Source organism: Platalea leucorodia (genome assembly GCF_965183815.1).
Source record: "Platalea leucorodia genome assembly, chromosome: W".
Lineage (NCBI taxonomy): Eukaryota > Metazoa > Chordata > Aves > Pelecaniformes > Threskiornithidae > Platalea > Platalea leucorodia.
The window spans coordinates 39,039,062-39,108,511 of record NC_138859.1 but is presented as its reverse complement, the minus strand read 5'-3'; the positions used below and the strand labels follow the sequence as shown (position 1 = coordinate 39,108,511).

At 43.2% G+C, this 69,450-nt stretch overlaps 1 protein-coding gene across 1 annotated transcript; it reads right to left on the bottom strand.

Moving 5' to 3' along the window:
* Window positions 1–8,947: 8,947 nt before the first annotated feature.
* Window positions 8,948–64,587, bottom strand: LOC309601970 (pikachurin-like; the record flags this gene model as incomplete). Its single annotated transcript, XM_082335225.1, has 12 exons — window positions 8,948–8,988; window positions 9,709–9,889; window positions 12,402–12,518; window positions 17,670–17,781; window positions 18,942–19,091; window positions 20,214–20,314; window positions 21,580–21,680; window positions 23,794–24,130; window positions 24,375–24,489; window positions 41,728–41,898; window positions 50,430–50,517; window positions 64,476–64,587. The coding sequence occupies 12 exons, from the start codon at window positions 64,585–64,587 to the stop codon at window positions 8,948–8,950; spliced, it is 1,626 nt and encodes a 541-aa protein (XP_082191351.1).
* Between the last annotated feature and the right edge of the window lie 4,863 nt (window positions 64,588–69,450).

Sequence of the window (69,450 nt, the reverse complement as noted above, 5' to 3'; positions counted from 1 at the left end):
ATTCGGATCAACAGGGCCTCCTGCGATTTTTTGGGCCACAGACATCGCCACTACAAGACCGACACTTACAGTTACATTACACAACCCACGTGCAACTCCTTCTTGTACCCAGCTATCAGTCTTAATGGATACTGGAGCCGATGTTACTGTCTTAGCTCTTAAGGACTGGCCACGTAGTTGGCCGTTAGCCGCCCCCACAGAGGGCTTGATTGGAGTCAGCGGCCTTTCTCAAACCTTTCAAAGCACCCACCTGCTCAATATCAATACCCAAGAACGGTCTACATTTACTGTACGGCCATATGTGACAAATTTGTCCATGAGCCTGTTGGGGCGAGACGTAATATCCCAATGCGGCTTCACCTTAAATTGCCCTGAAAATTTTCGGTAGCGGCCATTGATGAGCGACCGACAATGTAACTTATTTGGAAAAAAGAAACACCCATTTGGATAGATCAATGGCCGCTCCCCAAAGAAAAGGTCGCTGCCCTTCAAGAACTAGTCAAAGAACAACTTCAACAAGGACATATCACTCCTACAACCAGCCCCTGGAATTCTCCTGTATTTGTTATAAAAAAGAAGAGTGGAAAATGGCGACTGCTACATGACTTGAGACAAATAAACGAAGCTATGGAAGAAATGGGAGCGCTCCAACCCGGCTTGCCCTCGCCAACAATGATACCCCGAAATTGGGACATAATCATAGTAGACTTAAAAGACTGCTTCTTTACTATCCCCCTACATCCTACGGATGCACCGCGTTTTGCATTTTCGGTACCAAAAATTAACTGAGGCGAGCCAATGGATAGATACCTCTGGACTGTCCTGCCTCAAGGAATGAAGAATTCTCCAACAATCTGTCAAACATATGTGGCTAAAGCCATACGTCCTGTACGACTAAAATTCCCGGAAATGTATATCTATCACTATATGGACGACATTTTACTAGCAGGCCCCATGAACACCATGGTGCGTGAAGCACTACCTGTTTTAAAATATGCATTGCAAAGCAAAGGACTGCAAATCGCACCAGAAAAAATTCAAATGGAAGCACCATGGAAATATCTTGGGTGGAAAATCTTACAACAAAGTATCCAACCTCAAAATGTGATCATTTCAGCAGACATAAAAACCTTGAATGATGTACAAAAACTATTGGGAAACATAAATTGGATTAGAGCGCAGTGTGGTATTGATAACTACACATTAACACCCTTATTTGAGCTACTTAAAGGAGATACCGATATTAACACACCACGCCAATGGACGACCAAAGCAAAAAACGCACTGAGAATCATAAATGAAAAACTCTCACTGCAACAATGTCACCGACGACTTGAAAATTTACCCATACAATTATATGTCTGCAACCAAAAACAACAGCCTCTAGCAATCATCGGACAATGGGAGAACAAAGGAACAGACCCTCTCATAATGTTGGAATGGGTGTGTTTGCCACATCAACCTGCGAAAACCCTGGCTACTCGTATCGAAATGTTCGCTGCCTTGATAAAAAAGGGCAGAGAACGAATTGTAGAAATGGCTGGAGAAGAGCCTCATCTCATTGTCCTTCCTGCCGTAAAGCACTACTTAGATTGGTGCTTACAAAATAGTCTAGAACTTCAAATGGCCTTAGCAGGGTTTAGTGGAAAAATTGATACTCATCACCCCCCCCCCCCTAAAATGTTCACCTTTTACAATAATGTAAAAATTGGAGAGGCGCCACTATACCAGTGGCAACCGGTTAAGGGTCAAATGGTGTTCACCGATGGCTCAGGGAAAACAGGAAAAGCAGTCATCACATGGAAAAAAGAAGGTCAATGGCAACACAAAATAGAACAAATTGAGGGTTCACCTCAATTAGTCGAGTTGCACACCATTACCATGGCTTTTAGAGAATGGCCTCTAACTCCACTAAATATTGTATCAGACTCACTATATGCTGTAGGAATTGTGCAATGCATTGAAAGGGCACAACTAAAACATATACTGAAAGAAGCCTTGTTTTTGAAGTTTAAGGAGCTATTATTCTTAATAGAACAACGAAAACATCCCTGTTGTGTAATCCACATTAGAAGCCATACAAACTTACCCGGGTTCTTTACAGAAGGAAACGCACGAGCCGATTACCTAACGAACGTTGCATTACATACCCCAGTACCAAACACACTTTCTCAAGCTCAATTATCGCATCAATTTTTCCACCAATCTGCCAAAGCTCTTGTGAAACAATTTGCAATCTCTATGGGGGATGCAAAACTCGTTGTGCAAACATGTCCGGACTGTCAGCAACAACCATCCCGCCCATTGTTTGCGACAAACCCTAGGGGACTCTCCTCCCTTCAGCTCTGGCAAACTGACGTGACTCATGTACCCGACTTTGGTCGGCAGAGATATGTTCATGTTTCCATAGATACCTACTCCCATGCAATCTGGGCCACTGCAATGACAGGTGAAACTAGCCGGCACGTACAAAGCCACTTCCGAGCTGCCTTTGCAGCCCTTGGTATTCCAAAAGAAATAAAAACAGATAACGGCCCTGCATATGTCAGCCATGCGACACAAAAATTTTTCCACACATGGGGTATCACTCATAAGACAGGGATACCCCATTCCCCCACAGGGCAAGCTATTATAGAACGTGCACACAGAACCTTAAAAACTCTATTGCAAAAACAAAAAGAGGGGCAAGCTCAGGAATCTCCCCAAAACAGATTAGGAAAAGCTATATATGTACTAAACCATTTATCGCTGCCTTTTCAACATGAAGATGTCACACCCATAGTCAAACATTTTAAAGCTATGGAGTCGGGAATTGCACATATATCACAGGAGAAGGTGATGGTAATGATGAAAAATTTAAATGCTGGGTGTTGGGAAGGGCCATATCGGCTACTAACTTGGGGTTGAGGGTATGCTTGTCTCTCAACAGATGTAGGACCTAAGTGGGTACCTGCAAGGTGCGTAAGACCGGCTCTTGCATCGGATAACAAGAACGAGCAGCAGAAGACAATGAACTCCGAGAAGACTGATGGGGAATGACCCCCACGCGAACGTGAGAGCAGTTTGTGTCCATCATTGGAGACCAGGAGTGTCTCTTTGTCCCGTCTGTAAACGGTGTTGTGGATTTGTGATCTTTTTTTTAATTACTATAATGAGTAAACAAGCTTTTGTGGTAGAAAAACAAAAAGGGGGAATTGTGGGAATAAATGAGGCTGTGTTTGACTTTGATGAGATGCAGCTGTGCCCTTGAGGCTTGTTACAAACAAGTTTGTGAAAACTTAGAGGCAGCAAAATAAGGATGTGATTAGATACGTTTCTGAAAGAGAAAAGTCGCGTGCACCAACTTGAAGAACCAATAAGCAGCGCGGAAGAGACGCGTGAATGTAAGACAGTAACCAATGAAATAAGTTTTGCTTGCTCGTGAACACTAGATCATATTATAAAAGGGATAGATTGTAAAAATAAAGTGTCTTTGCTTGTCTTCGCCTGAACTCATATGCGGAGTCCATGTCTCATTCCCTTCAAGCTGACATGGAAATGGAAGGAAAAAAAGACAAAACTGTTTTATTGATTTACTCCTGCATTGACAGGTACCTTGTCGCGGATGGAGTGAGAGTGCACTCATAAGAGCAATATGTTTATTGATAACAAAGTTTGATAGTAAATGCAACAGTGGTTTAACAAGATTCGTGGCACAGAACTGAGCTGAACTCACTCTGGTTTGCAAAAAGGCACAGCCAGTTTGTACCTAAATGTAGGGGCAGTAGTTAAGGCAGTTTAAACTGCTGACAGTCCCTCTACTTACAGTCTTCATGTCATGGGCCTAATGTATTGTTCCACCATAAATGTTAGTGCAGGAAAGTATCAAGTATTGGGAAAAATGTTGCAAATTTTATTTTTATCCCTGTTTCCACATTCCGTGATTTTCTGTGTGGTTCAAGCCACCCTTCTGCCAAAGCTTATGCCTTAACCACCTTTTGTTCTTAGTCTAAGAAACTCCTCTCCGGCTCCTAATAGAGCACCATGCGCAGAGCACGTGTTGGGACCTCTCGCACCTGCAAAGTGAGGCAGAGAGGCCACACAGGCAACCATTTTCTCCTTTCATGTATGTGTCTTTGTACAGAGCAGCTGCTGCCGTTCAGGGCTCACCTCTGGGGAGCAGTGCAGAGGGAAGCTAGCTCCAGGGAGGACAGCCAGGGTGCCCCTAATAAATTTAGCCCTATTGAAAGCAACTGAGACCATGCTAAAGGCTGTATGACAGGAGCTGCAAGGCCTCTTGGCACATGCATTCGACATGCTGCAGTGCTGCCTTGGAGAGTGAGTTTTGCTCAGACCTCACTGGTATCCCACACACAGCATCTCCCATTTCTCCAGGGACAGTCCCTGGTACAGCTGTGGTGTACAGCTGCTGGGACGGCAGCACGCATTGCAACCAGACCTGGAGCTGGCATACTGCTGCCCATGGAGAAAACTTTCGCAAAATAACTCCCATATGTGATATAAATCACCGAACATCCCTGATATAGAGCCTTCGGTAGGCTATGAGCACTGGCCTGAATAGATTTTCTTTCGAGTGAACATCCTACAGTTTGCTGCTGATCTCTCATAACTGACTACTGCATTAATATAAGCCAGTTTTATAAATTCCTTAAAATAGCTGACTTCATCCTATTTTCTTTTTGAGAACTAATCCCTTCAATCCACAGCTAATCCCATCTATATAAATTTCAAGCTTTTCAGGGCATGGGTGCTTGCTGTCTTTGTGCAACGCAGAGGCTGGCTGGGCTTTACGAGCTCACTCATGGATATGCAACAATTGGTGTAGTCTGGCAGCCAACAACAGCAATACAAAATTTAGCTTTAAGTGCCAAGACTGAGAATTTTAGATAGTGACAAATGCTTGTTTTCATCCATAGTGAAATCAGGAAAGCTGCCTAATGTGTCTAAAGAAACCACCGCAGGTGGTCCACAGCCTGCAGCTTGCCGGCGTTGTTGGAAGATTGCAAAAGATGTTACACTTGGCCAGACATTCCTTGCCAGGTCTGACGCTTTCTGCACGTGGTCTCTGACCACGGCGGATGGCAGCAGAGCATGAAAGGAGCCCTTCTTCCCCTGTCACATCCCGCACTGGCACTAGAGCCCCGCTGCTCTTGCCTTCAGCAGGGGGAGGTGCCTGTGCTGTGCAGCAGCCCTTGCCCTTGCTCTAGCACTCTGATTTCCTCTATGGAGCTTGATGGGCATTTATCTCTGCTTGCTCTTCTGTATGCTCTTCACTTGCTGCACTGAATTTGACCCTAGAAAACCAAGTAAATTTTAGCAGTACCCTTGATGCATGCAGGATCTTTGCAACTGGAAGGGAACAGGGACAGTAAGGAGATCTAGGACTAAACACCTTAACTCTCTGCTCATCACGATTTGGCAGAGAGGCACCAAAGCTCTCATGACAAGTGGGAGTGAGCTCTGAACTGCAGGGCAGCCTGAAGCAGCACCTACCCCTACAAAGCACTCAGCCGGCTGCCTGGCCCCGCTGCTTTGCGAATACAGGGACCAGCTCTACAGCCACCACTCTGCACTTGGCAGGTGCTCTGGATGCAGTTTAAAATATCAACAAGATGATGTTTAAGGAAGTACTATATAACCCCAGAAAATATTTTGGCTTATTGACAGAAGCTTGCCAGGCTTAATGGAAATCCAGCATCCAGCTTGCTAGAGCAGACACAGTCACACAATGACAGAGCAGTTTTCACATCATTTGCAGTACTTACTGTTTAGGCAGTAACTTCCACATTCTGCAGTGAGTCAGCACAAAACAAAACAAGAATATTTTGGTTTTATTTTTCTGTATCATAAAAGTCTCCCTTCCAATGACCAGTTTCATGCCCACCTTTCTGCAAATGTGTGATCCCCACTTCCCTTTTGCACAGGCAACTATAATCACCTATGAAGGCAGCACTCTTTTATTAGTGTTTTGCCCAAGTATTTATATTTGCCTGCTCAAAACACACAAAGGTACAGTCAGGTAGGACCAGCACCAAACCCCTCTACTAGTCCTAGTTTTCAAATCCCAGTGACTCACCATGGTTTACACAGGGATCAGCTCTAACCAGAGGAAAGCAACAGTTCACTGTTCTACTCCATCTTACAATTAAGTATCAATACCTTTAACACTTCCCACAGCTTGGACAGAAGATATAAAGCACAGCAATGCCAGCAGAAACTCTGTTGAATCCTTGGCCAATGATCCATTACAATATCAATCAATATCTCACACATTTCATACCAGTATCATTTGAGTTTTTGTAAGCGGCATGTATAATTTTGGAGAATGAGGCACAGTCCCTCAACAAGCACTTTGTTTTTTCAGGCCATGGGGTCACAGCAGCTCACCAGCAAGCAGGATGGAGACTGCACCTTTGGCCTCTCACATACCCTCTGAGTGCACTAACCAAAACCCTGTTCTGAAGTAGGAGTGGATACACATGTGCATCCTGCCTTAGCCGTGTCTACACCCTACTGAAGAAACACAGTGTGGTGGGTTGACCCTGGCTGGATGCCAGGTGCCCACCAAGCTGCTCTACCATCACTCCCCTCCTCAGCTGGACAGGGGAGAGAAAATATAATGAAAAGCTTGTGGGTCAAGATAAGGACAGGGAGAGATCATTCACCAATTACCATCACAGGCAAAACAGACTCAACTTGGGGAAATTAGTTTAATTTATTACTGATCAAATCAGAGTATGATAATAAGAAATAAAAACTATATCTTAAAACACCTTCCCCCCACCCCTCCCTTCTTCCCTGGCTCAACTTCACTCCCTATATCTCTACCTCCTTCCCCCAAGTGGCACAGAGGGACGGGGAATGGGGGTTGCAGTCAGTTCATCACATGTCGTTTCTGCCACTCCTTCCTCCTCAGGGGGAGGACTCCTCACACTCTTCCCCTGCTCCAGCGTGGGGTCCCTCTCACAGGAGACAGTCCTCCACAAACTTCTCCAGTGTGAGTCCTTCCCATGGGCTGTAGTTCTTCACCAACTGCTCCAGCGTGGGTCCCTTCCACAGGGTGCAGTCCTTCAGGAACAGACTGCTCCAGCGTGGGTCCCCTGCGGGGTCACAAGTCCTGCCAGCAAACCTGCTCCAGCATGGGTCCCTTCCACAGGTTGCAGTCCTTCAGGAACAGACTGCTCCAGCGTGGGTCCCCTGCGGGGTCACAAGTCCTGCCAGCAAACCTGCTCCAGCATGGGCTCCTCTCTCCACAGGTTCAGAGGTCCTGCCAGGAGCCTGCTCCAGTGTGGGCTTCCCACAGGGTCACAGCCTCCTTCGGGCATCCACCTGCTCTGGCATGGGGTCCTCCACAGGCTGCAGGTGGATACCTGCTCCACCATTAACCTCCATGGGCTGCAGGGGGACAACCTGCCTCACCATGGTCTTCACCATGGGCTGCAGGGGAATCTCTGCTCCGGCGCCTGGATCACCTCCTTCCCCTCCTTCTTCACTGACCTTGGTGTCTGCAGAGTTGTTGCTCTCACATATTCTCACTCCTCTCTCCCAGCTGCTGTTGCACAGCAGTTCCCCCCCCCTCCCCCTTCTTAAATATGTTGTCACAGAGGCGCTACCACCATCGCTGATTGGCTCAGTTTTGGGCAGCGGTGGGTCCGTCTTGGAGCCGGCTGGCACTGGCTCTATTGGACATAGGGGAAGCTTCTAGCAGCTTCTCACAGAAGCCACCCCTCTGTAGCCACCCCCCCGCTACCAAAACCTTGCCATGCAAACCCAATACACACAAGTAATGATTATTTTGAGAAATCTGCTCCAGGTTCATCAGGGCTGTCCTTGACTGAGGTTCAGGAGGTGGGACCTCCATGCTCTCTGCACATCCATCAGCAAAAACTTAGATTTTTGGTGGCAGCTGAGGCTGCACAAGTGCAGGGAGGTTGAGAGGCACTTGAACAGCAACCACAGGCAGCAGGAACAGATGACTCAGGCTTTTGGACACTTAAAAATGAATTAAGGTTGGATTCACAAAGGAAGCAATGTCCAGGATCAAATCTAAGTCAAAGGTGCAAGGCACTTCAGACTGTGAAAGCTTGGATGCCTATTCAGGTTATGACAGGGAGGAGAGTGGCAGCACGCCAGCCGAGCGGCAGCACTGCCAGTGCCTGTGAAGCAGGTGCAGCAGCGGGCAGCTTGGCACACTGCTTTCAGGGCTTAGCACAGGTCAGAAGTAGATGAGCGGTGAGGAGCTGTGGCCCAAGCAATGCACAGAAGCTCATTGAATGGACAGGCAGTCACACACCCAAGCTGCAAAGCATTCACTTGCCTTGACTCCCCCTGGAGACCGTGGTATTGCTGCAAATACCATCTTGAAGTCAGGAGCTTAGCACTGTGCACATACCTAGAAAGCCAAAATTGCAATTCTCCCTCCTCCCCACACAGAAGTTGGGATAAATGATGCTATTATAGACCTCAATAACATAAACGAAGGGCTTTCTTGCATAGTTTTTTAATAAAATGTTTTTGTTCTAAGATATTGTCTTTTTTGGAAGAAAAGGCCAGTCTATTCATCACAATTTAACCAAAACCACTACTTTTTACTTTGAAGTTTGTGCCTGTGAGAAATGAAAGAGTGGGTGAAGACAATAATGTCACTCAGCTCTTTTGAACTTAGTTTGCTGTTACATTACAACATGTTCCCTTAGGAATTTTTCAAGATCAAGCCTGACAGAAGGGAAACATCTAGAATAACCCAAAGCGCATTTTTTTAATGTTTTCCATGCAAGCTGAACACTTTCCTGAATCTAAGATTTGAACTATTACAGTGGCTCTGAGGAAAGAAGAATGACACACATCTGGGCAGATTTTCCTCCTTGGTGGTCTCCATTGGCATACTGAGGCAGGATTTGTGCAGATGGTGAAATTACCATCAGAGTAGTCAGCATCTAAAAAAGGATTAGACCTTTCCGTATATGAGAACAGTGTTTGTTGTTAACACTAGAGAGGATAAAATTACAAGGGTTATCAATGCTCATGCTTCAGGACGTAACATAATCACTGGCTGGAGGATGTTGGCAGGAATTCCCTCTTTGTATAGCACTGCATAATTAGGGAGGTGTATGAAGTGTTCAGTGTTGGCCACCATGAGCAACCAGATACCAGGCTGCTATCTATGGATCATAGCTCTGTGCTGGGATAACAGTTACAATGTTCCTAAATAACAAAACGAATTCTTCCCTGGGTATGTGGAATGTGCACAGATGCAAAGGGAGCTCTGGCCTCCAGGGTTTCTAGTTCAAGGGATGTGTACAACAGCAGTTGTAGGTGCTAAAATCTCTCTTATTTTTGTGATTGACTGAAGGGAATGAGACACGGACTCCGCATATGAGTTCAGGCGAAGACACTTTATTTTTACAATCTATCCCTTTTATAATATGATCTAGTGTTCACGAGCAAGCAAAACTTATTTCATTGGTTACTGTCTTGCGTCCACGCGTCTCTTCAGCGTTACTTATTGGTTCTTCAAGCTGGTGCACGCGAATTCCTCTTTCAGGGATGTATCCAATCTCATCCTTATTTTTCTGCCTCTGAGTTTCACAAACTTGTTTGTAACAAGCCTCAAGGGCACAGCTGCATCTCGTCCAAGTCAAACACAATCATCTCATTTATTCCCACAATTGACTCCAGATCTCTGGATTGAAATGCAGCCATCATTACCTTTTTGGCAATGTTGCCCATCGAAGTCCAGGGGACAGTCACATTTGTAGCTGTCCTTCTTGGGAACACAGATGCCTCCATTTGCACGTGGTGAGCTCACATAGGGGTGGGCAGCATTTGCTAGGTTGACTCCAAAAGTGAAATCATGTTTCACATTAATTGTCCGGTCATTCAAGATAATCTATGTGGTAAAAAAAAAAAGGAAAGAAAAAAAAAAAAGGAAGAAAAACTTCCAAATCTTCAGAATTGCACTGTTAGGCAGAAGACTTCTCTAAAAGACTTCAGAGAAAGGTAGGCCTCAAAACTTGGCCAAAAACCTATTTCTTGTGATGAGTGTTTTCCAGTCGCAGAGGTCCAACTCATTCTGTTGCTCATCCTGACTCATTGGAGATTAATTTCTTTTGTGTTTTGTGACACAGCCTTAGGCAATCCCCATATGGAGAGAAGCTGTGTGGGATTTACCAGTCGTGTCTGAACACAAGCACAATACTTTGTAGCTGAGCTGTGAGCTAGGACTGTAAAATTAGATGAGCACTGCTGAGGAAAAGCATTTCTGAGAACAGGAAACCCCCCAGGAGACGAGTGTTGATAACAGAAATACTAAGCAGAACAGCTTGCTTTTAACATTTTCTATTGCTTTCTAGTATCTCATCTTGCCTGAAAGAAGCTAGAGTTAAGAATGGATGAAAAACATAATTAATGACTTCACAAACCTGTTTGTATATAAATCGAAGACAATTATTAAATGTTGGGATTTTTCCAATGTGTCAGCAACATATGTTCTCCAATGTAAACCGACATTTGTATAATCTCAGCTGATATCTTGGCAGAGAGATTACATGTGGGTATGGCTTCTGATCTCAGCTACATCAAAATATGAATTCCATTTTCACAAACAGATTTTTAAGGCCAGAAGTGAGAATTATAACAGTTACTCTGGCTCCTGCATAACTCAGACAATGTACCTTAGGGAGGCCTACTGGGGGAAGGGGTTGCATCAAGCATATATGCTCTGTTTGAAACAACATTAAACAAGTTCAACAGCAGAAAAACATCCAGTCCTGTCGTAAAAATGGAATGGCGAAGAGTATACTACCTTTTCAGGTTCTTTCTAACTTCTGGCTACGTTGTTCCAGAGGTTAACAAGCCCCCACTCTTAAAAATGCATATCTTATTTCTGGACTTAAACTATCTTCAGCTTCCAGCCATTGTTTCCTTTTTCTGCATCATTTCAGAGCCAGCTACTCAAAGAAAGCTCATCCTCATGTAGAAATTAGCAGATCACAATAAATTCTTAACCTTATCTGAGTAAACTAAATAGATTAAGATCTTAGGTCTTTCTATACATGGCATGTTTTCCAGTACTTGGTGATGTTTGTAGCTTTATTTCTATACAATTCTCCAAAATCCTGCTATGTGTGAACACGACAGCCAACTAATAGTCTCTCAGTGCCCAAAAGGCAGGCGATACTCTTCCTTGACATCCCATTCAGGCCTCTAAGAAGGCAAATCCACCTTCTTAACTACATCACTGAAGTAAGAACTCACACTCAGCATTTCCTAATCCTTATCAGTGCCTTTGTACTCTAGAGTACAACCCCTCACTTTGTAAGTGTGACCTATGTTCATTGCTCCAAGGCTCCCTATCTTGCTCTCCAAAATGCACAATGTTTAGTCAAGCCTACCTTTCCAAAGATGTTCATGTGACTGAACTGTTCCCATCACTATTACACACTCCCCCAGTTTTCTTGCACTTCAGGTTTTCTACTAGATAGCTGACAAAGATACTGAAAAATTTTGGACCAAGTGATGAAACCATTTACATTGAATTGCAATTACCTTTCTGTCCTTGACCAATTATTAAGCGATGCACTACTAGGTTTTTTTATTTGTTAATTAAATTTGATGCAATAATTTACTCATTTTAAACTCTAAGGATTCAGGGGTCAACCTTTCATCTTTATCCAAAGTATGCCTAATCTAGGGAGAGCAAATGTTAGTTCAGTTTGAACTTTCTTTTGAGTACTTATTAGGACTGTTTTATGAATTTACAGATTTATTTTCCAGAAAAGAATTGCACCAATGCGCAGCTGGCTGTACCGGAACATCATCCCTAAAGTCTGCCAAAAATGAAAAAGATCTTCTCCATTCATGTGCCCCATATAAAAGCATAAGAGGGGAAGGTAGTGAGGTGAGCAACTGATGTGTGGTATAAGAATATGCTAGCTGGACTGGGATCCACTTTAATTTGCACCTTCTTTTTCGCTCATTACTGTATTGGTTACATCACACATTTAGCTGCCTCATTGTGCATATATTGAAGTATTTAAACATTTCTTCTGTTCATTTATTATATATGATGCTAAAGGGCACACTGAGGACTCTAATCTTGACATAGCTTTATGCATCATTCTGAATTTGATCCCGTATGACTTTTGCTTACTTATTAGTAGAGTATGGAAATTAATAGGGAGAATGGCAACGGTAATACTTACTGGCTATTAAAGTTAGAATGACTTTTCACTGTGAAATACATGTTTAAGCACTTTGTGGTAGGCTTCTGAGGTGAAATCTTGGATTACTTTGAATATTGCCAGTGCTATAAGGGCAAGTTTTCACCTAAAGTGTCCACTGGACAGGATATATGATGAGATGAAAATAAATGCTTCCAGTGTGTTAATCTGGGCACATACCTTCTGGATGCTCCCACTGAAGAGCCTGAGGATCCCAGAATTCTTCCTCACAGCATCATGACTAGGGATTCCACCAATAAATATTTCAGAGCTGCACTTAATCTGTGTGAAAGCCCCCTGAAAGAAACCCAGGAATAAGATTTTATTAGAGTAGCTGGAACCATGCTTGTATCATCAGATTAGCTTACATTAGATGTTACAGCTTACTTTAATGCCTCATTACTTCTGTTAATTGCATTTCTTTGTACAATTCTCTCAAGAAAGCCACCATAGGACACTCTCTACTGACTGTGCTTTATCGTAATCAGAGCTAGCTGAGAAATCTCAAGTATTTCAAAATGGGAAAACCAAAGGAAGAAAGAAAGAAGACTGACTCATTCTGACTTCTGACTGCACATCTATCTCTATTTGCAATGACTTGAGGTACATTGATGTGAATCTAGGACCAGAATGAGGTTCATAAAGTTAAAATCAGAGCAAAGTCCATGGAACAGAGACTCATTTAATGTTTCCAACATCTGAAAAGCTAATCCATAGCAAGATACGAGGCTAAATGAAATGAAATATTGGGTTTGTAACAAGCCTCAAGGGCACAGCTGCATCCCTTCAAACCTGTTTGTAACAAGCCTCAAGGGCACAGCTGCATCTCATCAAAGTCAAACACAGCCTCATTTATTCCCACATCAGCTAACATACTTTTTTTTTTTTTTTTACTTTTCAGCCATTACAGAAGCAATTGAAATCCCACAATTTATTGGTTGCAGTTACCTTACATATGATAATCTAGATATACTGAAAAGGTAACGTATCTTCTGTGAACATAAATGATTGTGCTGTTTGTTTACCATTATAATGCTAGGAGCCTCATGTGGGAGGAGGATGTATATTTAAGCATTTTTAAGCTGTATTTGCTGTATTTCTAAGTTTCAGGAAAAAATGCATTTTCTATGCATATGCTTATGGCTCAGTTTGTTATAATATCCAAGCATCTTGCAACCTTTAAAGAAATGGCATGCACAGTATATGTCCGACATGGAGAAGGAGTGGTGCGCGCTTTCTGAGAACAAAGAACAGACGTACAGAGCTCATATCCATGAAGAGACTAAGGATTTTAACTCCTGCTTTAGCCTAAAATTTAGGTCCTCAAACTTCTTTTTGGCTGCTCTGTACCCTAGAAGATGCCCAAGTTCCAGCAAATTTTGAGTTCTTCCAAAGAATTCCTCCATCTGCCTGTATTTCAGCCGCTGCCTAGGAAAGGCTTCACAAATGTCCTCACCTGCAGCTCGGTACCTCTCACCTACCAGGACTTTCTGATTTGCCCTTTTTATGTTTCTTCCACTGGCTTCTGAGGGCAACAAACTTACTGGATATTCTCAAAATTTGCTTGTTAGACTGGATTTCACAAAAGGCTTGGGGAGAAAAAGTATTTGCTCTTATTTGTGTGGAGTAACCCAGTAGCTATTGTGTTTGGGATTCTGGAGGGCCAAGTTCAATTCCCCCACTCTGAAATGCTGGAAATGGGGATGTGAACCAGAATCCCTCACAAGTCAGCACGTAGGTGAGTTGCAAGACAGTAACCAGCAAGACCAGCAGAGTCTGCCATCATCTTTTAGGCTTGTTTGAAAGAAGACTGTCCTAGTTCAGTATTTTACTATTATTTCCTTCTTTTAAACAGGGTATCAGGATCAAGAATGAATGTGTTCATGAGGTTTAAAACCACAATGAAGGAAGGTCTTTTGATGTGGAGGGGAGACAGTCCCATGCGACCTAACAGTGATTTCATTTCTCTAGGCCTTCAAGAAGGAACATTAATATTCAGGTGAACTATTACTTCCTTATTTTTATTGCACGCAGTACACTCAGTGCTCGAAGGAATCGTCACAACACATCTAGTGCACTTGTCCTTTGGTATATTGCGAGACAATTACAACCTCAAGGTTTTGTTCAGTGATAGGTCCTGGTTTTGTTTGGGAAAGGATGTGAGCTGAAGAGGTAACATGCTGACAGATTTGCATCATTCCTGCTCCCTCCCCCCATACAAATTCTTAAAACATCAGATTTTTAGCATGGTTTTCTAAAAGTCACCCTATGAGGGTATGAGTACTGTCAGTAACTCCCCCATGCCTCTTGAAGCACTTGCCATCTCAGTTAAGCAGAACAGGTGTAGGGTTTGCAGAGAGAGCAGGGGTCAAGGAAGAACCCTGCTTATGCCCATGCTCACTGTAGGCTCACTCTTCATCTGGCACTGGAGAGTGCACATGGAAGCAGGACTCCCACCTTCTCAAACCTCAAAATATCCAACCCTGTGACACAAACCCAGATGGCACCAGGCTTTGCTACTGCCAACACCCACCGAACCACTTGTTTAAGAAACAAATAATATTAGTGTCAAAAAGCTGAAACTGGGGAGTGTTGGGAAATAGCTGAATTTGTGTTCTCTCTCTCCAGAATCACTTTCTCCCTTGCAGACACTTAGGCAGACTCCATGCAACTTTTTGCATGGTGCTTTTTGGGACTCCTGCCTTTTGAAAGCCGTATCTTTCCTCATGATCCCCTTTTAGGTTGTGTAAGACAAATATTGAAACAGCAAGCTACAAATGCCATCATTATTACAGATTGTTGTGAGATACTGTTGATTAAATTACAATGATTTTGTTAATCATTTAAGCTAATTTGAAGCTACCTTTTATTTGACTTACCTGGTGGTTGTTTGCTACCATGGACACATAAACCACATTGCACATTTCTATTTAACTTAATTTCTTTAAAGCTGTTTTCTTGTGGTTTCTTGTGGTTAACTTTGCAAAAACTCTTAGCTTCCTCATTGTTTTACAAACTAGGAACTGACTCTGCAGAAATAGTGCATTTTGTAAATGTCTTTGGGAGAGCTTGTTTTTCCAAGTGTTGGGTAGTAAGTGGCCAGTCTATTCTGTCTGTTTTCTAGGCACAGTGTATTTTTATTAGGGTTGTTGGTATCCCCAAAAGACAAAGATACACAAAGGTTTTAGACTGAAACAGCTGAATTTTATTGAGATATCTGTACATTCCACATGCATTTAGGAAGGTGTAAAATTAAGATTCCAAATTAAAGGGAGCACTGAAGAAGATAGATAGTGAAAGGACAAATCCAGAAAAAAAAAAAAAAGTATCATCATCTTTCAGAAAGAGTGATCCTCATATTACTTTTGCAACTTTTGAGAGGTCAGGTCAGGAGAATATCCAGGGCTGTGAACTTGAATTGGTCAGAAGTATTTTCCTGTCCAAAATACATTATCTGTGTTCTGGTCCAGTTTGAAATTCAAAACACACCTTTTCTTTCCTGTGGCTTAGCAGAGTAGGTTCCCTTTACAGTGTAGCTGCTGCTGTAAATCCTTTATGTTGTTCTCTGCTTCTGTAGAAGGCTATATCACTATTGTAGGGGATCTCCATTCATTAGGGATATGAATCTAATTTTTGTATCCAAAGGTCTAACACTTAGATACAATCCTGAACACCCAAATCCTTCTGTAGCTCTCAACCTAGACTGGTATCTACATCCTGGGTAAAAGGAGATGCTTGTTTGAGACTCACTTAAGCCTCTGGGGAGGAGTCAAATTTAGGACAACTGTTTTGCTCTGGGCAGCTCACGACTTAACATGCTGTTCTCAAGTACCTAACCCTGTCCATGAATGTAATTCCAGGTTCAGTCTTTTCTGAAGAGATGATGATGTTGGCTTTAAACTCTCAAGCTTGGTACAGGCAGGTGGCCAGCAGCAGCAGCTCAGGCTAATTTATCCTGCTTATTTAGGCAGCTGAGCACCCAATAGCTCACTGTGTTGTAGCATCTACCTTCTCTTCGTGACAGTTGGCCCAAGTGTCTGGGACCCAAAAATTAAGATGCCTGAAGTGTAAACATGATGGGGGCGTTATGTCTGCTGAGTAATTTTAATGGCAGTAAACACAAAGAAATAATGAGATACAACTGAAGCAGAGAACTTAATGATTATCTTTTCGTTTACATCATTAAGCTTCATCCTTTCTAACATCACAGGTCTCAACCTTCCCTATAATTCAAATGATTTGTAGATCTGTTATAGGTCACATGCTTATTTGCTCTTGTAATAGTTTATTTATTAACTATGTTTGCAACCTCCCACTCCTCTCTACCGTTAATTGTAGCTACAATTTGGGCAGCGGTATTGCTTCCATAATGGTGAATGGCTCTTTCAGCGATGGCCGGTGGCACAGAGTCAAGGCTGTTCGGTAAGTGGCCACGCTTCATCTCAGAGGTGTTTTGGAGACACCCTGCCATTAAAGGTGCTGGCTGGGATGGGTTAGGAGTTGAACTGTTTTAGCAACTTGTCTGTTTCAGGGTGATGTACACAAAGATTATTGTATTAGAGGTGACAGTGTCAACTCTGAAACTCAGCGCAGCTCAAGACAGGCTGCCAAAGTCATGCAGGACTATTCTGAGGCTGTGACAGACATTCTCTTAAACCCAATTTCAATTGATTTATATTTTTCAAGAAAAGTCTAAGCTTTAAATAGTTTCCCAATTTGCAGGAAAAAATGCAGATTCTTCTGCTAACAGTCTGGTTTTCTGGCCAGACTTTCCATTAGGAAAGAATAAAAGACATTTTCTACGCAGTTCTAGCCTCAGGTTCTTGGGATAAAAAAGTACCTCTGTGTAGGCATTTGAGTGCTTAGAGTGAATATCCTGCTCGGATCCTTGCAAGCAAAATTTCACCTTATTAAAAACTTGACTCACTATGACCTCTTAGGGAAGAATAAAATGCAAGTCATCAACTCTCTGAGTATTCCAGCCCTTACTCTGTCCTGAAAATTACTTTTGCAAGGAGAAGACAAAGAAACAATTCTCTTTTGGCCTATCTTTCCAGCACAATATTCAGAGCAAAAAAAAGCAGGACTTTGTGCACATATTTTTCAATTTCATCCTTCTCCAGATGACACATTTCATAGTGCATATGTTGTTCAGTGGACTTGGCCACAACCACGAAGTACCAAGAAAAGAACCTCAAGAACATGTATGAACTGAACACAAAAATGTGAGTCCAGTTGCACAGCAGGAGCAGGTAAGGTTGTATTTCAGCTGCCTTTACAGGATCCCTGTCCTCAGAGGGAAGACTTCATGTGCAAATTTCCAGTTTTGGGCTTAAGAAAATGTTGCTCTAATGTGTATACTTTTTTTAGCTAAGAGCCTGTGTAGTTTACCATGCAATCATTTTATAATCTAAGACATATTCATGACAACTCATGCCATATGCTCACCTCTGCCATCCCTTCCACTGGCTTTTGTTTGTCCACTTGTAGGATACCATTCTTTGCTGTGCGAGACACTCGCAACTCATGCCATTGACTCAGACTGACAGGTTCTTCACTCCTGTTTTAAGGGGAAGAAAACTTTTAAGTATTTTACACTTTTGCCTTTCTGATATTTTCAGATATTGCTGTCATGTTAAAAAGTCAAGTCCTCTGGGATGATTTTCTAAATAAAAATAAAAATAAACATAAAAATAAATCACTGTGTTTCTTTCCTTATAAAGAAGTAACATAATTTCTGAGCCCTATCAGCAAAGGAAAGTAAGACCATGTTCTTATAGCAAATAACAAGCATTCTACTTTTATTTATAAATGAAACATTTCTATAATCAGCATGCGTTTCATCTACCACTGAACTAATTTTTCTGCTCAATCATTTATATGCATAAAGACAATTTTTTGTCTCAGCTATACATCCTCATTTCACAATGACATAAGCCTGCTGCTAAAGCTTCCCACCTAATGGTCCATCTAGTCCCACATTCTTCATCCTCTTTTAAAACAGAACTACTTTGTGTTGGCTTATCAGCTCTATTTATGCAGCCTGTTACAGTGACATCTACACACACACACACACACGCATGCGCACAGCCCGACTGCTGTACATTAAGGGGAGGTAACTAAAATATGATCTTAATGATGCGATGAGATCCTGGCTAGGAACAATAAACCCCAGTTGTGCAAAGCATTCACCAGTCTCAAAGGAAGCATTTAAAAACTGTTCTTACAATCTTTATTAGTTCAACACTAATATGAATAGCAGTCTGTATAAAGGGCAAAACCACATTCCTCTTTACAAGTTCTGCAGAACTTTGTATCTTATTTTCAAATGTCATTTTACTACACTGGTTAAAACATTTTATGTCTAAATGATTTCTTACAGCCTTTCCTCCAGGAGCAATGAAAACTTGTGTTTGATTCTCTGGTCAAGCTGGAAAAATCAGAAACCATGCTATTTGGGACACCTGAAAACTTTCTAGCTTTCAATGAAAAAATACAAAATTCTTTTGGGTGAAATAATGTTTTGTATTTTCAGGCTACTTATATTTTAAAATGTAAAATGTGGAAGAGTAATCTGTACACTGATCCTGGTTCACTAAATGCCCCAACACTGATGAATAAAAATATACCTTTAAAATCTGATCAGATTTCTGCTGACAAGAAAAAAATGTCACCATAATTTTGAGAGAGCCCAAGATCAAGCTGCAAGTGCTGGATTACCTACCTGAGATTTTTCCTGTGACTGGAGTGTCATTGTCCATCCTGAGCCAGCCGTTCATCCCATCTCTGAAAAACGTGACGCTGTGCCAGTTCCCCAGCTTGATTTTGTTTTCATTCATTATGACTACAACTCCAGTGCCACAGCTGAACCTGGGAGCATAAGACAGAGAGGGTAGGGTGACAATCTTACATTAACCAAATAACAAAAAGTCACTTTTAGACTTTGAATATTCCTTTCGCTCCTGGGAAGCTCTCTGTTTCACACTGCATATTAACAGGCCACAGGAAAATTAGACAGCAGGTCTACGTATGATCTGTTCTAAGTTTCAAACTTCATTATCTGTCTTTCTCCCATGGAGAAGATTTTGCATCCTCTGGCCATACCAAGTGCATCGCAAAGCTTGCCAACAGCTGAAACTGTTTCAAGACGCAGGGTATTACAATCTGAGTTCCTGCTATCACAGTAATTTCTCTTGGGTATTTTTCTAGCTCCCTGGTGAAAGGCAGTGCTATATTAATAACTGTGATTCTATATGAAACTCAGTACTGAGTGACAAGGAGACCTTCAGGAGAATCTCTGTGGAGCTGAATGTGCACAAAACATGCCATTTTCTTTGACTGCCGTTCAGTGCAGGAGGTGAACAGAAACAGAACTAAGGCACATCACCCACTTTATTTTTCCCCACTTTCAAAGGACTCACCATCCCAAATATGGAGATCCTGGAGATACTCTTTCACATGCTTCATATCTATGGGACTGCAAGAAACCCCCTCCACCTTCATTTAAAAAACCTGCAACTCCCATCTAAACAAGGGATATGGATGAAGTACTAGACCCTTTGCTGGCTTTAAATCCTTTATTTTGCTATGTTACCTGCAGGTCCTTTTGCTGTGAGGCAAAAACATTGACTATGCACAGCTTGATATAGCATAAGCTTAGCGAGTGCAGTGGCTTACTGGCATTTCTGATAACATAGCAATAAGCCCCGGACTAATGCCTCGAAGAAAACTGATCATTTTGCCTTTACACCAAGGTCTGAGTAAAAAGAGTTCAACAGGGCACATGTCCACACACTAAAAAAGGATGAGAGAACAAAATATTGAAGAACTGTTAAATGAAGTAATACTATCCATTTTGTGCACTGCATGGGGCAGAAGTCAAAGACATGACAGATATTCATCACATAAAGCAGTCTCAGAAGGCAGCAATGGCCCCTTCTCTTTACATCAGATTTAGGGTGGTGGTGAGCCTAGTAGAAATCCATGCTTTACCTGAACTGGATGCTATGTTGGATGATTGCTAGTGACATAAAATCACCATGACCATGTTCATTTTCTCCACAGTATAGCAGCAAACCATCTTCTGATTCAGCCTGCAATCACAGCATCAACATGAAAAATCAAAATCTAAGCCTCACAGTGACAGATAAATGCAAGCAGCACTGGGACACTTTTCTCCAGAAAAGGGACAACAGTTTTCAGATGGAGTTTTTAACTTGCAAAATCAGCAACTGGTTGATCAATTTTGAATTCTGCATTTGAAGAACCTAAAAAAAACATTGCCTTAATGCTTAAACGGTTTAAGAACATCTCTTCTATTTACAGTGTGATACTATCAGACCTACAAACAAGCTTGAAAGCATTAAAAACTGTCAGACGTCCCATATGACACCTCTGAGCACAAAGTCTAGCAAGGATATCCTAGCAAGCCTGTTAAGTGTAGACACATCAGACTTACTGCACATGAATACGCACACTCTGCTTCACATGTTCAGTGATCCTGACACTTTTCAAGCTGAACAATCTGTGCAGGCAAGATTTCTTTTTGCAGCCATCCTGCAAGTTAAGCTGACAAATTGCCAGAAGAGTGTTAGATCACCACATGAGGCAAAAGATTGCTGCTGCTCTAGTGACAGTGTCATACCTAGGCTATGAGGCTGGCGACTCTGCCTTACGTGGGAGCAAGGGTGCATCTGAGAGCTCACCTATGACACCTGCTCAGCCACCCTCCCTACAGGCAGCCCTACCAGCTCCATCTGTAATACACAGACAGCATTAACACAAGCCAGTGTGGGATGTACCCCACCACTTCAGACCTGTAGTTTAAGTAGTCCAGTATCTTGCATGTATTAGTAGCCAGTGACCCAAACTTCAGAGGTGGAAAATAATGCCTACTTAAATCCTGCAGGGTTGGAAAAAGAACTCTGGATATAGGGCAGTATTTTGCTCAGTACAAGAAGAAGATCACAGTTTCTTATATGTAAAGATACTGCATGCCACTTCCAAACTGTAATTCACAAAAAGTCCAGGTGTACTTCAGCCTGTAGCTCATTCACATGGCTATAACCCTGCCAATGTACATTGCCGTTAGTCTGCAATGCCAGTATTACTAGTCCCAGGGATTCTCTCATGCACTGCCTACCAATAATGGATACAAATATTTTAGCTCAGTTTACCAACTTCATTTGCATTCATTGAATGTGAAGACAGATCTTTAGAGATGAAGATTATGTATAGGCTCACCACAATTACATTATAAGCTATACTGAAGCTAAGTTACTGTTCCATTGTCCACAGCATCAGAATAAGTGAATAAAATTTAAAGCTCCTATGTGAGTTTGGAATTGCTTAAACTTACCCTGAATTCAAGAGTAATTTGAAATGTCTGATAGGAGTTTTTCAGTGGTTCAAAGGTGATGTATGAGTAGCCAGAGAACTGAGGATACTGGATAATAATATCTGAAAAGCAAAGACAGAAACATGTTGTTTAGCAGTTTTCTCCCTTATAAAAACTGATATACACATTTAGCACTAGATAACATCAGGTGAAAATGCAAGTCAGAGTTCCTCCAGAGACAACCATTAGTCAGCAGTGGTCAACAATCAGTTAACCTATTGCCTTGTCCTCCCACCACCTTTCATAACTAATTCCTTTATTCCCAAGGATCTGGTGAACTTGGAAAGAAACAGGATACTGAGGGCCAAATACTGCTCAACAGTTTAATCGCTGGCTTCAGTGGAACTTTCTCCAGATTTTCATCCTTGTTACGGAAGACAGAACCCATTTACTTTATATTTATCTCCTTTTAAGAATTCATATAACACAGAGACAACAAAGTAATATTTTCTGTTTTGCAGGATTATAAAAACATACGTAGGAAATGTGCACTGGGCCAGACTCCACACTGCATTAGTCACTGCTGCTCCATAGCTGCTGCATCCAGCATCTGCTCCCAGCGCTTCCCTCTAGTCAGCTTAGGGCAGAAGGTAAAGGGAGTGATGGGGAGAAGAGGGTCCCTGCAGGCATCTCTCCATCCCTGGCTGCAACAGTGGACCTTCATATCGCTCTTGTCAGCTGGCATTATCGATCCACACCCTTTACTGTCTTATGTTAGAGGCCCATCCCAGCTCCAGCACAGAAAAAAAAAAAAAAAAATGGAGAAATGTCTTACTGCTACCTTTGCAGCTCATTTTCCTAAGAAGCACTGAGGACAGACCCAGTTTCAGGCCTGAATTCTTATTTTTGCAGTGGATCTAAGTCTAATGAGGAAGGAAGGATGAGGAGTCCTATTCCTCTGTACATTTGGGTGAAATTAGCCAATGAACTGAATTGTATGATGTTAATTGCTATATAATACTGGATGTCATCACTTCAATGATTACTATGTGCCATATCAACAGTATACAGTAAGAATCACCCAAATTAATAAAGAATGAACTTTGAGGAAACCAAGCAAAGTGCAGTGGTGATGGAACCAAAACTGGCTTCAGCATGCAACAATCCAACACCACACACCCTCTCTCCTGCCCTGAAAGACTGTTATGATGGATGAAGCCCAAAGTCATGGACTAAATGAATTCAGCAAATGTTTTAGAGGGATAGCCCGTAGACTAAGGAAATTATATTTATGTGTGTGTGTGTATATCTATATATATCTATATCTATCTATATATATGTCAAAAGACTGGAAAAGTGGTGGTGATTAATTGGAACGTATTGGAAAGTGTAAGACCTGGGCATGACGTATATGGTATGGAATAAGGGGTGGATATAAAAAGGACTGTCGTGGTTTAACCCCAGCCAGCAACTAAGCACCACACAGCTGCTCGCTCACTCCCCCCACCCCAGTGGGATGGGGGAGAAAATTGGAAGGGTGAAAGTCAGAAAACTCATGGGTTGAGATAAGAACAGTTTAATAATTGAAGTAAAATGAAATAGAATAGTAGTAATAGTAATAATAATAATATAACAATAAAATAATCATATACAAAGCAAGTGATACACTATACAATTGGCTCACCACCCACTGACCGATGCACAGCACGTCCCCGAGCAGCGATCGCTGCCCCCCAGCCAACTCGCCCCAGTTTATATACTGAGCATGACGTCATATGGTATGGAATAGCCCTTTGGCCAGTTTGGGTCAGCTGTCCTGGCTGTGCCCCCTCCCAGCTTCTTGTGCATTGGGCAGAGCATGGGAAGCTGAAAAGTCCTTGACTAGTGTAAGCACTACTCAGCAACAACTAAAACATCAGTGTGTTATCAACATTATTCTCATCCTCAATCCCAAACTCAGCACTATACCAGCTACTGGGAAGAAAATTAACTCCGTCCCAGCCAAAACCAGGACAGTTGGTTCACCACGAAGCTACTCCTTGCCCCAGGCTAACAGAAGCCAGCATCAGAGCAGCAACCAGCCCCCAGCTGGCCTGCAGCAGACTGGTGCTCCCCAAGGCAGCTGTCACTGCGCAGAGGCCACAGACATTCAGCCTGCTGATGCTGGAGGGATGCCTTGTCTAGGGTCATTGAGGAAGTGCAGTCCCACAGACTTGTGGGCATGTGGAAACCTACCTTCCGCGCATGTCTCTCCTCCTTTTCCCAAGTTGCAGTGGCAGCGTGAGCCACCCTGGTCATAGTCGTTGACGCAAAAGCTGTCTGCAGAACAGATGGTCTCATTGCAGGAGAGATCAAAAAGGTGCGTTGCAGAAGACGTGCCACTCCTCCTCGTTGCCCTAGCTGTAGTCGCCCTTGCTGTGGTTGAAGGCCATGTGGTGGTGGGAGTGGAAGTAGTGGGTTCAGAAGTGGTTGTAAGGACCTGTGATAGGAGCCTGGGACTAGACCCTGGCATGACCTTAGTTTCGACCAGAAATTTTCTGTTGCCTCCTTTGATAGCAGGAAGTGGTCTGAGCTGAAAGGAAATAAAGAAACATAAATTCAGTAAAACCTAAAATGCTACATGGAAATGAAACAAATAGCTTCCAAGATACAGATCTGAGGTAACAAATTCATCCTCACTGAAGAAAAAGAAACCACCACATTATTATATCTGAGCATACAATATTGGATATTAAACTTTCTGACAAGACCAGACACTTTAAAATATTAAGACTATAAAGAAAACAGAAAAGTCAAAGTGAAATTTTGAAATTTACCTCTTCTGTGTAAATGTCGTAGTCTGAGTCATCAATATCAAATCCATCATCATCACCAGTCACTGTGTCTGTGATATACTGATGCCCATAGCTTCCACTTCCTAAAAAGACACAACTGGCATATTCAGTTCATAAATTTTTTCACTTTACACACAGAAACTCAGATCTTTCTTACCTCCCCCTGATCCAACACATTAAAATCTGAAGTGGTGGTGATGTTCATTCTGTAGAAAATGCAAGTGTCAGCCTGAAGATGGGAGACGTTGTTCAAGTGATGCATATGCAACTTAAAAGAAACTAAGTGAAGACCTTCATTTAGTCACTTACTGTGTTTCCTTAACAAAGCAGGAAAAGCTCAGTTCTCCCATTGCAAACTGACTTTATCTATCATTCTTCCAGGAGAGTGGCTCTGAATTTTTTTCAGCATGGACTACATTGTAATAGCTGTATTGTTTTTAGATCATACTTTTCCCTTTTATAAATAGAGTCCTCTATCTGCCCTACTGGTGACCAAATTACTGGAACATCAGAAGAGATACATCTAGGTAGGGCTTTTCTGGCACATTCTGCTTAGGCCTTTACCTACTTCCACTGGTTCCAATGCTCCTGAAATTAACATCCTAAGTGTATTTTTAGGCTTTTTTTTTTAAATGCAATTTAGCACCTGGAAAAAAGGAACACACACAAACATCGTGCTTTTCATGTGCATAATCTGCCTCTGCCTCTCTCTGGAGCACTGAACTGCACTGTGAAGGACTCCGGTCTGGGAATGGCCAGTTTAAACAGTAAGATGATCCTTGTGGAAAATATCTGTGTTTTTCTGCACTTTACACAGCAAATTCTGCTTAAACAATGGTTTATGCTTTTTAGCTACTAAAGTTTATCAGAAGTCATGAGGAAAGATAATAAGGATAACTTCATCACTACCATTTCTTGTCATTTCAGCAAGGTTAAGAATATAACACATTTGGTAACCATTGAAACAGCGGAATTCATACATTTGCATTTTCCATAAAATATTCTGCGGTCACTTAAAAACAGCATAGGTAATCCTTGCTTTACTAAGTCTCTGTACAGGCTGACCATGTGTGCTTGTTTATTTTAGCAGCCACAAGCTGCCATTATTTTCTCATGAATTAGCAGGTCCTTCACATTGCAACACACAGAAATGCAAAGTCTTGCTGGGCAGTGGCCATCTGTGGAAAGAAGACCTGACAAGCCAGAAAACACAGCTAACCGCCTGATGGTAGTGAGAGCTTCACTACCACCACTGAACAACCTGATAGAGCCAGGAAAAGCTAACAAAGCTCAGCAGACTTTCAGAGAGAGCAGTGTGGGCACGGTGCTAATGCACTGTTTGAGCCAGTCTAACTGGGGTCAGCCATCTCCCACCTCGGTGGAGAATAAAGGGAAAATATCGCACTGACCTGATTCAGGCAGGAGAGCACTTGTCTAAATCTTTTTGTACTCTCTCTTCCTTTGCTGTGATTGCAACCCAGAAATCCTGGCAGACAGTTATGAAATCAAGCATATGTTCACCAGATATGAATGCATGCCCTGGCTGGCTAATTGGCCGCCCACCATACACTCTGTGGGAGTTACTTATCAATGGGCTTTACATGTTACATCAGCATACAGAAAAATCAGAAGCAAATGAGTAGAGGTAATGAGGCATATACATTTGCAACCAAAATAGCATGCTAGACCAGGAGAGAATGTGTATAAGCCTTTCCACTCTAACATGTATACCTAATAATCTGTAAATAATACAATTTAACTGTATATTAAACCAGTATTCAGCATAAGAGTTCTAGCAACTGAGGTAAGTAGAGAACTCATAGCTTTATGATTGGTAATGAGATGAGGCCAACTGGACAAACTGCATCCAGATTATTTCTGATAGTGACTGTGAATGCACAGGCAAAGGATTACTACTGGAGAAACAGACTGTGCATTTATGAACCGGTCCCAATCCTGCATTCATTATGGAAAACAATAGGTATTATCAAAATGTGGGCAAAATCTCTTACTCCTAGTATTCACTTGAATAGTCACTCAGGTTAATCACCACTACAGGATAATTTTACTCCAGGTAGGAAGGTAGGAAGGTTGGCCACTTCTCTTCCATCCATCACTGCATCAGAATCTCCTTCTTTGGCAAAAGTGATTTTATAAGACGTGCATTTCTACAAAAGAATATGCAAAACCCCAAACATAAACATTATAAATGTGATTTGCAGTTTAATTGAAATTATATGAATGAAGCAGAGCCCAGCACTAACTCAGCTCCCAGCAGATGCAGCAAGATTTTCAGCTCACTGGAATACTCTTGTTTTTAAGTCAGGTCTGTAATATTACTTATTGCCTTTATATTGTGTGTCTGAAATTATTTCAGAACTAATTCAGTTCTTCTAATGGATGAAACTGTAATTTACCTAAGAGTAACAGAAGCAATAAAACTAAGTTGGGAAAAAGAAAGGAAAAAAATCACACATTACCGATCAATCATATGTCAGGGAAAACAATCTAATCTATATTCAAACAAGCTGTGATACGCAAACTCCATTTTCTAATTTAGAGGTCACAAGCTACAAAATAAAAATCTGTTATAGTTCAAATTCTGCCACATTTTTTGTCTTCTCAGGCAAACTTCCTATTGGCTTAATGGGATTTAGGTTTAGTAAGAATGAAGTATCTTCACATTAACACATAGGAAAATGTTAGGTCTTGATTTTGCATTCAGATATGCACACTTGTTTACATGTATAGATATGATTTTAACGCCATGCCAGTTTTTCAGAAGTGTAACTCTCCTGATTTGAATGGAGTTATCACTAAACTACATAATAACCACCAGCATGCAATGAGGTCTGGTAACTTAGGAAACACAGGCAGTTCCCCAAGCAGAAGGCGCGCCTCTTTCATCTGGCAGACCAAAATGTTCCATGCTTTTCCAACAGAAGATGTCGGGAGACAAAATGTACCCACTAAACCAGGAAAACTATAACTTCAGAAGGTATCCTATCCACAGGCCTCTAATATGGCCCCAAATCCCTGCTTATACTCCCCCTGGTTACATCTGAGTTTCAGCCAGCACACGCTACGTTACTCTACCTGCTGATCTGTGAGCAGTTTTGGTAACTGTCCCGGTTTCAGCTGGGATAGAGTTAATTTTCGTCTTGGTAGCAGGTATGGAACTGTGTTTTGGGTTTAGGATGAGAACAATGTCGATGATGATACACTGATGCTTTGGTTCTTGCTAAGTAGTGCTAAGCTGTTGCTAAATAGGTGCTAAGTGGTGCTCACACTGGTCAAGGACTTTTCAGCTTTCCCTGCTCTGCCGGGTGCACAAGAAGCTGGGAGAGGGCACAGCCGGGGGGGTGCTGACCCAGACTGGCCAAAGGGTTATTCCATTCCATATGACGTCATGCTCAGTATATAAGCTGGGGGAAGAAGAAGGAAGGGGGAAGGGAAGGGAAGGGAAGGGAAGGGAAGGGAAGGGAAGGGAAGGGAAGGGAAGGGAAGGGAAGGGAAGGGAAGGGAAGGGAAGGGAAGGGAAGGGAAGGGAAGGGAATATTTGGCAGGATGGCCTTGTGTCTTCCTAAGTAAACCGTTACTCAGCCCTGCATTCCTGGGGATGGATGAACACCTGCCTGCTGATGGGAAGTAGTGAATGAATTCTTTGTTTTGCTTTGTTTGTGTGCACGGTTTTTTGCTTTGCCTATTTAACTGTTCTAATTTATTTTATTTCAATTATTAAACTGTTGAAAGGGTTAAAGCCAAGATAGACAAAGCCACTGCATCAAAATGCCTCCTGAAAAGCCTAGGGGCAAGGAGGATATTTAAATATCTTAGTCACTTAACTAAACAAAAGAAAGGCCTTTGTGATTTAGGGAGTAGTTAGAATGGTCGTAAGATAAGGGGGCTCCAGGATAATCCCATCTCAGACAACTGGGCCTTGGGAGAACAAATACATGGAAGATAGGAGATCACAAAAGAATGACGACAGCCTTGAAGGACACAGTTTAGGTGATCCTAGGACTGAGTTTGCACAGAAGCAAAGGTCAGTCAGCGAACACAGTGAAGAAGACTACGAGCCTTCATCTGAAGACCCCCAAAGACCACCTGAAGACCACCACGGGAGACGACTGCGCATGCGGATTGGACATTTGCATATGTTAATAAGTTCCAGGAAATCTCACGTTTATGTAAATGATTTCTCGGAAATCCTGTGAATATGTAGGATTTTATAGTATATAATCTCTGAAAGTCTACCAGATCGGTGGAGCACTCATGGTGGAGAATCCCCAGTGCTGCCCAGCGCTGCCCAGCGCTGCAATAAAGAATACCTGCTTAATAGTAACTTCGTTGCTATTGAGTTTCATTTCAGGGACTCTCTGAATACTCCGTTTCTCCCTTGGGGGGATTCGGACTGTGAGGAGAAGCATCCGTGAATTTTTGTACCACTGTTCTTATCTCAACCTACAAGTTTCCTCACTTTCACTCTTCTGATTCTCTCCCCTATCGCACCGGTGGTGGAGTGAGCGAGCAGCTGCGTGGTGCTTAGTTGCTGGCTGGGGTTAAACTACGACAGTAACACATAATGCGCCTGGGAGCAATGAAGACATGGAGATGTACTCTCTTCTAACTATGCTTGAATTTATACAGGTGAGTAGACACACAAATGATGAGACCATCTAACAGCCCACTGCCTTCTCAATGGTCTTGCTCTGCCCTACATTTGGTGTTGGCTCACTGGATGTGACATGATACCCACATGCGATCATAGAATCATTAAGGTTGGAAAGGACCTCTGAGATTGAGTCCAACCGTTAACCTAACTGCGTGGTCCACCTCTAAACCATGCCCTTAAGTACCACAGCCACATGTTTTTTGAATACTTCCAGGGACTGTGATTGCACCGCTTTCCTGGGCAGTCTGTTCCAATGCCTAATATCTAATCTAAATCTCCCCTGGCACAACTTGAGCTCATTTCCTCTTGTCCTATCGCTTGTTACTAGGGAGAAGAGACCAACCCCCACCTGGCTACAACCTCCTTTCAGGTAGTTGTAGAGAGCAATAAGGTCTCCCCTCAGCCTCCTCTTCTCCACACTAAACAACCCCAGCTCCCTCAGCCACTCCTCATAAGACTTGTTCTCTAGACCCTTCACCAACTTTGTTGCCCTTCTTTGGACACGCTCCAGCACCTCGATGTCCTTCTTGTAGTGAGGGGCCCAAAAATGAACACAGTACTCGAGGTGCGGCCTCACCAGGGCCAAGTACAGGGGCACTATCACCTCCCTGGTCCTGCTGGCCCCACTATTCCTGATACAAGCCAGGATGCCATTGGCCCTCTTGGCCACCTGGGCACACTGCTGGCTCATGTTCAGGCAGCTGTCAACAAACACCCCCAGGTCCTTATCCGCCAGGCAGCTCTCCAGCCACTCTTCCCCAAGCCTATAGCGTTGCATGGGGTTGTTGTGACCCAAGTGCAGGACCCGGCACTTAGCCTTGTTGAACCTCATACAGTTGGCCTCAGCCCAACGATCCAGGCTGTCCAGGTCCCTCTGTAGGGCCTTCCTTCCCCTCCAGCAGATCAACGCTTCCACCCAGCTTGGTGTCATCTGCAAACTTCCTGAGGGTGCACTCGATCCCCTCGTGATGTGATGCAACAAAACTGCGAAATAAACAGAAAGCAGAGAATCTAACAGGACTTTTTGTAGAGAAACCCCCATGCGAGCCCATCTCTTAAGAGCACTGCATAGCTTTGGTGGAGAGCTCATCTCATAATGGGTGGCAAATCAGGGACAATTAAGCAAAGTAGTACTCTGCAAATACCAAAACAATGACAACAGAGATTATAAGCGTGCTATATTTCATTAAATCAGTGTTTCAGCGTACAAGGAGATGAAGCCTGTTTAAGACCCTCTACCAGGTCCTATAATCCTGGTTTATAATTAATTTGAAAACTTTTGGGGGGGTCATGAACATAAGACAGCTTCTTTCCAAATAATCAGGAATTAAGTTATACCAAAGAAATCTTTCTCAAAACAAACAGAAAGTCACACAAACTTTTGTTTTGATGATCAGGTGACAGCATACTGATCAGGAGACACAGAAGAGCATAGGATCCTGGTAGACCACCAGGCACTGCAATGCAGATTGAATGGAAACATTAACAGACTGATCGCCTTCATGCAGAAGACTTCACAGGTCTAAGTCCAAAATACGTTGGGGCATTTTTATCTGAGTTTTATTCTTGTCAGTGACTCACAGTGAGGCACTGCATATTGCTTGGCCTGTCTCTTGCTTTTTGTCCCTGTCCATATAATGGGGACAATAAATACAAATGTTGCCTTTGTAAAGCCTTTGGAGATCTGCGGGGAACAGTTCTGTGGAAAATGTTCTCCATTTGCCATCTCCAAGACACATCGCTATCATTTACATCAAGGTTTGGGCCTGAGGGACTGCTCTTTTCCTGTGCCTGAGCCTCAGCTGACACATTCAAGCACTGTGCAGAATATTTAAGCACCTGTGACAATGCTTTGCTCAGTATGAGCTGGTGCATACGCATACCCCCATTTGTGAGAAGTCAGGCGGTGACTGCCAGGCCTGGAGGAAGGGATGTATCTGGATTAAGCAGTCACTTCTGTCATGTTTTCTGTGGAGATAAGCAGGAGGGTATTTTTAACAGAAGATGCTTCCTCTGTTGGTCTGACAAAGCCCAAGGCTGGTGACCTTCCAGGCACAGTGCAAACCCCATCTGTTTCCCCGGGAGATGAAGGGTATTTAAGCGATGCAGGTGATGGGTGATGACACTTTTTTTGTTTGATTCTTTGGGACAGTTTATTTTGTTGTTACTAAACTTGATATATGAAATCTTTTGTTTTCAAGTAAATTGTCCATGACACGTTGAAAGATTTGATAAAAAAAGCAACAGTCATATAAGTGAAATACCTGCAACCTGCATCTGTAATTAAGAAAGGCAACAAAAAAATGATTTATTACATAATTTCCTTCTATAAAAAAATGAAACCAAATCATAAATAAATGAGAACCCTTGGGGAAACTTGCCCTCTCTTTCCTCCCTGAAAATGGATCAATGTAACATAAACCAAGCATGCATTTTTTACTAGGTAAGAGGGTAACTGCTTATAATCAAGGCCACATGTTCTACTTGCAAGGACCTTGGGAGGTCTGTCACATTAGGTGATACAGTCAGCACCCCTTCAGAGGAACATTTTAGCAAACAAAGACAACGGTTTCCTATGCAGACCTGAAACAATGCACAGTCAAGTGTACTGCAAATCCAGCCACTCTTGAAAAACAAAGTGAGAGAATTACACATGAGAATGAAATAAACCTCAGCAGAAAAAATCCCCAAGTGGCATGAACTCAGTGTCTGCAGGACTCATCTCTGTCTCAGCCTGCCTAGAAGAGCTGTGAGAGACTCGACGCAATGCAACACGGACCCTGAAGGTCCTCTGCATTTGAGGTAATGCTGGGAATTTGCTCTTCAGTTAAAATAAGCATTGGAAAGCCACTAATTATTTCAAAACAAGCATAAAAATTCAGGATATACAAGCATAAAGCTACAAATTTTTAAAATCCAAACACACTAAGGACCTTAGTGCCAGCGCTATGTGGACTAGGTAATGCAAAGGAACTAGACATTGTATGGACTTCTGCCAGCTTCCTAAGATATTTCAGGTATTTTTGAGGAATACACAGGCAGTCAAAAAATAGTATCAAATATTTGTGGCATGTTTCATTGTTTACATGGGAGGAGGAACCATGGAATAATGAAGGTAGTAATTCCTACGATGTGCACCCCAAAGAGCAAAGATGCTTCAGTTTTAGACACGCCAACTGTCTGACACCTTTCCAGCAATGATAGGTGACTAAGAGGTATCTGCTGGCACTTTGAGAGATTCAGGCATCTGGTGCCATCTGAGATGCATTACAGTACTTGAGACATGCCCAGAGGACTGTCAGGTGTCTGGGAGATGCATGGGAGGCACATCCCCTCCTGCAGTGACAGCTGAAAACCGCAGGACCTAGGGGACCGCAAATCCACCAAATGTCTATACCTGAGCAACTGAATTGAATGATTAACTGGACCAAAGAAGGTAACTATTGGCTTTCTGGCTACTAGAAGGGGAAAGGTACCTACAGTTACATAATGTGAATTAGGAGTGAGTTTTACTTGGTTGCCCTTGAACTTAGCATGCATTTTTTGTCACATTAAACTTTTCAATGGTTTAAATCACTCTTCAAGTTTTTTTAGTGTTTTGGGGGAAAATAAACATTCAGGCTATGCACTGCTTTAATCAAGAACATTTTTTCACAACAAAAGTTTAGCTTATCTAGTAATGCACAGTGTACTTGTTTATCTATCTGGTTAACATCAAACCAGTTTCTTACACAGACATCATAACTAAAGCCAAGTGAGAGCTGCTATACTCAGTTACACTCCTGCTTCCAGGACTTATTTCTAAAGACACGCATCCTTTGTCGCCTTTGCATAGTGGCTGTATGTAGTTTTTTAAGCCTATTTTCAAAGTCCATCCTGGAAACTAAGAGCATTTGCCAAAGGGCCCAGAGTTTGTCAAAGTAGCCTTAAGTACAATTGACCTGGTGCGGGGCTGGAGCACATCACTGACATGAAGTGGCTCCAGGCAGCTCTGCCTGATCATGAGGAACTCCCCCAAGCAATGCCAGCCTCTCAGCCACAGCGGCACCCATGTGCCTACCATGGACCAGCACAGAGTTTTTGAGCCTATTCAGAGAGCTGTGCAACATGGATAATACATTCACTTTTCAGGTCTGATCCAGACAGAGTCAAGCTCGTGCCTGGTATGAACCTCTCCAGAAATCAGTGTTTATATACACCAGGTGTGAATTTGATTCCAAGCTCTACTAACAAAAATCCATGTTTTAGAGCCATCTTGACAGGTCTCTGTAGAACAGGCAGTTTCCAATTTTTCAAACTTGCAAAGGCAAAGTGCCTTTCCTAGAGTACTGCAGTAATAAGCGCAGTATGAAGACTACTCCACCCTTATTAACAGAGCTAAACACTTTATCTTTTCTGACTAAAGAATGCAGGCACTCACATCTAAAGATAAACAGGATACCGAAGAGCACACAAGTGTGCTGGAGGCAGCAGGAGCTGACCCTTGAGGATCCAGGGGCCAAGGAACCCCAGAGCACACTGCACCTTTGTGGTTTTCACAAACATTTGCTTCAGAACTTAAACTTAGAGTTCATCAGCCATACCAAACTTAATGCAAACTGTTCAAAGGATTCAATTCATGACAGAGGGGAAAAAAGGATGAAAACTGCCACAAAAGAGTAAATGAAAACAAGGGATTTCAAGATAGGGAGGCAATTTAGAAATAAATCCTTAGTGGGTTAAATTGGTGGATCATTAAGGATGTGGCCCACATTTCTGCAGCATGCAAATTCTGCTGCTCATTTTCTACCAGTTAGTTAAAGATGATTTGCAATTGAGCACACAGGTGAGAAAAGAAAAAAAAGTCAATCTTGCTGCTCTTTTTTATAGTTCATTAATCTGCTAAAATTATATCCAGTCATTTTCTTGCGTGGTGTTCTGTCCCCTATAAATGCCTTCAGAACTGGAGCTTAAAAGTACTGAAACCTTTTAAATGCAATAAAAAGTTTGGCACATTAAGGATATAGCTCAGTTGGTCCACATTCCCCATCAGCCTTGGCTCTGCTTCCTGCATTGACTTTGCTTTGTGACACTGGGTTTTTCGCTGTGCGAGTGCTGACGCGGAAGTCACAGACACAGCACACGATCAATATGATCAAGCAAAATGTCGGTTTATTACATACACAGCTTAGTTAATATAGTTTCTTGCCTTCCTAATCATGCATAAACTTATCGCTAATTGGTTAACTATGTTTGGCAATATGCTGTTCATGCGCTACTAGCAATATTCTGATTCGTTCATAACAATAGTTCACACGCACCGCCCGCTTCTCCCATATCTTGTTTTCAACATTGCAAGCCAATAGTTTCTTCCTCTTAATCTGCTTGTTTCATGTCTTCCAAACCGCAGTCGACCTTCGCAGCATCCTTGAATTCCTCTTGCGTTAAATGCAGATTAAGTCCACATAGTCTGAGTCTGGGTTGCTCACTACATGTCCTTGGCTTTTCAGATATCCCACAAATCCCCCTTTTTGTTTTTGAGCAATCCAGACTCCATTCATCATACGCTCCACGGCTTTCATGCAATATTTAAAAACACATCTTAATATAAGTATAGTTAATAATAATCCCAATAATAATATAAACCCATGGATAATTAGATCTTTTCCCCAACCTGAAATGCCTAACCCAGCTAACCATGAATTAAAACCTAAAGAGCTAGTCTTTCTACAATTGTTTTATCTGCTGTCCAGAAATCTAAATCTGACTTACAATCCTTTGAATATTTTTCAATACTTCTTCAAGATCTGTGGGTTTGTTTTTTAATATTCAAAATCATTGACGTCGTTAGCTATATCTCTGCATGCATGCCTGATGGTGGAGGAGTTATAAACATACTCCCACTCTTTACCGCCAATCGGAGTCCCCACTAAACATGTCATAAATGGGTTGCCTGCATTTGCTGCCGCTAAGCAGATTGAATCTTGCCCTGTTTTATTAGCTAGAGTTACCCAAACATTTGTACGTGGTTGTACTGAAATCCATGAGTGACCACTACCAATGATGGAGAGGAATGACGTGAGAAAACATATCGTGGTAACTCCTGTTGTGGTCCCGACTCTTCTCTCCATGGTTTCACCCAGCGGCTAGGCACCCACCTCGGACCTTCGTCTGTCAAAACACAAACATATCCTCGACCTGTCATCTTAATTTCTGCAGGACCCTTCCATTCTCCAGTTTTTAAGTCACGATATCGTACTTTTACCGATACTGAATCGATCTTCTGTATTCCCGATTGAAATGACATATGGTGTATAACAACTGGAGGAGATTCACGGTCCCCTGTTAACCGTAAATAATTTAAAACGTAAATCGCTTTTGCAAGACGTACAGCAGGGGCTATTTCTCCCCCCTTTTGCTTTTGCAACAGCGATTTTAACGTAGCATGTGCGCGTTCTACGATCGCCTGTCCTGTAGGAGAGTGTGGCATGCCTGTGATTCTGCGAATGCCCCACAAGCGGCAGAAATGTTTGAATGTTTGAGAGATATATGCAGGACCATTATCTGTTTTTATCTCTTGAGGAATCCCCAAAGCAGCGATGGCTGCACACATATGTTTTACAACATGTTTGGCTGTTTCCCCTGTTTGAGCAGTGGCCCAGATTGCATGCGAATAAGTATCAATGCTAACGTGTACATATTTTTGCCGTCCAAACTCTGTGATGTGGGTGACATCCATTTGCCATAATTGTAGGGCTCCCAGACCTCGAGGGTTGACCCCAAGACCTAAACCGAATCCTGATTTTTGGCAGGCAGGACAGGATTGGACGATGCCTCGGGCATCTGATAGTTTTAAATCAAATTGTTTCGCCAATACTTTTGCAGATTGATGTAAAAATTCATGAGATAAACGGGCCTGCTCAAACAGGTTAATATTTTGATTTTTCCAGATGGTAGCAACCAACTTGTCGGCTATGTTGTTTCCAATCGACAAGCCTTGATCAAATTGATGGCTACGAATATGTGTCACAAAATAGTGTTTAGTGCGTTGATTCAATAAAAATAAAAGTTGCATTAATAACATATATAAGGTGTTATTCTTCAGTGATTTGATCATAGCGCGTTCCAGGCGCTGTACCGTTCCTACTACGTAGAGCGAATCTGAAATTACATTTAGAGGTTTGTCGGGCCAGCGTTGAAAGGCCCATAACACCGCTCTCAGCTCGAGGGTTTGTAAAGAGTCGGCGGTATGACCTGTAAGAAGTTGATGATTCCATTGATTATTGTCATACCAAGCAATAGCAGCTCGTTTCGATTTTCTTCCAGCATCAGTAAATACTGTAAGCCCTTCAACTGGTACTTCTGATCTATAAGGGATGTCTTCAAAGTCCTGATTTTGTAAAAGCGGCAAAATTTTCGTGGAAGGATAGTTATTGGTTACAGTACCTGGATATTCGGCTAAAGCGATTTGAAACATTTCTGATGTTGCTAAAAGCCAATCTAAATAATTCTGTGCTATAGGTACAAACAGGGTTTCAGGTTCTTGTCCTGTCAGATCACAAATCCTTCTTCTACCTTTGATGATCATATTAGCTAATAGTTCAATCTGTGTACAGACGGTATTTTTTGGCTGATAGGATAAAAATACCCACTCTAAAATGTTGATGTGTGGGCTATCTATTTGGATTATCAGTCCTATTAAGTGTTTTCGGTTGGGTGATGAGTTAACAATTAAAAATTGCAAAGGCAAATCACTAATTTTTCTTTGTACAACTGTTGTCAAAACCTTTTTTATAATGTGATCCAATGCCTGCTCTTGTTCCTTCGTCAGGCTTCGTCGTTCATCGGCTCTGGTTGAGGTTCCCAACAGAGGCATCAAGGGAGCTAGATCATCATTAGTTATTCCACTAACTGACCTTACCCACTGTAAATCTCCCATTAGTTTTTGAACATCTGAGAGCGTCTTAATGTCTGTTTTGAGTATGATCTTCTGTGGTCTGACTGTGCTCCCAGTAACTGTCCATCCTAAATATTGCCATGGATTTTGTCGTTGTACCTTTTCTGGAGCAATTTTAAGACCTTTCGGTTCTAAGGTTTCTATTAACCTTTGTAAAGTTCCTTCCACATCCATTTTTTCTCCAGCAATTAAGATATCATCCATATAGTGAAAAACTAGTAAAAATGGATGTTTCATTCGGAATGGTTGTAAGGCCCATGCTACAAAATTTTGACACAGAGTAGGTGAGTTTTTCATTCCTTGAGGTAGTACCACCCAATGGTATCTTTTTGCCGGTTCCTGTTTATTGATTGATGGTACTGTAAATGCAAATTTTTCTGCATCTTCAGGATGCAAAGGAATATTAAAAAAACAATCCTTCAAATCAATGATGAGGAAGTCCCAATTTTCTGGGATCATCACAGGGGAGGGTAATCCTGGCTGTAATGCCCCCATATTTTGCATTACAGCATTCACCGCTCGTAAATCATGCAACAATCGCCATTTTCCAGATTTTTTCGGGATGGTAAAAACGGGTGTGTTCCAAGGGCTTGTGGAAGGCACAATGTGACCTGCTTCTAACTGTTCTTTAACTAAATTTTGTAAAATATGCAGCCTCTCCTGTTTCAGCGGCCACTGGTCTACCCACACTGGCGTTGTCGTAGTCCAGGTGAGTTTTAAGATGGGCTGCTCAACCATGGCCGCTCCTAAAAAGGCTGGGTTACAAGTTTGGCTCCCATTTGGGATAATATATCCTGACCTATAAGAGCTAAAGGCAAGTGCATTACATATGGCCTTGTGGTAACAGTGGCACCGTCTTCAAAATTGAATGCTATCAGTAATTTGCTAATCATCGTGCATTGTGCCCCCCCGACTCCCACAACACTGGTAGCTGCAGGTACCAGTGGCCAATTACGAGGCCATTTTGTGATAGGGACAATAGTTACATCTGCCCCCGTGTCAATTAACATTGACAGTACTAAAGATTGTCCATTAGGATGTCTTAATGTTACCCTTTCTTCAGGTTTTCCCTTGGCAATATCTATTGCTAATAACACATTTGGTACTCCTGTGGATCCAAAACCTCCATGCCCACGTACAATTGAATGCGCTTTAGGGACACACGCATGAAATGGTATTAATTGAGCTATTTTAGACTGTGCTGGTATTGTAAGTGGTGGCGTTAAGGTATATACCATAATCTTTATGGTTCCACAGAAATCCGCATCGATGAGTCCTGGTACTATAAATATACCTTTTCGTGATATTGAAGAACGGCCTATGAGCAATGCACTCAACCCATGCCCTAGAGGTCCTTGTTGATCTGAATCATTTAATTTAACCTCAGACGTTGTTAAGGTTATGTCTACTGCTGTTGCCAGGTCCACTCCGGCGCTTCCGGCTGTGGCGGCTGCGCAGCGGTCCAAGCACCCTGCACTTGTGTCTTCACGCGTGGGTGTGGCGCGCTCCGCGCCGTGTTTCCCGATTTTCGACACTCTTGGGTGTCGTGATTATCTTTTTTACAATTCGTACACCATTTTTCTTTCCGACCCTCAGTATTAATTGGACTCCTACATTCTTTTTTAAAATGGCCTAGTTTTCCACAATTAAAGCACTTCTTGTCCTTTTTTCCCCCTTGCTTTTTTGATACCAACGGCTTCAGTGCTGCACCTACAGCTGCGGCCATAACCGTAGCCTTTTCTTGTTCTAACATTCGCTCAGCAGCCTCTAGCAACTGTCCTGTGCTGGATCCTCTTGGCAACACACTGAGTGCTCTTTTTGGTTTTTCATTAGCGTTATCAAAAGCAAGCATATCTAAGAACTTTACTTTCATTCCCTCATCCATATCTGGATGAGCCATAATTGCAGCGTGCAAACGATCAATAAACTTGCCGTACGATTCAGTGGGTCCCTGCCTTACAGCGGTAAAAGCAGGTCTAATTTTCTCATCATGCACGTTAATAAGAGCTTTATAAGCTAACTCCTGACTCAATTGCAATGCCTCGGTAGCAAACTGCGCTTGCCAATCAGGTCGCGTAAAAGGCCCTGCGCCCATTAACATTTGAGCCTGGATTCCGAATAACGGATCGCCTTGTTGTCGAGGTATTGAAGCTGCCCTATCACAGGCAGTTTGCCAATGTTGGAAAAATTGTAGTTGTTGCGATGGTGGTAATAGCATCTGGACAATCATTCTAGAATCATAAGGAGTTAATAACTGTGCTGAAAAAATGTGCTGTAATATAGATTGAGTATATGGTGATTTTAAACCATATTGAGTAACAGCGCTTTTTGCTTCTTTCAATATTTTCCAGTCCAGTGCTTCCCATACACCTCTCCCGTTATTATCAACTACAACAGGAAAAACCATGGGTAAAACCTGTCCCTCTATCATGGCATTCCGGATAACACCTTTCCATCGCATTGACGGATCCCCAACTCCTCCCACCAACATCCCTTGCCCGAATACACACACCCCCTCCCCGATGGTTGTTGTGGTGGCAAAGACGGAAAAGCACCAGTTTCCACCGGTGTCCTAGTTGGAGCAAAAACGTTGGGTGCTGACCGTCCTGGGTATAATGCGGACAGTGACGTTGGTGGGTTTTCTGGCGGGGCCGCCAATCGCGCTTCTAAAGTCTCTAGTCTTTTTATCAATTGCTGTAATTCAGCTTTCTCCTCTAGAACACCATTGTTTTCCTCCTCCTCTTCGCCACCTGGTGGCAAAGGAGGGTAAAGTGAGGTGGTCGCCACCGGTGAGGGAGGTCGATTTGGTGGATCGGCCTCATCGTAACTCGGAGGGCGATCCGACTGTGGTACATCGGGCGATGGTGGAGTAGCCTCCGCAGCGTTTTTTTTCTGGTGACTGCACTTCGGTGGTGGTGGGAGCTGCAGTTGCAGTCCCTGCTAGGATCCGGACCCCTCCTGCAACGCGGGCTGGGGTCGCTGCAGGGATTGTCGGACCCGAAAACAACATACTGGTTGCAGAGGTAGGCCCGCCCCCTGGAGTCAAAGCCGCGAATGCCGATGCAGCGACTTGCCGCTCCTCCCCCATGCTTTTTAAAGTTTCATGAATCAGTCTCCACACAGTGGGGAATTTGCTCGTCTCTTTGGATCCTTTACTTATTTCTTCCCACAGTTCTGCCCCTATTTTCTCCCATGTCATAGCATCAAAGGCAACTCCAACCGTGGGGATCAAATCCTTTCCTTTTGCCCAGAGCAATAATGCTTTCAGAGTAGACGAGTCACAACTTATACCTCTCGTTGAGAGGATATGTTGGAGGAGCTTAACCACCGCTGACTCTTCTTTTGTCATGGTAGCCCCCATCTCCTCCCCGGCCGCTCACCTGATCAGGGTGAGATTCCGCCTTTCGCGCTAGCGTCTCCCGAGTGCCGGGGCAGCGCTCACCTTCGGCCGGCTTCCGCCCCCTCCGTGCTCGGTTTCCTCAGAAAATCCAACTCCGATCTGAGGGTCCCTGTTCGGGCGCCACCTGCTGACGCGGAAGTCACGGACACAGCGCACGATCGATATGATCAAGCAAAATGTCGGTTTATTACATACACAGCTTAGTTAATATAGTTTCTTGCCTTCCTAATCATGCATAAACTTATCGCTAATTGGTTAACTATGTTTGGCAATATGCTGTTCATGCGCTACTAGCGATATTCTGATTCGTTCATAACAATAGTTCACATGCACCGCCCGCTCCTCCCATATCTTGTTTTCAACATTGCAAGCCAATAGTTTCTTCCTCTTAATCTGCTTGTTTCATGTCTTCCAAACCGCAGTCGACCTTCGCAGCATCCTTGAATTCCTCTTGTGTTAAATGCAGATTAAGTCCACATAGTCTGAGTCTGGATTGCTCACTACATGTCCTTGGCTTTTCAGATATCCCACATGCGAGACATACGATTTGTACAATTCCCAACATGCTCTGTGTCGGCTTGGTTGGGATTCTCACATACAGCTATCACTTTGGGGGTGATGAGGAGCAACAGCAACTCAAAGTCAGCCCACAGAGACACTAGCACAGGATTATATCCTGAGGAAGGCCATCAGGAGAGGTATGCAGGACCTACCCCTTATTGCAACGTGCATGGCCTACATTGCTGCACAAATGCTGCACTTTTACAAAGTCGTGATTAGTCATGTGTATCTGAATGCATTTTCACCTAATATTTTTGCTATGCAGTTTCTGATCAAAAAGGGATGCTTACTTGTTTATATCATTATTTTCACGATTGTGCTTAATAGTTTGAGTCTTACTCCTCAGAAACCAGTATAGATTTGCTTTGGTCTTTCAGAGTTGTTTAAATTATACATGTAATATATACAGTTCAGTTCTGAAGAACAGAAAAAAAAGATGAACAATAGACTTGTCTCTCTCAGTTCTCCCCATGATATTCACTTATCAGTTCTGCATGAAGCTGGCACAAAAGTCAGTAAGCGGCAATCCAAAAATATCTGGCAATGACCTCCAGAGCAGAGAAATAACAGGAGAGTGCTTCTGTCTGGAGCTTTTCAGATCTTTGCTTTTGGCTTGACTTTCACAGGATGCTGCAAGCTCCATGGACAGGACCGAGAGGTGTCAGACTGGGGCTGCCTGTGCTTGGAGAGCGACTCCTTCCACCACCAGCCCTCCACAGGCTACCACAGATATACAGCTTTAATTACAAAAAGGTGGTTCTACTCACTGAACATTCGGATGATGTCACTCGGTGCGCTGGGAGGGCTGGATCCATAGGAGTTTGCTGCTCGGATGGCAAACTGATACTTCGTATTTGGGAGAAGTCCCTTGAGAACCATGGACTCTCTCTGGATCTGCTCTCTTATTACTGTCCAATTGCTGTCAAGGTCTGGCCTTCAGGATCAAAAAAAGCCAAGATCATAAATAATTAAAGCTGGCTTTAAACTTTCCTCAGAAATACACAAAATAAATGATATATAACCCTGCTAAATCATCACTGAAATATTCAGTATTATGGGGGCTTCATTCTGCTCCCCGTCTCTGTCTTCCAGCTCAGTGGGCTGGGTACCCTGAGAAAAATTGGTCTTACCGTTAAAGACTGAGGCAAAGAAGGCATTAAGTACCTCAGCCTTTTCCTTGTCCTCTGTCACTATGTTTGCCCCCGTATCCAATAAAGGATGGAGATTCTCCTTAGCCCTCCTTTTCTTGTTAATACATTTATAGAAACATTTTTTATTGTCTTTTACCGCGGTAGCCAAATTAAGTTCTGGTTGGGCTTTGGCCCTTCTAATCTTCTCCCTGCATATCCTCACAACATCCTTGTAGTCCTCCTGAGTTGCCTGCCCCTTCTTCCAAAGGTCATAAACTCTCCTTTTTTTCCAGAGTTCCAGCCAAAGCTCTCTGTTCAGCCAGGCCGGTCTTCTTCCCTGATGGCTTGTCTTTAGGCACATAGGGATGGCTTGCTCCTACGCCTTTAACATTTACTTCTTGAAGAATGTCCAGCCTTCCTGGACTCCTTTTCCCTTCAGGACTGCCTCCCAAGGGACTCTGTCAACCAGGCCCCTAAACCAGGCCCCTAAACAGGCCAAAGTCTGCCCTCCGGAAGTCCAAGGTAGCAGTTCTGCTAACCACATTCCTTACTTCTCCAAGGACTGAAAACTCTATCATTTCATGATCACTATGCCCAAGATGGCCTCCAACCGTCACATCACCCACCAGGCCTTCTCTGTTCGCAAACAACAGGTCCAGCGGGGCCCCTTCCCTAGTTGGCTCCCTCACCAGCTGTGTCAGGAAGTTCCCTCCCACACACTCCAGGAACCTCCTAGACTGTTTCCTCTCTGCTGTATTGTATTTCCAGTGGACATCTGGTAAATTGAAGTCCACCACGAGCACAAGGGCTAGCAATTGTGAGACTTCTCCCAGCTGCTTATAGAATATTTCACCTGCCTCTTCATCCTGGTTGGGTGGTCTATAACAGACTCCCACCAGGATATCTGCCTTGTTGGCCTTTCCCCTGATTCTCACCCATAAACACTCAAAACCATTTAATTTAATTTAAATTTAAACCATCACCATTGTTAATCTCTAGACAGTCAAAATGCTCCTTAACATACAGGGCTACCCCACCGCCTTTCTTTCCTTGCCTATCCCTTCTGAAGAGTTTATAGCCATCCATTGCAGCACTCCAGTTGTGAGAGTCATCCCACAATGGTTCCGTGATTGTAATTATATCATAGTTTTCCAGCTGCACAATGTCTTCCAGCTCCTCCTGTTTGTTGCCTGTGCTGCGTGCATTGGTGTAGATGCACTTCAGTTGGGCTATTGATCCTGCCACCTTTTTGGGGGGAGAAGCCCTAATTCCTATGTGACCATTCTCAGGTGCTTCCATGGTTTCTAACGCATCAACAAAATCTGAAATTTGATTTCCCAGGCAATTAGGTTAATCTACCCACATTGGAAAATCTGTATCCAAAGTCTTCTCCCCAGAAATGACCAAAAAACCAGAACAATAATGCAGAGAACCTGGCCTATGTATGTGGATTTTGCAACAAAATTCCCATGTCTGCCTTTGGACAATGCCTGGTTAAATCCTGATTCATACTGGAAGCCAGCTGCCAAGAAATGCTTGCTCTAAGTGCCATTATAATCCATCTGAAATCAGTAAAACCATTCACATGGCAGTTTGGTCTCAACACTGATGTAGGAAAACTAGAAATGCTTAAGTTCATATGCAGAGGGACATCTGAAAGGGAAGGGCTACTTCAAATACTTTGAGAGAGTATTCTGATGCTTTCACACCATTTCTACTCTCTCTAAAAGTGGTCTCTTCTTACCAAAGAGAAAATTGAATGAGAAGGTAAATGAATATAAACAAAATAAAAATGTAAACATTAAATCTAGGCCATCCAAAATATTCAAATTGAAGCCTGTGAAAGTAAAATAGGGACAGAAATGACCTTTCAGAGAAAATTATTCTAGTGTCTTTTTCTAAGATGTCCTTGTGATATTTATTACAGGAAATAACCTCCAAGTGCTCCCTGAATCTACTAATGTTTACGTAGGACTAGCTGCAAATGTCTCCAACAGTCTTCCAATCAAAATTATAGCACAAGGCAGGCATTTTGCATTTGTTTATTTGCAGCTAGAAGGAAATGCCAAAGTTAATGTATGTTTTCTTTTATCAGTCAATACAAGATTTATTGATCACTGAGGTTTCATTTCTTTGTGCCAGCAGGGCAAATGCACTGGCAAAGCAGTAGCTCCCAGCTGCCTGGCTCCTGTGTGCAATGGCACACAGGATGCGAATATTTCATTGTCTCGCTAAAAATAAAAATAAAATCAGACCATCTTAAGTCACCCTCCACCACCATTTCCTGGTAGATAGGAGGGCATTTATTTTGGCTATTTTTTCATTGTTTCCCTTCTCTGAGCTTTTGATGCCTGGGCCAAAATGAAAATGTACAGTGTTTTCCAAATGAAAGCTGTTAACATTGCTTCCTTCCTTGCTTAGCAATGTTTTCAATTTTTCTATACGCATCTTTTTCTGGCTCTAATTCCAAATAATTCCTGCTAGTTCAAGAACTGCCTTACAGTCACTTTGCAACAGACCCTGCCGATGTCTGTGCCCAAATGGAAACACATGCCTCTGATGAAGGGACCCAAAGAAGGTATTGCTCTCTACAAATATTTAGGAGATAACACAAACTGTAGTCTAGCCTTCAACTTCACTGACTGTCTCTCACAAGACTTCCTTCTACAGAAGCAAATAATAAAGAAATTGCCTGCAAACATGTAAGTATCTGCAGCTGAAGGAGAGGGAAAGAGGGAGATTTATCACTTGACCTTTGCTATTTCTCCAGAACTTTTCCTGTGCAAACAAATCAGTACAAGATGATAAAATGGCAAACAGATGGGGAGAGGAATGCAATAAACTCAGCTGGTGAATATGTTCAGGGCCAGCCAGCTCCTGTTTTCTAAGCTTAGAACATTTTGTTGAAAATTGTCTCAATGGTCCTTTTTCAGTTTGTGTCAACTTTTACACTGGAAGGGCTCATTTTGATGCCACTTTTCCCATCTTTCTGCAGAGCTATGTTCCCTGGACTGGCACAGGTCTCTGTCTCTGGCCAAGACCTCGCAGGGCTGCTCCGGATGATGTATCTGTGCATGGGGAAATCAGACAACTTCCATGGGCGTTTTCTGCTCTTGAAGTTGCAGCTGTGCATCTCCAATGCAGAAATACCATGCAGTAAGAATCTGGCCAGTGACAAAGTCAGAGAGCATTTTTAAAATAATAATCATATGGGTAAAGCCAATAGGACTGGATGGATATAAACCAAGGGCAGAATTCTGCCCCAAACATACCCAAAACATTTGGATTAGGGCTTTATGTTGAAATCTGGGGACTGATTCAACTTAAGAAAGGAAATGTTTCTTATATGGAGAACAGCAATTTTATATTCACTTGAACTTCCTTTTAAAATCACCTGGAAATGATTTAACAGAGTGAAGCACCTGCTAACAATCCATTCCAAGTTTTTTGCTTGTTCCTTTGTGCCATGTTTGTACTCATCTCAAGTAGCAAATTCAGCTCTACAAAATATTTTTAAAAATATTCCTACAAATAATAAATACAGTGACAAGTACAATGCATTCTTATTTACTATGGAAAATACTCATTGTAGAAAATAATACACTGTAGGATATTATTTTTAGTAATTATTATTATTTAGCTTTATTGTAACACTTTCTACAACATATCCCAACCAATTTGTGAGGTCAACTCTGAGGAAAAGAAAAATAGACAATTTTCTAACCTCATTCTTTTGATAAATCTTACTCTGATGCTGTCTAACGTTGTTAAGCATTTCCTCCTGAATGCCTACATCTTCCACTCCTCTTTCTTCATTAACTATCTTTTCAGGGATTTAACCCTCACAAATAGTGAGGTAAATGTTGAGGCAGATGTATCTGTTTCATGCATTAATCAGGAAAGCAGTATTAAAGGTATTTTTGCTGGGCATTAGGAGGTGTCTCCCTGGTCAGATCTGTTGTTTCGAGTTCTCTGCAAACAAAAGCAAATATGACTGTCCGATTCAGTGTAGCACCAGGGACAGCTAGTTCAACACGGAATGGATTCAGGGATAAATGAATGGACTGTTCGGTGGATAGCTAATTGGCTGGATGGTCGCATCCAGAGGGTAGTGGTCAATGGCTCAATGTCCAGATGGAGAACAGTGACGAGTGGTGTCCCTCAGGGGTCCATACTGGTGCCAGTGCTGTTCAATATCTTCATCAATGACATAGACAGAGGGATCGAGTGCACCCTCAGCAAGTTTGCAGATGACACCAAGCTGAGTGGTGCAGTTGACACGCCTAAGGGACAGGGATGCCATCCAAAGGGACCTGGACAGGCTGGAGAGGTGGGCCTGTGTGAACGTCATGAGGTTCAACAAGGCCAAGTGCAAGGTCCTGCACCTGGGTCGGGGCAATCCCCGGTATCAGTACAGGCTGGGGGATGAAGGGATTGAGTGCAGCCCTGAGGAGAAGGACTTGGGGGTACTGGTGGAGGAAAAGCTGGACATGAGCCAGCAATGTGCTCTCGCAGCCCAGAAAGCCAACCATATCCTGGGCTGCATCAAAAGAAGCGTGGCCAGCAGGTTGAGGGAGGCGATTCTGCCCCTCTCCTCTGCTCTGGTGAGACCCCACCTGGAGTACTGCATCCACCTCTGGGGTCCTCAGCACAGGAAGGACATAGACCTGTTGGAGAGGGTCCAGAGGAGGGCCACAAAAATGATCAGAGGGCTGGAACACGTCTCCTATGAGGAAAGGCTGAGAGAGCTGGGGTTGTTCAGCCTGGAGAAGAGAAGGCTGCAGGGAGACCTTATTGCGGCCTTTCAGTACTTCAAGGGTGCTTATAAGAAAGATGGGGACAGACTTTTTAGCAGGGCCTGTAGCAATAGGACAAGGGGTAATGGTTTTAAACTAAAAGAGGGTAGATTCAGACTAGATATAAGGAAGACATTTTTTATGATGAGGGTAGTGAAACACTGGAACAGGTTGCCCAGAGAGGCTGTAGATGCCCCATCCCTGGAAACATTCAAGGTCAGGTTGGATGGGGCTCTGAGCAATCTGATCTAGTCGTATATGTCCCTGCCAATTGCAGGGGGGATGGACTAGATGACATTTAAAGGTCCCTTCCATCCCAAAGCATTCTATGATTCTATGATAAACATTTTTTGGGGGGAAGTCTTGAAACTAATCAAGAAATTTTTCCACAGCACTGCTGAATCTGCTCCATCCTAACATCTGCATACTGATAAATCTTCCCTGTTTTAATATTATTAAATATTATTTAAATTATTACATTAATCATATAATATATTATTAAATAATATCAATATATAAAAATATTATTGAAATTATTATACTAATAAATCTTCCCAGCAGAACCCACATAATTCATTGCAGCAGAAGTTTCATGTCACTACTGAGATATTGAAAGAATTCCCCTGTATGTCAAAATTAATATTGAAAATTGTTGACTCCATCTACGTATCAAGGAGATGAAAAGGAAGTGATCTACTCTTTTAAGGGATATGCTGTTGAAATACTTGTGGTTCTGTAGAAGCTAGCTGACTATAAAAATTTGGATAAATTTGTCTCCAAATTTAGAAGACTGGGTAGGTATTCAATAGGTTACAAATTTGAGTATTCAAATGAAAATACCTAAGACATTTTTGAGAATTAATTTTAATAGTATCTTCAGGAAAAGGACCCAAACTAGTATATTTAAGTCCAAGGTCTTGCTTTAGGGGCTTTCATAAAAATGTCGCTTGTCATAAAATATTTCTCAGCATAAACCAATGGACTATTAACACTGAGCCTGCAAGCTTCCAAAGACACCATTAGCTGTTTTGGGTTTAACATATTCTTTTACACATTCCCTATGAACTGTGCAGTGAGCAGTAAGAAAGACCTAGATTCACCCTCCTGATTTTCAGCATTTAGCCAAGTTGGGATTGTGGTCTCCTTAGCGTCCTCTTATAGTCAACAGCAGAGCAGAGCCTGAGTTAGCCCAGCCCGTCCTACATCTGAAACTGCCTGCAGCCCTCCACTGCCTATAGTGAACCAAAAGGTCCCAAGGGAAACCCATGCAAGTGCCTAAATAAAGGCCCAAATTTAGACCCCGAGCAGAAACAGACTGCAGGTTAGCTCTGGTTCTGATTAGATTCTAGTATGTGCAAACAATTAATGTACTGAATTTTCATGAGGTTTTAATCCCCAATATCACAGTTAAACAAATGAAAAGGGTGTTTTTCCCTCATCTCAGTCTCCCAGCATGGTTTTTCTAGGGTAAAAGTAATTAAGTTAGTTCTAAGGGGACTGAAATGATTTAAACAATGTCATAGTTTCTAGACGTTTGTGCTGCACCCAAGAGAAATCATAGATTTGCATAAGAAAGTTATTAATTTTGAAAAAGCACAGGATAGTATTGTATTTCTTTGACATAAGAGGGCTTAATTCTAAATTTACTTGCACTGCTTTGTTTTGTTTTTACACTGGTTTAATTTCAACAGCTTTAACTTGTGTTGATACATTTTATAACGATTAAAACTATTTTCAGCAAAAGACAATGAAGCTTAAAGTTAAATCTTTACCTCTAATTGCCATTAGGGGTTATGGCTCATTGAACTTTCTTCAAATATATAATCAGGCTTCCAAGTCTAAGAGAGCATAATCCCAAAATTAACAAATACACTTCAAGCTTAGCTTTAAACCTCAAACTAAACAGTGTAATCAAAACATTGTGCCATTAGCAAATTCTTTCCCAAAGTCTAAAACAACGAAACACTGAAATTTCAATTACTCGCTTCTTTTGACTTAAACAGTGAAGGCAGCTTTCCACTCTCCAGCTGAACAAAAACATTCAAGGGTGCACTTTCACTGTGTCAGATGGAGATGATGGTGCCCGCTTCTTCTTCCATTAGCAGGTCCCTGTTGCTATGAAGAGGTGTACATAAACCTGCAGGCTCCACTTTCTGGCAAAAGCACGGAGGCGACAGAAGTTCGGTCAGTCAGAGCCCAACAAAATCCCTTCCCCATCCACTGAGCAAATGAGAGTTAAGAGATGGGGAGAAGAGAGAAAGGCTCAGAAAGATAACAAATGTGTTGGAAAAATAGGTATTGGAGAAATTTCATGGTAATTCTATAGCAGAGTTTACATGATGGCCATAAGATAACTTCAGCCCTCATGTCCTGCCTCCCAGTGCAATGAACATTGGATGGCTTCCTACTAAATATGGGGCATTTTGATTCAAACAAAAAGTGCAACATAAGTTCACAAGCGGGCTTTCAGCCTGGGAATTCTTTTCATTATATCAGTATCTTCTAGATTGTAACCATACTTTAAGGACTGAAAAACAATAGTTCATTCTGTCTGTTTTTACAACAACAATTCTTTTTAAAAAATGAATGTGTTTTTCCAAAGAATGATTTTTTGACCTTTACAGCTCAGAGTAGTTAAAGAAGCAATTCTCTCGTCTTATCCATGAACCTCAACTAAAACAACCTGTCATCAAGTGTTCACCCAAAGGATTAAACTTCCAAAGGTTGAATTTTGCATTCACTGTAAGGATAAACACAGGGGCAAGCACATGAAAATAAATAGCTTTGTATGCAGATATTAGCTTACACAAGCATATGAACAGTCAAGTATGAATACTTGTTTGTGCATGCAGATACAGCCACCTCCTCCTGACCCTTCATATGCATCTTATAAAAGCAACTTGACTGGCAACTTTTGACAGTTCAGTTCTATTACTGCAAATTTTAGAGAGTTCAACATAAAAGAAGAAAAAACAAAACACCCCCCCCCCCCCCCCCCCCCCCAAAAAAAAACCCACCACCTAAAAAGAAAGACTAACATTTCATGGAAACTTGATTAGCATTAGGATAACAAAGCAAGTCTGAGTCCTGCAAGCTCAAGACCCAGAAGACTTTTGTCAGTTAAAACTGCCCAACATACTGAGTTTGCAATCCCCAGATTATTTCCTATAGCAGCCCAGGGTACTCCTGCTCAGGGGAACTGCTCTGCCACAGACTCTTTTCTCAGCATGATTCAACAGCGTTTGATGACAGGAGAAACTTAAAACTTCATTCACCCAGGCTTTTATTAGAGGGAACACATCAAATTAGACCTTATTTTCTTCAATCAGAAGGTACGATTTATTGGTGATTTTATATCAAATTAGATTATTTCTGGTTTAGTCTTTAAAATTTCATGGTAATTCAACACACATCAAGAGCAAAACTAAGTGTACTATACACAGTGAGTAAAAAAATCACGAGAAGAATCTATACACAGTTAATAGAGCAATTTAGGAAAAAAAACCTGTAGTGCACAAACACTGACATTCGGACTTCACTGGCAAACTTGCCTGATAAACTCCACCATGTAGAACTGGATGGGAGAACTTCCCTCACTGACTCCAGATTTCCAGGATAACGCAATTTCTGAGGCATAATGTCAGTGGCGACTTTGTCACGGTATTTCCTGCTTTGCCTTGGCCCTGCAGATTTGCAGAAGAGAAGGGCAGAGGTGGGAAGCTCTGTTCCCCACCCCGCACTCCTCCCTGAAGCAAGGCTTTGCTCCCGGGAAGGCTCCAGCTCTGCAGAGAAGGGAGGGAGAAAGGAGGTTTTCCCCAGAGGGGAGCTCTGCACAGTGACCCATCCTTCCAGGTGTGAGACGGAAAAGCAGAAACTGATTTTTTAAAATAATTTTATAAGAGATAGATATAGAAAAAAAATTCTAGCTGTGGATGGTTACACACTGCAACCACTTTTGGGGAATTCCTGGTACTGAAGGTTATTAAAAGCAGGGTAGACCATTATCTCTGAGCAAAGGTCTAGTTTATACTTGTCCTGCCTTTGTCAAGAAGAACAGACAGGGCAATCTCTGGATAACTTTTACAGGCTTGTGTCTTTGATAATTACGGATCAGAGGCCAGTCTGACTAAAACACAAGTGCATAAACTGTACCTGCATCTGAGATACTTGGTGAAATATTTCTCGTAATGGAAATGCTTTTAATTTCCAGTACAAATGTAGTATAGATGCCTTTAAAAAGCCCCATCAAGACACTCCAGCTGCATAACCTCAGGTGCATTCCTGGAAGCCCAAGTCAAAATCATCAGCATTCGTGCCCCTAAAACTAGGCTTGCAATTTGGCTGTCAAAGCTTCAGTGCTGGTGCATAGCTGCCCTAATTCCTGACGTCTCTGCAGCATCTTGGCCTGGCAGAGGAAAATGATAGCCAGGTCCCTATTCCTGGAGAAGGGGCTGCACTGAGGCTCACCTCTCTGTGCTCCAGCCTACAGGATGCTTGAGCATGAAGCTCAATATTTTTCCTGGCTTGGGATTTCCTGGCTTGGATCAGACCTGCCTCATCCCTGCAGACGTGTCCAGTGGCCAGAGGGCTGCAGCTGGCCCTGCCTGCTGCCAGGGCCCTGCCTGCCCTGCTACTGCCTGCCTTCCCATCAGCTACTTCATAACTTAATATACTTAATAACTTAACTCATCAGCTACTTAAATAACTTAAAAAAAAAGTCTCTGGGAGGTTTAACATAAGTGTTAGAAAGTAGCTGAAAACAAGCAACAGCACGTTAGCATGTCTGTGCAATAAACTTTAATAATCAGTAGGATGTGCTGGATAAGAACCAGCATGCCAAGCACATTCCCTGGTATCCCTTCTGACCCCGTCTCCCTCCATGAGTTTCTATACTGGGACTACACTGGGAATAGCAATCAATTAAAAAGCCACTCAGCTGATGAGCAGCAGCAGCTTTCCAGCCAGGCACCCCAGCGGGTTTGCACATGCTGCCCAGGTGAGACAGACCTGGTGAGCCGTAGAGGAAACTCTGCACCCAAGAAAAACTGTGTCATCCAGAGGTGTAGTTTCATCCTACCAATGAGCAAAAGCAGCAGCTCGCTGCCAGTGGCAAGGGCAAGATCTCACGCCTTCTCCTGTCCTGCCACCTCCCCACTCCTCCATCCCTCTCCTTTCACATATTTACCTCTACCTTCCTACCCCAGGGCTTCTCCCTCCCCTTTTACACTGACTCGGGTGTCATGTAAGGGAATTCAACCCACTTCCACTAGAAAAAAAAAAAAATGGCTGTTCTCTTTTCTCTTGTGAGTTATGCATCTGAGGTATTAGGAAGCACGAACACCAGAGAAGCTCCACAAAACATGGCACTCCAAACACTACTGGAAGCAGAAACAGGAAAACATTAATGAAGTTGATCACACAGTGCTCAAAGTTCATAACTGAATCTTAAGCATTGTTGGTGAAAATAAACTCTACTAAGTAGGCTACTACTGTTCTGAAATGAAATGATAAAAATAAGGATAAAAGTCAGCCTGCTACATTTTATGAGCATTTATAACATGGGTAAAATACATGAGAAGCACATATCAAAGACTTTGTATTTATTATCAAAAAATACAGCTTCATTTTATATATATATAAAATAAAAATTTTCTTTTCCCATCAATCAATATCACTTAAGGGTATATTTTTCATGTGTTCGCTATCCAAAGCTTATTATCTTCAATGGGAACCATGGCAAAATTGCTCATGCTACTTGAAAAATGCTCTCCTTGATGTTTCTTAATCTCTTTGTTTTATCTACTACAAATTTCTCTCTTGCTGATACACAATACAAAACTGAACTCTTGAAGAAATAGTTTACTTGGTATAAGAAACAAAATTCAAGGGAAGCTTCTGGAAAAGTGGTAATATGTCAGATAGAAAAACCTCCATGTCTCTCTTGTACTGGGCAGCCCAGAACTGGACCCAGTACTCCAGATGTGTCTCATCAATGCTGAGTAGAGGGGAAGGATCACCTTCCTTGACCTGCTGGCAACACTCCTCCTAATGCAGCCCAGGATGCTGCTGGCCGCCTTTGCTGCAAGGGCACATCCACCAGGGCTGCCACTGCACAGTGATCCTAACCTGACTGGAGAAATCAGATCAATTGCAACTGTGATTTTATTAAAGGCTACTGAATGCCAGGTCAGGGAGGAAATCTGGCATCTTCTCAAGGAGCACGAAATTCTTCTTCAACTCAGTTCATCCATAAGAAACAGGATAATTTCACTACCTTCTGCAGTCAGCAAGTCTCTCTATTCACCAGCAGTATCAGTCAAAAACCACAGAGGCAATTCTTTGTGTCTATTAAGTGACTGAAATAGATGTGTTTTTTAAACCTGAATCCCCACATTAATGTAGTGTGGGACACAGCTGTGTATCCAAAGAGCCAGTAACAAGCAGTGGGATGCGAAAGCTGGGAGAATGACTGAGAGGGAATGACCCAGGCACAGTTACGATGTCCACAAAGGTAATATCTAACACTCCCTAATCCTCTCAAGGAGTTCCCTGTTCCACTGGCACATTGGCTTCTGCAGCTTGCAGAGTCCAGTCCTTTGGCACCAACCCTTACCATGGCTGCCTTACCATGCAAGCCATGCCCTTCTCTTGGCATCAGCTGGTTCAAACGGCTCTTTCTTTTCCCCTTTCTGCCCATTTTAGGTGCTGTCTAGTCCTTTTTCCAACAGAGACTTTCTTCCCCTCATATTCTGCAGGTTTCTTCTTTCATCCTCCCTATGATCACATCTTATGACTCCACAGAAGTAAATGGGTTGAATGCTCTCATCTCAGCCTACTAAGTCCATTAGCATATATATGGAGAGAGTTGCAATTCTTGACTGTATAGTTCACCATATCATAGCACTGCCATTATGACTGTTCAATTAAGATGAAAACAGTAGCAACCTGCACGCAATGGGTTCATGTGGGAATGGGAACGTCATGAAATGGGAACAGGAATTAAAAATGCCAGCAGGACATTGGTCTCTGTGTGCATGGCTGGAGTACCAGCTGCAATGCCACCATCTTTGTAAATAGTCATCTTCATAAAAAGCCTACTTATTTTTGGAAACATGTTGCCTTCTCCTGTGATTATCTAGAAAGCAGAGCTGAAACATTTCTGTTCCAAGTAACAAATTCTGGCTTGTGCTATCTCTAATTAAACCACAAAAGTTTTGGTCCTACTTTCCATTTGCAGTTTGACAGGTTTTGTTCATGTTTTTTCCTAAAATAATCTTCTAGTTGAAATTTCTCATGCATGAAAGAATTTAACTTGAGTGAAATTCTCTATAGTCTTTATGCTTAGTATTTTTTCAGAAGATTTTTTGAGCTCAGCAACACAAAGCTAGTCTTGGTTTAAAACTTTATATGTGCAATAATGCCTCTAACACATCAGAAGTATCGTAATGATTTTTTTATTTGAAAGCAGCATGCTCAACATTCACAAGATGCTAATTTCCCCTCATTTGAGAAAGACAATTTAAATTGCAAGTTCCAAATGTACACAGGTGTTGATATTTGACTGTACCATCATTTTCACAGGTGCCAGCAATTTTAAATGACTTTAAAAATCAAGAGAGGTGTGAAGAATAATTTGGCTTGGGATTCTTACAGCCTCAGATATCTTTCTGTGTGAGTTACACCAGTCTGACTATCCTCTGAGGACACAGGGAAAGTCAGAACTGCTCGGTGTCCCCTTCTCAGAACAACTGCCCTTAACACAACTGTTATCTGCACTGTTATTTAAAAAGTGTTTATTAACAATAAGGTAAATTGAAAGACACCCTATCACCACTCGGTGATACACACAGAAAGCCAGGTGCAGAATATGTTAGTACCTGCACATGGTTTATCTCTTCTAGGTCTAAAAATTATCCAGGATAACTTTTGCCAATGCTTGAATGAAAGATCTTTTTAAGAAAACAAAGCCAGTGTATTTTGATTATCCAATTACATGGCCAGCAAGTCACTAACAGAAGAAACAGTTTCTCCCACGGCCCAATAGTTCTCTTCTTCCTTTTGGATAAAAGGCTCCCTGGGTCAACATTGTGTGTATTTCTCTTTCATTGGAGGCCAAAATCCTGAGGACCTTTCCTCACGAGTAGTCCTTACTCCTGGGTGTAGTTACACTCCACTCAGTAGAAGAACTGGTGTGAACTCAGTGTATTTCACACTATATACCTCTCACCTGGAGAGTTTTATGGATCACCACACACCATATCATTAGCTAGGTTTGAGTTAGTTACCTGGTTTCAACTGAGCTTTCCCCCTAAGCCTCCAATTTTCAGTGGCTTATGCCCTCCTGAAACACTTAATTTCAAAGATGAATTCGTCTGTGCTTGTTCTCAGCTCAGCAACTCTGAAAAGTCTGAAAAAATAATGATGTTCATCTTTTTCTGTGGTTTGGATGTTCACATTAAGGAATTGTGGGGGTGTTGTTTTATATGAAAGAACTAATTTGGTTTTCATGTGTAAGCGTCTTTACTAAAAATAAAAAATAAAAGGAAATCAAATCTTGCCTGTTCTTACCCAAAATTATTTCCTTTCAGTTGGAATTAATTGTGAAGAACAGGTTTTGGGTTTTGTTGGTTTTTTTTATTTTGTTTTGGTTTTTTTTTTTTTCAGATAGATCATTTGTTTGCAGAGAAAAACATAAGGAAATTTGATTCAAGATCACATAGCTAACATAGTCTCCCATGTACCTGTGGTTTAGAAAGTCCTTTATTACATGATCACAGACCACTGCAGTACGTTCACCAATAAACATGGCACCAAATTGTACACTCTTTAATATATGAAATTATAAAGTCTGCAAAGACCTCTTCATGGTAATTTACTCAGATTACAGGCATCTTTTATATATTTTTATAACTTTTTAATATGAGAAAAACTTCTTTCTATAACCATTTATTTTAGTGTTTTACCTCATGTGTGGCAGAAAAACTGTGAAAAGGTCCTATCAGTCCTGGTTTGAGTCTCCATCATGAAGCAACAATGTTAGTCACCTATTTTTTTATTTTTTATTTGTAGTAAGACCACATTAAAGGGATATAAGCAAAACCAGGCATAAGGTCGAGTCCCAATATAAGTTTGATCTGAGGAATGGGAACTCCCAAGTATACTCCCAGCTAATTGATGAGTTCATGGGGCACTGAAAAGACCTCATCCACCGAAATTTACTGGTTTAAGACAACAGGGTACTCTCCTGCTCCTCAGGATATCTTTTGGGTGACCGATACTCAGAATCCCTTCCATTAAGTTTAAGAATGTGAATCTGAATGTTGGATGTGCTTGCTCATAATGAGCTATGCACAGTATACAGTGTGCCCTGTCTAGTCCAGTCACTGTGTATCTTCCAGAGAAAAAGAGGGTTTTTTTTCTGCAAGGCACGCTTGAAGATATGGAGGCATTCACCTACATATTATTACTAAGGTAATGCCTAGCAGCCTTGACTAAAATTGGGGTACAGCTGTGTTGAGCACTGTACAGAAATCCTATTACTGTCTAATGTGGCATGGTTGGAAAAGGATAAAAGTGCAAAACCACTCCAACCCCATTTTAAAAACTGAAAGTCTGGCCTGGGAAGGACTTGCAAACTCTCAAAGCAAGTCTCTGACAGCCTCAAGACAGAAGGATTTCCCAAGGCTCACTCTAGTGCCTTAACTCCAAAACAATCCCTCTTCTCTAAAGCATCACTGGGAATCCCAATGTCTGGTACAGGTATAATTTCACCAATTTTTAAACATTTCTTGGATAATTTTACCTTTCTGAACACTGGTGGAAGTCTGCATAGTAGTTTTGGAGGGGGCATTGACAAAATGGTGCCCAAGAAAAACATTTACCGAAAGTTTCCTTTTACAGAGAAAGAGCGGTTTCAGGATGGAAAGGATGGAACATGTTTAGACTAACTAAAATCAGAAAACATACTTCAAAATGAGTGATTAACAGTGACATACCAAGTAACATGCTCAACTGAAATAATTTAGTGCATTCCCATTGCTGCCCTGGAGGATATTAGGGGAATTCTCGTATCTATGTGAGGTGGTGATGGGATTGATCAGCGTAAGCAGGATTTACCAGAGTACGAGCCCCAGAGTTATGACAGCAAGTCCAATCAAAATGAAAATATGTCACACAACATTGTGAAACAACTTACACCCAAATGCGATAAACAACAACAAATACATATATAATTAGTGCTTAGTTGATTTTATTGGCATTGAAGACATCAATCAGTGTAGTCTGATAGCACACGTTTTGGCCTATGTCTGAAACAATAAAAGAATTATATCAATCTTCCCCCAAACAAATTATTCACATCTTCTTTATTAGTTTTAGCTCACAGATATGCACCGTCTCTACCAGCTCTGCAGCCCTCGCATTAGGAATCATTCAGCTTCAGACTCATTCCTTTTCTCAGATACTTCAAATTCAGCAGCAGATCAACCTCATCCTTGCATACTTTACATGTAGGATTTATTATGACAGTGAATTACAACTCATTCTATTGTTGGTCCAAAAAAATTGTAATATTTAAAAAACTAAAATAAGCACCTTCTTTGCCAAAGACTGCTACGTTTTCCATATCTGTAGACGTGATTTTCAATGTAGCTTGACCTATTCTGATACCTAAATAGGCTAGACTTTCAAAAGTGTTCCATATTCAACAGTTCTTATTACAGCCAGATTTTCTAAAGAATACAAGTATCGCAGTGCCAAGTTCTTTGGAAAAAATTCATTTACTGTAGTGTTGACCAGGGATCTGGGCTCTTTCGAAAATCTGGCCCTGATATTGAGTGCTACACTCTTGTAAAGTCTTCAGACTTTAACGGGTCTGATTCCTCCAGCATTTACACATGAAGTCAGTTATGTCTAACATTATGGACATCTGGGAAATAGATAAGATTCAAGCCCAATTCTTTGTTTATATTAGTTGGCAAGCATAATATATAAAAAAAGGATTCCTAAGCATCAGATATGAATGTTTTATTTTCTCCATGCAGACCAACTCAACAATTTTAATATTTTACAGGGCGTTGGAACTTTACACTCTGATACTAAAAAAGTAACAATGCAATATAGTGCAGCAAGTTCATGCCATGAACATCCATGGAAAATCAGCTAAGTGGTCAGCTCTTTCTCCTATAATTCTCTAAAATCATAGAACCATTAAAATTCAATATTATTACATTTATATTAGTAGTAGCATTACACATTGGGGGCTAGGTTTAGGCTCTCCAGCCTTCAACCAGTTGACCAAAACTTGAAACAGAAGCGGCGAAAATCTGTGTCTTTGCAGAAGGCAAAAGCAATAAAACAATTTGAAAGCAGCAGCATGAGTGCCAACTTCTGGAGGTACAAGATTTAGAGAATCCCAGCCTAATCTGTTCCCAACTATGCTATTCACCACACGGTGTCTAAGGATTTGTTTTAAGCCCTTCCCAAAGTGTCTGTCGTCCCATTTCCTTGTCTCCAGCGAATGTATCATGTAACTGTAAATAAATGTTCAAATGAGTTTAGCAGTCATCAGGACGTTTTGAATTTGAGCACAACAGCTTTTTTCCCTGAAGTTTAATTTAACAAGTTGCATTTGAAGCTATTTTACTATATATTTTATTTTTAACTTCTCAGACAGATTTCTCACTCTGCTGCTTTCTTGGGATTACAAAATTGATCTTTGTAAGCTGAGCCCTGAATGAAAAACTTGGAAAAATGGAGATGCATTTGACTATCTTTTTTCTTTTGACCCACAGGACCTGCCAGTCAGCTCCCGTTATTGAAGATGAACTGGTTTTATCACTTCTCTCTTAATACAATGTTTTTCTTTAACCTCAGTTACAATTCCTGTACAAGTCCCACTTCTATTGCTATTAAAAGGGCAAAGTGAAAGGGAAAAGAAATTTTAAAGAACTTATTACTATCGTATCTCTTCTTCGCTCACTACTTCTGGATGTGTGAGTAAATGATAGTTCCTTTTCACTCTTAACCACCCAGCATGTGATATGCTGCAGAACAAGGCAGAGATGTGAGCTACCTGGAACTATACCTGTTCTCAGTATTTTGACAGCAACATTTCACAGTAGGGACCCAGCCGCAGGATTCTTGGAAGCCCGCAATTCCAATAGCCCTTGGCAGAATGCAGATGGGATTTAAATTATATACTGCTGCACACAAGCTCTCTGGGGGATTTCCCTCTTCAAATCTTGCTACAAGTGAATTTTCAAATCTTTGCACACATTTTGAAAAAAATGTTCCCATATAAAACTGGCTACTAATACAACAAAGAAATAGAAAAGCAACGATTGAATCAGTCAGTGAACCTGAAATAATGTTATAAAAAAAATGAACATAAAATGTGTAGCTAACAAAAGTAAGGTAAACACAATGTTAGCATATTAATTTATCTCCACCACAGTACTACAAATAATTTATTTCCAAGTTATAAAATGGTTTCATTCAATGCACAGGAATACATTTCCACTAGGTCTGTCATTCTGCTGTGATTAGGGGAAACAAGTATGCCAATACGGCAGAGGAATCTTTAAAAGATATTTACACATTTCCATCCCCAACTTCACATATCTGGTATTTTAACACAAGCTACTAATCATCTCATTCACAACTACTGTCTATCTAATTTCCTCAAGTACTTAATGGTAGCTATTATGATAACCAAGGATCATAGGACTAGATCCCTAAGAGACAAGGTCAGACCAGTAAAATTAGCCATCTGTCCAATAAGGGCTTTAAGCTCAGGTTGTATTTCATAGAATCACAGAATCATACAATCGTTAAGGTTGGAAAAGACCCTTAAGATCATCGAGTCCAATCGTTAACCTATCACTGCCAAGTCCACCACTAAACTATGTCCTTGAGCACCACATCGACCTGTCTTTTAAATATCTCCAGGGATGAAGACTCAACCACTTCCCTGGGCAGCCTGTTCCAATGTTTGACCACCCTTTTGATGAAGAAGTTTTTCCTAATATCTAACCTAAACCTCCCCTGGCGCAGCTTGAAGCCATTTCCTCTAGTCCTATCACTTGTTACTTGGGAGAAGAGACCGACCCCCACCTGGCTACAACCTCCTTTCAGGTAGTTGTAGAGAGCAATAAGGTCTCCCCTCAGCCTTCTCCAGACTAAACACCACCAGTTCCCTCAGCCGCTCCTCATAAGACTTGTTCTCTAGACCCTTCACCAACTTCGTTGCCCTTCTTTGGACACGCTCCAGCACCTCAATGTCCTTCTTGTAGTGAGGGGCCCAAAAATGAACACAGTACTCGAGGTGTGGCCTCACCAGTGCCGAGTACAGGGGCACTATCACCTCCCTGGTCCTGCTGGCCCCACTATTCTTGATACAAGCCAGGATGCCATTGGCCCTCTTGGCCACCTGAGCACACTGCTGGCTCATGTTCAGGCGGCTGTCAACCAACACCCCCAGGTCCTTTTCCACCAAGCAGCTCTCCAGCCACTCCTCCCCCAGCCTGTAGCGTTGCATGGGGTTGTTGTGACCCAAGTGCAGGACCCGGCACTTAGCCTTGTTGAATCTCATACAGTTGGCCCCGGCCCAACGATCCAGCCTGTCCAGGTCCCTCTGCAGGGCCTTCCTACTCTCCAGCAGATCGACACTTCCACCCAACTTGGTGTCATCTGCAAACTTCCTGAGGGTGCACTCGATCCCCTCATCCAGATCATCAATGAAGATATTGAACAGGACCAGCCCCAACACTGAGCCCTGGGGAACACCACTTGTGACCGGCCGCCAACTGGATTTGACTCCATTCACCACCACTCTCTGGGCTCCGCCGTCCAGCCAGTTTTTAACCCAGCGCAGAGTGCACTTATCCAAGCCATGAGCAGCCAGCTTCTCCAGGAGAATGCTGTGGGAGACAGTGTCAAAGGCCTTACTAAAGTCCAGGTAGACAACATCCACAGCCTTCCCCTCATCCACCAAGCGGGTCACCTTGTCATAGAAGGAGATCAGGTTAGTCAAGCAGAATCTTCCCTTCATGAACCCATGCTGGCTGAGCCTGATCCCCTGGTTGTCCCGCACTTGCTGCATAATGGCACTCAGGATGATTTGTTCCATGACCTTCCCTGGCACCGAGGTCAGGCTGACAGGCCTGTAGTTCCCCGGATCCTCCTTCCGGCCCTTCTTGTAGAGGGGCGTCACATTTGCTAGCTTCCAGTCATCTGGGACCTCCCCGGTTGACCAGGACTGCTGATAAACGATGGAGAGTGGCTTGGCCAGCTCCTCTGCTAGCTCCCTCAGTATCCTCGGGTGGATCCCGTATGGCCCCATGGACTTGTGCGCATCCAGGTGGAGGAGCATTTCAGTGATTGTCACCTCTTTGACAACCGGGGCTTCATCCTGCACCCTATCTCCATCTCCCAGCTCAGGGAGCTGAATACCCTGAGGATGACCAGCCTGACTATTAAAGACTGAGGCAAAGAAGGCATTAAGTACCTTAGCCTTCTCCTCATCCTTCGTGGGAAGGTTACCTTCTGCATCCAACAAAGGAGGGAGATTCTCCCTGGCCCTCCTTTTGTCACTGATATATTTGTAAAAATTTTTTTTGTTGTCTTTAACTGCAGTGGCCAGTTTAAGTTCTAGCTGGGCCTTCGCCTTTCTGATCTTCTCCCTGCATATCCTCACAACATCCTTGTAGTCCTCCTGAGTCACCTGCCCCTTCTTCCAAAGGCGGTAAGCTCTCCTTTTTTTCCTGAGTTCCAGCCAAAGCTCTCTGTTCAGCCAGGCCAGTCTTCTCCCCCGCCTGCTCGACTTGCGGCACATGGGGACAGCCTGCTCCTGCGCCTTTGAGACTTCCTCCTTGAATAACATTCAGCCTTCCTGGACTCCTTTGCCCTTCAGGACTGCCTCCCAAGGGACTCTGTTAACCAGACTCCTAAACAATCCAAAGTCGTCTTCTAAAGTTCAGGGTAGCGGTTTTGCTGACCCCCTTCCTTACTTCTCCAAGAATTGAAAACTCTATCATGTCATGGTCACTGAGCCCAAGACAGCCTCCCACCACCACATCACCCACCAGGCCTTCTCTGTTTGTCAACAGCAGGTCCAGCGGGGCACCTCCCCTGGTTGGCTCGCTTACCAGCTGCATCAGGAAGTTATCTATCTTCCACACACTCCAGGAACCTCCGAGCTGTGTTGTATTTCCAGCAGACATCTGGTAAGTTGAAGTCTCCCATGAGAACAAGGGCTAGGGATTGTGAGACTTCAGCCAACCACTTGTGGAATACTTCGTCTGTTTCCTCGTCCTGGTTGGGTGGTCTGTAACAGACTCCCACCAGGATGTCTGCCTTGTTAGCCTCCCCCCTGATCTTAACCCATAAGCACTCAACCTTATCATTACCGTCGTTGAGCTCTAGACAGTCAAAACACTCTCTAACGTACAAGGCTACCCCACCACCTCTCCTTCCTTGCCCATCCCTTCTGAAGAGCTTGTAGCCATCCATTGCAACACTCCAGTTGTACGAGTCATCCCACCATGTTTCCGTGATGGCGACCACATCATAGTTTTCCTGCCGCACAATGGCTTCCAGCTCCTCCTGTTTATTGCCCATGCTGCGTGCATTGGTGTAAATGCACTTCAGTTGGGCTTCACCAACACAGGCATGCCACCCCTAGGCTCATCCCTAGCAAGCCTGGTTTTATCCCCTTCCCCCTTCGCATCTAGTTTAAAGCTCTCTCAATGAGGCCAGCTAACTCCTGGGCCAGGATCCTTTTCCCCCTTTGCGACAGGTGAACCCCATCTGTCTCCAGCAGGCCTGGTGCCATGTAAACTGCCCCATGGTCGAAAAACCCAAAATTCCGCCGCTGGCACCAGCCTCTGAGCCATGTGTTGATGAGGTGGGTCTTCCTTTCCGTATGCCTTCTGGCTACTGACGGGATGGAGGAAAACACTACCTGCGCTCCTGATCCTTCAAGCAATCGCCCTAGTTCTCTGAAGTCCCTTTTGATCGTCTTTGTGCCTCTATCAGCTACCTCATCACTGCCGACTTGAACAACCACTAGTGGGTAATAATCGGAAGCTTTTACCAGCCTAGGGAGCTTCCTGGTAACGTTTCTTATCCTTGCCCCAGGGAGGCATCAGACTTCCCTATGGGATAGGTCTGGTCGGATTATCGGGCCTTCTGTTCCCCTCAGAAGCGAGTCACCTACGACAATTAACCTTCTTTTTTTCTTACCAGTGGCCGTTGTAATGCATGGGGCTGACTGCTTCCCCCCAGTCAACCCTTTGGATGGAGTATTAAGTTTCCAACTGCACAGGCATTTTTTTTCTCACAAGAGCAAGAGAATGCACAATACTGATTCTAAAAAACAGCAATACAAATCTTTTAACACTGTGGAATATATACAAAAAGGGTCTGATCCTGCAAACGCTTTGTCAGCTGAGGCAAAATTTACTAAACTTGTTATATTTTCCATTGATCTGATCCCGGTGAAGTCAGTGATAAAAATCGGGGTTGGCCTCAAAGACTCTAGGATAGTCCCAGTGTTTGAGACAGTCTTGGGCATCAGTATTTTCTCTTAGCACCACAATTTTTAAGTTATGCAGAACGCCAAACTTCACCATGCACTGTGTCCCATCTCACCATTTACATTTTACCTTACTGTTTCATAAGCTGCTCAGAGTCCAGGTTTTTAACTTTCAACCACTAAGGACCATGTACCACCTTGATTGACATGCAAAACCCTGCCAACAGCAGTGGGAACTCTCCCGCAGGTCACTGCTAACATTCAGCCAGACGGAAGCAGGACCTTGAAGCACCCCACATCATGCTTTGTACAGAATAACTAAAGTTTTAAAATGAAATTATTGCTTCCCTAGCCATTTTCTTTCACATTTACTACTCTATGTCTTACATTATTCACTACCATACAAATAAATGTCACAGCCAAAGCACAGCCTTGCTGACAGAAAACCTCTGACTGGCACAGAGGTTCACCTGGCTCCTAATTCTGCTCAAGCAGCACCACAGGTTACGGGCTCCAGGGAAAATGGATAAAAATTTTGCCGATTACTTCTGCAGCAGCTGTCGGGTCTTGGTCTGTAACTTGAGCGAACCCATCGGCATTGGGTGGAAAATGCCAGAGAAAATGGATCTTACACTGATTCTGCAACTTCGCTGCTTCCAATGGCACATTCCTTGACATTTCCTGGGCATCCTCTCCCACCCGCAGATGGGAGGACAAAGCAGGGGCTTGCAGGGAAGGGCAGGGAGCGGCCCCTGCTGCGGGGCTCTGTCCGTCCTGAGCTCACGGACAAGTTCATTTCACACGACAGCGCCACGACCTGACCCCAAACGCCAGCGGCCGCCCGAGAAGCGGCCGGCTGCGAGCAGTGCCCCGCCACCGCTGCCCGGCCGGCGGAGCTCCCGCCCGGCCCCGCTGGCGTCTCCCTGCTCTGCGGCAAACGCCAGTTTTAAAGGGACGCGAAACTTTGCTTGGTGCAAGCGCGGCACTGAAAGGGCATCTCCCCACCCTAGGAACAGCCTGCGCACCCGCCGGGCACCGCCGTCCGCCCTACCTTGCCGGCGGGGGATGCTTCTCCGCGGCACCGCCGCGCACCCGATGCACGAAGCCAGGAGCAGCAGCGAGGCGAGGCGGCGGCGGCAGCGGCGGTGGCAGCGGCCCGGCATCTCCATGTGCACTGCGTTACCCCGCCGCCGCCCGCGAGGCGCCACCGACCGCCGCTCCGCAGCCCCCAGCCCCGACTCGGCCCTGATCGGGGTCGGGGCATTCCCTGCCGGGTGACCCCCGTGCCCTTGGCAGGCCGGCCCTGCCCGCGGCCTCTCCGCCGAGGCACCCTCGGCCCCCAGGGTTGTCCCTGCCCTGCAGGGGAGACACTCGGGGTCCCCCCAGGGCACCTTGGGGCCGTGTGTCACCCCTTCCTCAGCGAAGACCCCTCAGGATGCAGCCTGGCCTCCCTCAGCCCAGCCCTGCCCTCTACGGACCACAACTCGGCTTCTCTTCCCTCCAGGGGGCATCGGCATTGACACTTTGGTTCACGGTTTCCTCTTTTTTTGCCTGGGAGGGACGGGGCTGAAGTGGTAGCCAAGTCATGGGGTGAAGGCAAAGCTGGGGAGAGGATTCGGTGAGGAAGTTGTTGCTGAGTTAAGAGGATAAATTAAGTTTAATACACCCAGATGGAGGCTGAGACCTATCCAGCCACTCAGACTAATATAGAAACCCCTGTGGAGATTAGAGGGGATGGGGAGGGGTGGAGGAGGAAGGCAAGGGGAAGTCATGGAGTTCAAGGATCCCACAAAAAAACCAGGGATGAGCAAGAAGAAGCCCAAAGCATCCTTTCAGAACAATATAGTGTTGGTGGGACAAAAGACCAAATCCGTTTAGTGCAGTATCCTGTCTTTGAAATTTAACAGACAGAGGAAGGTACAAGAAACTTCGCATTAGGCAGACGCGGGATTATCTGCCCTCTGCTTTAGGTCTCATCCTAATCTCAGTTAGTTAGAGATCAGTTTAAACCCTGAAACATCAGAGTTGCTATGTCTTGAGAGTTTGTGTGGACTTTGTTTTGGAAATGAGCTTCATGTGTTTGTTTTGCTGTTCACTTTGATAACTTTGAGTGGTTTTGATGCCCATATAAATTATGTATGTTTATACAGTCCCTTTTTGAATTTTATTAAATTTGCAACACTGATACTATCTTCAATGAGTTCCGGGCTCTAATTTTATGACATGTGGGGAAAAAACAGGAGGAGATCAGAAGAAAAGCTATGTCTCTGTGGGAACAAAGCTGAGACAGGAAAATAAGGAAAGCTGTATCCCGAAAGAGAAGACAAAGAAATGGTGATGAAGTCCATTTGAACAAAAGATCAGAGGAAGGGAGTTGGAGCCCATATCCTGCAAAATCACTGTAAGAACCTCAGGAAGAAGTCTGAGGGGGAAATCAAAGTCCTCACAGGAGATGGTCCCCTCAGGGACAAGGCAAGTAGACAGAAACCTGGTCCCATTAGAAAGGGCAGCATGCGAATTTCGGAGTGATCCCTGCTGGGAGAGCATGCTCAAGGCTGCAGGAATTACAGATGAGGAGTAGTTCTGTTAGCGTATTTGAGATGCCAGTGGTGTCTCTCTCACACCCTTATCGGCCTGCCTTTGCAGAGCCGGAGGAATTGCAGTACGTGTGGGAGTGCAGGGCCCATGGCAGGAATTCTCGGTGGGGTCAGGGACTGCAGTGCATTGTGAAAATGCAATTCGCAAGGCAGAGAATGAACTCTGGACTCCACATTTGCCCACAAGTCACATGGGACTGCGTACTCGTCGGTAAAAGATGGCAGAGAGATCACGGCAAGGGGTGGAGAAAAGTTAAGTCTGTCCTTTATATATTGTCCAAGCAATTGCTTGTTATTTGTACAGCATGCTGTCATCAACTACATTACAGCTTCTGCTTTTCTTCTTCCTTGATCTCCTTCCTTCCTTCTTTCACCCCTCTATCTCTAGTGTCTTCTTTCCTCTGACTTTCTTTTCTGGCAGCACTCATATTGGCCACTGTTGTAGTTTGTCTTCTTTCTCACATACACCTATCTACCAAAAGTAATCTGTGATTAAATAGTAGTTGGACATATTGAGGCCAAATTAATTGGATCACAAAAGTTCATACCTCTGAGTTTCAGGCTGTTGTCAGATTCAGACAGATTTTGTAATTTTAATTACAGTTTCGGAAGATTATCTCTGCAGCCATGCGAGCTGGAAACTTGCCTTCTACTAGGATGAAGTGAGATATTCAGTTCTGAGTGCATGGACAGGTGCTCTTCTTGAAAATCCTACCAACAAAAGTAATCCACTGCAAACCTATTGAATTCCCTCTAAATAACAGAACAAATCCCAGTGGCTTTCTCACTGGTAAGGTTTTTACACTCTCCTCATTGGCATAGTCCCCAGCTGTCTTCCAGTAGCATACTGATAAACATGAATAATGGTTGGCACACATTTGTTATTGCAACCTCCCTCCAGAGGGAGAAGCATTTTAGTGGAGTATCTAGAATTAAAACCTAAAATTAGGTTTAAAAGATAAACGTATGCCTTGCTGTTCATTGATCTGAGAGAAGGCAAGATGAGTGAAGTGTACCATGTACTTCTGACAGTCTGAGTTTTAGGAGGGATTCATTTGCCAGTCTCAGACCAGCTTCGGAGATACATCATCCTCTCACAGACAAAAAAAATGGCCTTTATTGTGGAGGACTCTGTTGTGCCAGAGGAGCACGGTTGTCAATAATCATAGAATCACAGAATATCTCAAATTGGAAGGGACCCATAAGGATCATTGAGTCCAACTCCCTGCTCCTCACAGGACTACCTAAAACTAAACCATAGGACTAAGAGCGTTGTCCAGACGCTCCTTGAACTCTGACAGGCTTGGTGCCATGACCACTTCCCTGGGGAGCCTGTTCCAGTGACCGACCACCCTCTCAGTGAAGAACCTTTTCCTAATGTCCAATCTGAACTTCCCCTGACACAGCTTCATTCCATTTCCTCGTGTCCTATCGCTGGTCACCAGAGAGAGGAGATCAGCACCTCCCCCTCCGCTGCCCCCCTTGAGGAAGTTGTAGACTGTGATGAGGTCACCCCTCAGCCTTCTCTTCTCCAAGCTGAACAAACCAAGTGGCCTCAGCTGCTCCTTGAAAGTCTTGCCCTCGAGGCATTTCACCATCTTGGTTGCCCTGCTCTGGACACACTCTAATAGTCTGATGTCCTTCTTATATTGAGGTACCCAAAACTGCGCACAGTACTCAAGGTGGGGCCACACCAGTGTAGAGTGGGACAATCACCTTCCTCGACCGGCTAGCTATGCTGTGCACAATGCACCCCAGGACACGGTTGGCCCTTTTTGGCTGCCAGGGCACACTGTTGACTCATATTCAACTTGCCATCAACCCAAACCCCCAGATCTCTTTCTGCGGGGCTGATCTCCAGCTTCTCGTCCCCCAATTTGTATGTATAAGCAGGATTGCCCCGTCCCAAGTGGAGAATCCGGCACTTGCTCTTGTTAAATTTCATATGGTTGGTGATTGCCCAACTCTCTAGCCTATCCAGGTCTCTCTGTAAGGCCTCTCTACCCTCAGGGGAGTCCACAGCTCCTCCTAGTTTAGCATCGTCAGCAAACTTAATGTACATTCGACTCCTGCACCCAGATCATTTATAAAAACATTAAAGAGCACTGTCCCTAAAATTGAGCCCTGGGGAACCCCACTGGTGACTGGCCACCATCCTGATGTAACCCCATTTACTATAACCCTTTGAGCCTGACCCGTCAGCCAATTGTTCACCCATCATATTATGGACTTGTCTAGCTGTGTGCTGGTGTATTGGGTTTATGTGGAAAGGTTTTGGTAGCGGTGGGGCTACAAGGGTGGCTTCTGTGAGAAGCTGCTAGAAGCTTCCCCTGTGTCTGATAGAACTGCTGGCCAAGGCTGAGCCAATAAGCGATGGTGGTAGCGCCTCTGTGATAACATATTTAAGAAGGGGAAAAAAACCTTCTGCACAACAACAGCAGCGGAGAGAGGAGTGAGAGTATGTAAGAGAAACAATGCTGTAGACACCAAGGTCAGTGAAGAAGGAGGGGGAGGAGGTGCTCCAGGCGCCAGAGCAGAGATTCCCCTGCAGCCCGTGGCAAAGACCATGGTGTGGCAGGTTGTCCCCCTGCAGCCTGTGGAGGACCCCACACCGGAGCAGGTGGATGTGCCCGAAGGAGGCTGTTGACCCCGTGGGGAGCCTGTGCTGGAGGAGGCTCCTAGCAAGACCTGTGACCCCGTGGAGAGCAGCCCACACTATAGTAGTTCATGAAGAACTGCAGCCCATGGGAAGGACTCACATTGGAGAAGTTTGTGGAGAACTGTCTCCTGTGGGAGGGACCCCACGCTGGAGCAGGGGAAGAGTGTGAGGAGTCCTCCCCCTGAGGAGGAAGGAATGGCAGAAACAACATGTGATGAACTGACTGCAACCCCCATTCCCCGTCCCTCTGTGCCACTTGGGGGAAGGAGGTAGAGATATAGGGAGTGAAGTTGAGCCAGGGAAGAAGGGAGGGGTGGGGGGAAGGTGTTTTAAGATATAGTTTTTAATTCTTATTATCCTACTCTGATTTGATTGGTAATAAATTAAATTAATTTCCCCAAGGTTGAGTCTGTTTTGCCTGTGACGGTAAAATCGCTGAGTGATCTCCCTGTCCTTATTACAACCCACGAGCCTTTCGTTATATTTTCTCTCCCCTGTCCAGTTGAGGAGGGGGAGTGATAGAGCAGCTTTGGTGGGCACCTGGCATCCAGCCGGGGTCAACCCACCACAGCTGGACATTTTTTCCAGAAGGATACTGTGAGGGACAGTATCAAAAGCTTTGCTAAAATCCAAAAAGCCCACATCTACTGGCTTCCCTTGGTCAACTAGATGGGTGACCTTGTCATAAAAGGAAATTAAGTTGGTCAAGCAGGACTTTCCCCTCATGAATCCGTGCTGGCTATGTCCAATGGCTGTGTTGTCTCTCAAGT